This window comes from Vigna angularis, chromosome 4 (genome assembly GCF_016808095.1).
Source record: "Vigna angularis cultivar LongXiaoDou No.4 chromosome 4, ASM1680809v1, whole genome shotgun sequence".
Classification (NCBI taxonomy): Eukaryota; Viridiplantae; Streptophyta; class Magnoliopsida; order Fabales; family Fabaceae; genus Vigna; species Vigna angularis.
Genome location: NC_068973.1, coordinates 33,988,403 through 34,049,350, shown reverse-complemented (window position 1 = coordinate 34,049,350; position 60,948 = coordinate 33,988,403). Strand labels below are relative to the sequence as shown.

Below are 60,948 nucleotides of genomic sequence, written 5' to 3'. Positions count from 1 at the left end.
TAATTTATTGATCAGTTTAAAAAACATAATAACAAATTAAGATAATAAAATATTTAATAAAGTATTCTAAAAACTTAATATAGTGATTTTCTAATAAAAAAAGAATTAAAATATATAAATTTAATATATTCTTAAAATTTAATTAAAAAAATTAAGAAACATTTTTTTTTTCTATAAAGACAAAATAAAAATAAAGTGATGCATAGGTGCGGCTTATTGCGGAAACAAACATTCCTTCAACTAATGCAATTGCAACGTCGGAAACTGAACCACAGTGCGGTAGAGAAGAGAGACGCTTTGTGTATGCTCAAAGTTAAAGATAGCAGAGAAGCCCATAGTACGACGTCGTTTGTTAAATGGTTAAAGGGTGTTCTCAGAGCGCGCTCGCTCGCTATAACTTAAGTGCTTGTCAAAATAAAGCTCTTCACAACTGAAACGTTTTGAAGCCAAAATCCGAATGAGATTGGAACCCTAAATTGCCGAATCTACGGGGTAGCAATACCGTTGTGAGTCCGAATATGGTACGATACTAAATTTTTGTTCTACGAATCTTCGTCTCATGGTCGTTACTCGTTGAATTATTCATTCTGATAAATGGCTTTGGTTTTGCCTTTTCAGTTCTCAATTGCAGCTATCAACGACACTGACTCCAAAAGTAAGTGGGAGCCACTAGCTCCGACGAAAGAAGCCCAGGTACGTTTCTTTTTCTCCGTATTCCTGTTTGAGCATAATTGAAAATGTCAAACGCTTCTGAGAGCTTTGCTTACGCTATAAAGATTAGATTCTTGGAACTCTTAATAGCTTTTTTATTCGTATATGCTGCTAATTTTTTATTTTTTATTACAAATTCAAGTTATGCATTACCGTTATTGATTCCGTTTCTTTTTTCAGGAATTTCATCTTTCTCAAACTTATCATGACGGGCTTCTCAAGTTGCAAGCAAAAGAGTACGAGAAGTCTCGCGAGCTCTTGGAATCTGTTCTTAAAGACCCTCTTATTGCTAATGCTCAGGTTTTGCTTCTTGTGTCATGCATAATTTGTTCAATCATTTTAGATTCGTGGTTTGATGTGTTTCCTCTTATCAGGTGAATAGCACTGCCAGTGATGGCCATCTATTGCAACTCAGGTTTTGATCTGTGCTTTACTACATTTTATCTATCAAGATATCCACTGTTCTGTCATCACTGTTTGCTCATGGTCGTTTCTTTAATTGATCAATTGTTGACTTGCTTAGTACCTAAAGGCATGATCAATTTAAAACCCGGTATTAATTAAAATAACTAGGAAGTCTGTTAAAATTTGCGCTTGTTTGCTCTAGTTATTCACTTATTTTAATATTTTTGCTGAGCCTTTGATTGATACCGTGCTCATGCAAGAATTTCTCCCTTTCAAATTCTAGTTTACTAAGGTAACTTTTCACATGAATATGTTGCAATAAATTCCTTTCTCCTTAAGTTTTAGGCCGCTTGATTCTCATACCAAGGAAATTCTGTCAATATTTTTAATTTTCGTGAAACACATCACTGGTGAAGTTAGTTTTAAAGCTATCCTTCTGGGTGAAAATCTTAGTTAAACAAAATTGATCTTAGTTTATTATTTGGTATCAAGTAAGTAAAACCTATGTACGCTTTTCTCGTACTTGTTGCATTTATGCATTCTTCTATCTGCATAAGATGTCGTCCCTTTGCTTTCAATGCTTCTGATTCTAGACTGGGTCCAGTCAATATTAGCTAGCATTGTTGAGTGCTTTCGGTAGGGGATAAATTAGGTTTTGTAACAAGTTTTTGATCTCTTGACCTGTTGGATATGAAAGTTCCTTGAATGTATTGAGTATTTGGTATTTTGCTTGAATGTTTATATCACTTTATGAGTGTTTCATAGTACTTACAAATGCTTCTACAGATTTTTGGCATTGAAAAACCTTGCTGTTGTATTTCTTAAGCAAGGCTCCACATTTTATGAGAATGCTTTACGCTGTTATCTTCAAGCTGTGGAGATCGATTCTAAAGATTCTGTTGTTTGGAACCAGCTTGGTACATTATCATGCTCAATGGGCTCACTGAGTATTTCACGTTGGGCATTTGAGCAAGGCCTGTTGTGTAGCCCTAATAACTGTAAGCACCTTATATCTTAACAAGTATTTTTTTTTTTTCTAATGGCTCTCTAATGGAGTGCTTCTTAGTTTTTCTTGGATGTGAAATTCATTTTTTCTTTTACCTCTTTTGGTTATCTTTACCCTTCATGTATAAGGGTTGGGTGTCTCTGAACGAACTGTTTATCAATCTCTTCATGTTTGTATGAGCATGGGAATAAAAGTGAGGAATGACTTAAGCGCTGTGCAAATTACTTTGGACTGGAGAATTACTTTTGGAATTTTTCAATTTTAGTTACAAAAGTAAAATTTATATCTTGAGCAGTGTGAACTGCCATTCTGTCAGAAATTATATTTTGTTAATTCTGGCTGAGTGAATGGTCTTTCGGAAAGGATTGATTTTGATGTACTCAGGCTAGTAGTTTTACAAATATGTTGTCATTCATAGCATTTAAATGCTAATTTAAGATTTGAATTTGTTGTCGAGCTCCTTTTTCAAAAGTAATTTTCAAAACTCATCTACCTATTTCCCATATGAGCATTGGGACCTGAATTTGTAATCTACTGTAACAATGCTCATCCTTATCCACACAAGACTAGTTTTGTTTTTCGAAATCACTTTAAACAGTAAAGTTCACCTTTTGAAAGTCTTTTTCAAAATACCTTCATTTCAATATTAATTCTATGCCAGCTATGCAAAATACTCCTATATTACGTATTTATGCTCATGTAATCCCTACTGTGTCTACAGGGAATTGCATGGAGAAGCTTTTGGAAGTTCTTATTGCAATTGGTGATGAGGTTGCTTGCCTTTCTGTTGCTGAATTGATTTTGAGGCACTGGCCATCACATGCTCGTGCTTTGTATGTTAAAAGTACCATTGAAGAATCAGAAATTTTGCCATTTGCTCCAAGGGGCATAGACAAATTGGAACCTAAACATGTGCGACTCAAATTTCCTGACAAGAGAAAAGCTTCTAATGACAATGCAGATGAGGATGTTGCATTCAAAAAGCTGAAACAGAATAAAGAACTTCACCTGACAGATGTTTCCTGGGTGGCTCTTGCTGATGCACTCCTGGAAATCTTATCACCACAAAGTGAGGTAGATCCTGAAAAGGCGTTAACTTCTCCTGATATTAAGCTCAGCATAATCTTACCACATAGCTCAGAAGCTGTTTTGAACACTGTGGAAATGAAAGAGTCCAATGGTGATAATAGTGTTTTTGGTGATGGTAACATAGAACAATCGAGTGCTTTTAAAGAGAAAGAAGCAAACACTCAAGAAGAACAGCCACATGAAAGGAGAAGTTCTCGACTTGAACGGCTTCGAAGTCGTAAACCAGGGAAAGAAGAATCTGATTCTTCTTATGGCAAGGACCCTACTAAGGTTGTCATTCAATATCTAGAGCCATTTATTACAGGTGGATTGGAGGGGCCATATACAATTGATAGAGAGACCACAACTCTACCTTGTTTAGGAAATTCTGAATATTATAATGTTTCTGCATTTGTAAGAGAGACCTCAAACAATTATGGTGCTTATCATATGGGGCACTTGCTTTTAGAAGAGGTTGCAAAACAAGGTCTCACATACCAGGATGCTTTTGTCAAATTTCTGGAGTTGGAAAAGTTGACTAGGCATTGGGGAAAAGAGAGAACTGCTGAATGTAATGTTTTCCTTGCTGAGTTGTATTATGATTTTGCATCGTGCTCTTCCATTGGTTCTAATCAGTCAGAATTTATTTCTGAGACATCTTACCATCTTTGTAAGATCATAGAATCTGTAGCTTTAGATTACCCTTTTCACTTTACTAATGCCTTGAATGAAGGTTCTTTTTTGATTGATAGTATCCAGGAGACCAGTGTAAAAACAATAGATACCTCAATGACAAGCAATTTAAATTTAGACAGCACACTTTTGATGAAAAAGAGTTCCCTTTGGGCTCGATTTTTCTGGCTAAGTGGGAGATTGTCTATTGTTGATGGCAACATGGCGAAAGCTTGTGAAGAGTTCTGTATTGCTTTGTCACTTTTGGCAAAGAGAGAAAATGTGGAAGATTCCCTCTGCTCAGTCTCCCGTCCACATTGCAAGGCTGTAAAAGAACTAAACTTTGATAGAGTTCTTGATGAAATTAATATATTGAAGGTCAATTTCTTGATGGAGAATTCTGTCATTAAGATGATGGAGCATGAAAAGTATATGGAGTGTGTATCCCTGCTTTCTCCACTTCTATTCTGCATGCGGGATGTCTACCCTGATTCATTCCCTTTATCCATGGCAGATAAAAAGGATGAAAAGATAACTTCCACTGAGCTCATGGCTGTAGATGTTCTAATGGAAGCATGCCAAAAGACAAAGCCAATGGATGTGGAGATGTATTTCAATTGTCATTATAGGAAGCTGAAAATACTTATGACAAAGATGGGTTTAAGTACATGTATTAAATCATTCAAATCCTCCGATCAAGCACCACATTTAAATGCATCTCCTAATTTTGATATTGATTCAAGGGAAAGTCCTAGTAAGCACTGCAGTCACTGGGTTGTGGATGAAGTGAAAGCACTCTCTGACTGTATCTCACAAGTGAAGAAAATTATTGATCAACGTGGAGATTCTGTAAGCAAATACCATTTCAGTAGTTTTGGATTCTGTGATGTTATAGCGCATATTAATAAAAAAATACTTTCCTGTTCATCCAAGAAGTTCAGGAACTATATGTCATTCTCCTTCCTGAAACAAAGGAGACAATTAGAACTTACCTAATATTTATCTATTATTAACCTAGTAATGAGCATCTAGGGTAGTATTAATTACTCCTTCTTGAATAAAGGTCATTGTGCCATCAACTTGATAAACTAATTTTCTGTTGTATTATAATTGAAAAAGTCACATCCTCATTACTTGTTTGTTTTGGCTTTTTTTCCTGATTTTACTTTCCTATGTTTTTGAGTGTAGTATTTTAAGAACCCGCTGAAACTCTTCTTTTTCTGCCAGGCAAAAAAAAAAAGAAAGGAACCAAAATAATTGTATTTTAATTGGAACTTCATTCTCGTGTTATCTTGTTTTCTTCCTTACCGTTTCATTGATTGCACTAAAAGATAGTAATATCTTTGATCTGTATACATTTTAATGGAATCCTCTTGAATTGGGAAGGCCTTTTCAAGCATAGCTTAGCCTTCATGATTATCAGTTATACAAATTATGATATTATTTTTCACTGAATGTGTATGGGGCTGATAAGAATTGAATTCTTTATTGTTATTTTCAAACTGACAAATTTTTTATTTTTTACCCGGTTTAGTTGATACAGAAACTAATTTTTTTAACTTTGTTCTACAAAGTGAAACTTGTGAGCTTGTTCTGTACAGAAGTAGTGCGGTACTCTCTATCAGTAATATTAATGCCTTTTTCTTGATTGGTAGGCCTCAATGGACTCTTTTTCGTTGATATTTATGTGATCTGCGACTTAAGTTTGGAGACAAGGGATCAATGATTTATTCATTGTTGTGTGGCACTTTTCCTTAAGAATAAATCGTTTGGCATGCTGGGTCATTCTTAAGAACATTTCACTCTGAAACAATTCTATGATTCGTTTTAAAGCTATTCAAAGACTAAGGCTTGGTGTGCAATTTTTTCTATCCAATTATGTATTGGGTTGAGTGGAAAGCTCAATTTTTAAAGAACCATATTGCCACTTGATATGCTTTGATTTGGGTTGCAATTGTGGATTCTCTCTTGTTCACTCATGGTTGTTTCAAGGGAATTTGCCTTTAGAGGCCTTGTTGCCTCTGCAGCATTCTTTGATATTCTTTCTTGCTATGTCATTATTTTCTATCTCTGTTTTGAAATATAGCTCGTTTTTCTTGTTGGTACTTTCCTCTCAATATTGTTTACAGTTAAAAGTGGATATAATTTGTGGTTGCTTACGCTGGTCTGTGTAACTTGTTTACTTATAACATCTTTAGATTCGTCGATATTTCAATAAAGAATGTTATTGTGGTGAAAACATTTGTTCTTATACTTGCAGGGTGGCCTTTCTGTTCCAAAAAGTAGCATTTCTCAAATGCAATCTCTGCTGTTGTTAATCGTGAGCTATGTTGCCAGCATACTGGTCTTCAATAAAGCCTCAACAGAAGAACTTTCAGATCAAGCTGAAAGTAGATGTTTCGTTGATGCAGTTGTTGTTTTCTGCAAACTCCAGCATCTTAGCCCAACCACACCCATCAAAACTCAAGTTAGCTATCTTATTCTTGGATAGTTGTACTTTTAAGTGATTTGGTTGTTTTAGTGATTGTTTTAATTGAAAACTTCTACTATTCTTTTCTGCATTCTTAACTCAGGTTGATTTAATTGTTGCAACACATGACCTGCTTGCTGAATATGGGCTTTGCTGTTTGGGTGAAGGTGGAAAAGGTGAAGAAGGAACATTTCTTAGATTTGCAATAAAGCATCTTTTGGCCTTGGATATGAAGCTTAAATCTAGCTTTAGCCATAAAGAATCAATGCAATGTGAAGAAGTGTCCAAAAATAGTTTTGTCAATGTGTCTCTTGAAGAATCAAAATCAGACACATTAGGCGTCCAGATGGACTGGACCAAAATTGATGAAATTAATTCAGTTAAAAAGGATGTTTCTGAAGGAGTGATTTCCAAAGATATATTCTCATGCAGAATTCATGATAAAGACAGCAAGGAAGTAGAGTGTGAAAATCATGGAGGTGCTGGCACTGACAGTAAGTTAATTATGGTTGAAAATTCAAGCAATCAATTGATTGAATGTGGAAATGAACTTTCTGAAGATGAACGGGAGGAACTTGAGTCTAAAATTGACTGTGCCTTAGATCAGTGCTTTTTCTGTCTATATGGATTACATCTAAGATCTGATTCATCCTATGAGGATGATTTAGTCATGCACAAAAACACAAGCCGAGGAGATTATCAAACTAAAGAACAATGTGCTGATGTTTTCAAGTATGTTCTTCCATATGCAAAGTCATCCTCTGTGAGTTTTCTCATTCCATAGCTTGTAGTACAACATGTCCATGGAATATTGTACATAAAATTTCATTTGTGATTTTTTTTTTCTAAAAAATTATGTGTTAGAGGACGGGACTGGTCAAACTTCGTAGAGTTTTAAGAGCTATCAGGAAGCACTTTCTGCAGCCACCTGAGGACCTCTTGGAAGGAAACCCTATAGATAAGTTCCTTGATGATCCTAATCTATGTGAGGAAAAGCTCTCAGAGGAGGCTGGATCTGATGGATTTCTTGATTCTATTACTGAGAGAATGTTTCCTGATGTGGGTGGCATTGTTCAGTATAATGGAACATTGTTGAGAAGGTATACATTCTACAGTAGTGTACGTGCTTCTTTATTAATTTATTTAATAATATTCTGATTTAAATTTAATGGCTACAATATATCGTGATATTCATTGTTTTTTAACATCTTAAGGTTATCTCAAAGTGCATTTGACTTTCAGGTCTGAGCCATATTTGGAGGTCTACTGTAACTTGTATTATTTCTTGGCTCTGTCTGAGGAAATGAGTGCAACAGATAAGTGGCCTGGATTTGTTCTGACCAAGGAAGGGGAAGAATTTGTTCAACAAAATGCAAAACTCTTCAAATATGATCTCATTTACAATCCTCTGCGCTTTGAAAGCTGGCAGAGACTTGGAAATATTTATGATGAGGTGAGTTAGAAATGTTATTTGGCTTATTAAAACCCTGATTACTGTGAATTTACTAATAAACATTATTGCCTCAATCTCTAAGTATGCTGCCCCATATAGTTTTATAAATGTTCCTTTGTTGCGCGGAGCCAGGAAGTAGATTTGTTACTAAATGATGGTAGCAAGCATGTTAATGTAGTTGGCTGGAGGAAGAATGCTACTTTGTCCGAGAGAGTGGAAACAAGCAGAAGGAGGAGTAGACGTTGCCTACTAATGAGTTTAGCTTTGGCAAAGACATCTGCTCAACAGGTTTACCTCTATTTATACATTTACTCCTTTTAAAATTTCCCTTTATTTACAATATCTGGTTGTTTAACCTAGTTGAATTCCATCAGAGTGGGAATTTAACTTGAAAGTCTGTGTTTATACCTGCAAATGTTATCTGCATTGACACTGACATTCTTTGTTTAGGCTAGCTACTTGGTTGCGGTGAATGTCTGACAATAATTTTTCAAGACTAATTAAAATGTGCAGTAAAAAGCTATATGATGCTTTGATGTTTAAGTTTAATGTTATGGATTTGTAACTATATATGCTTAAAACATTTACTCGAATGTATACACATTCTTTAAGAATCTTTGTGATATCATTATTGCATTGGTAGTACTATTGTTTTTTTTATATATTTAACTTTTTATTGCTTTTGTTGTATTTCCAGTGTGAGATACATGAGTTATTGGCGTTGGTATACTATGACAGTCTTCAAAACGTAGTCCCATTTTATGATCAGAGATCTGTTTTGCCCTTAAAGGATGCAGCGTGGATGACATTTTGTGAGAATTCAATGAAACATTTTAAGAAAGCCTTCACACTTAAGTATATCCTTTTTCTTTGTATATTGTTATTTTCTGCACTTCTCTAGGTTTAAAGTGATGTTTATAAACTACTTGATTCTTTGCGCAGGCAAGATTGGTTGCATGCCTTTTACTTGGGTAAACTCAGCGAAAAACTTGGATATTCACATGAAATTGCAATATCATATTACAATAAAGCTATTGGTTTGAACACATCAGCGGTTGATCCTGTCTATAGGATGCATGCCTCACGCTTGAAATTATTATTTAAGCATGGAAAGCAGAATTTTGAGATTTTGAAGGTTTTCCCTCCCTTTTCTGTTCACTGAACTCTATTTTGGTTTATTTATTTGTCTTTGACCTTGTTCATTTATTCTGATTGCATTTTTAACTGTCATATCTTCTTTTTCTGTCCTTTATAGTTCTAGTTAATTTAATTCAAATGTTAACCTTCAATTTTTTAATTGACTGGGTAATTTGGGCACTTGATCTATATTTTTTTTTTCTATTGTTTGTTCTTAAGCAGGTTCTATCAGCAAACTCCTTTAATCAATCTGTAAAAGAAGCTGTCACAAGTATTCTTAGTGGTATGGAAACAAACCATGAAGTGTTGCTCAAATTGGATACTGTATGGTCTATGCTTTACAATGATTGCCTTTCTGCTCTTGAAATGTGTGTGGAGGGGGATCTCAAACATTTTCATAAGGCCAGATACATGCTGGCACAAGGGCTATACAAAAGAGGTGAGAGTGGTGATGTAGAGAGGGCAAAGGATCATCTATCTTTCTGCTTCAAATCTTCACGCTCATCATTTACAATAAATATGTGGGAAATTGATAGCATGGTGAAAAAAGGAAGGTATGATTGTTTTTATCCTTTTATTTTTAAGTTTTTGTTAATTTGATAAATGAAATGGCATTTCGTCACTAACAATTGATTTCTCCATTTCGAAGGATACTTGGCTAATACTTTGGTAATGTTAATTAGTGTCCTTATAAATCACTTGGAACCTTTTCTTTCTGTCTTATTGAATAAATTTTGCCCAAACTGCCTTGTGTAACTGGAGGGATTCCTTGTCAAAATATTGTACATTTAATGGATTTGTTATCCATGCTATGTAGGAGAAAGGAAACAGCAATAAGTCCCCAACCTAGGACTAACCTATTTTGCATTTAATATCAGGCGTAAGACACCAGGTTCTGCTGGGAACAAAAAGGCCCTTGAGGTTAACTTACCAGAAAGTTCTCGAAAATTTATTACTTGCATTAGGAAGTATTTGCTGTTTTATCTCAAACTATTGGAGGAAACTGGAGATAGATGTATTCTTGAACGTTCGTATGCTGCTCTTCGGGCAGATAAACGGGTAAATTCTAGAGTCCTGATTTACTGCTTAAGTTACACGTCAGTAAATAATAACTGCTACAGTTTATGCTTTATTTGTTCTCGTCGAAGAACTTTTATTATAGCTTTTTCTTGCACTTGATTAATGCAAATTGTTTGATGATTTGGCCTATTGCCTTTAAGATAGTATTACTAAGATTGGTTTAGTGAAATTAGGTGATAAGAATTTACTGCTAAAGAGATGGATTTACAGTTTATATGAGCACAAGTGAAGGAAACCCCTTCACGACCAGTGCAAAAGCTGGTCCTGAATTTGAAGAATCTAGCATCTGATTTATCAAGGGGGAAAATTTCTAATCCAGGACTTTGACTCGGGTGGATTCCTAGTCCTCCTTTCTCTTTTCAATTTTCATTTCTTTTATATTAACATTTCTAAACCTAGGTATATCAGTTTTACGTCTATAAAAACATGGACGTTCTTGTTGCCAATTATAGCTAGTAGGTATTCGTCAAAAATACTAGAATGAATTTCACAAATTATTCATTTTATTTGCTTCAGACTCTCCTAGACCCTTCAAATGTGTTTCTTAAGCAGCCTTGGAGGCTTAACTATTTGTGTGTTCTGTGCATCACCACTTTCCTTGCCTAGTAAACATTTCTATTTTGTCTAGAATCCTTTAATATTATATGTTATTAGTCACCCGTCGACTATCTGCTTCATTTCTTTTGCCATTTTTGCCTTTCTGGTTCTCTAGTTTGATTGTATTGTAACATTTTTTGTTTGTCTTTCATTTCTACCACAAGTGCAGTTTTCATTATGCATTGAAGATCTTATACCAGTGGCTATCGGTAGATATCTAAAGGCTCTGATTTCAACTAGCTGCCATTCTCAGACTGCTGCCTCTGGTTCAGTGACCAGTTATGACAATGTGCTGGAGAGAATGTTTGCGTTGTTCATGGAACAAGGGAGCTTATGGCCAGAGATATGCAGCTTGACTGAAATTGAAGGCTCGGATATGTCAGAGAGTATCATATATGGGTAATAAGATTTAAAGTAATATATGACTTTTTGAACAAATTATGTTCACTGAGCTTCTTAGATTGAAGTACAATATGGTCGCTATCTGTTTTTCAATTGTATTAACTAATTTAGATTCTCAAATTTTTGCAGATATCTTCATGACTATATTGTATTATTGGAGAAAAACGGAAAACTGGAAACTCTTGAAGCAATAAATGAGAAGATTCGGAAGCGTTCTAAGAATCCAAAGTTCTCTGACAGTAATTCTGCAGAAATTGGCAGGCATGCTTCTGTCGCTTGGTGCCGATCTCTCATATATAATTTGGCACAAATAACTCCATTATTATGTGGATTCTCAAACGGGATTCAGGTCCATAGTTTGACGGAAAGTGGGATGGATAATAGCCAGTTGCTCTGCATTGATTTGAAGCCAAATGAATTATGGAGTACAGCTTTTCAAGATCCAGCTTCTTTGGAAAAGATTGAAACAAGATGGAGTTCCATTTTAGGAAAAATAAAAAATATCATCATTAACAAAGCTTCTGATGAGAATTTGGAAACTGCAAACACTTTGCTCAGAGCATGCTATAATTTTTATCGGGAGAGTTCTTCAGTAGTGCTTACCTCCGGACTCAACTTTTATTTGATTCCATCACAATTAATTACACATATATCATTCAACCCAAGTACAGCTGGGATTGATGCACTTGATCTAAGCATACCAAGGAAGCTTCTCTTGTGGGCCTATGTTTTATCGCATGGACGATGTGCAAGTATCTCAATTGTTGTGAAGCATTGTGAAGAAATTTCGAAGGTATGTATGGTAAACACCCTACTGAATTTCCTTACTTAGCTGCAAATATCTTTTTGCCAAATCAAACCCCCTCATAGCATCGTTGTGAAGGGTGCTTGACATTCAAATCATCACATGACAATTGAATTGCGAACTACAAGTTAAGATTATTTCTCTACATGACAATTGCAACATTTGTACAATTTATTACCTAGTTAAAATTGAGTGAGTGATGTTTCTTCCTTTTATAAGCCGATCGTCAATCCACATTACTTACGGCAAGTTTTGCTTTGCAGTCAAAGATGAAAAGAGGAAGTGGTACATCACCTGCGTTTTCAAACACATCTCCTGCCCCTAATCTTTCAGGTTATATTTCCCTCCGAATAGGTTTTATTTTGAAAGAAAGAGTTATGTCTAACAATGCTTGCTGATTATAGGTAGCGGTAAAAACGGACCAATTTCTGGCGGAGGCATTGACTTTGATTCTCCGCATGTCGCAACAGTGCCTAGCGGCAATACCACTAATGTTGTGAATTCACATTCCTCCGATGACGTTCAAAGGAATCTCTTTGCTTCTCCCCAGTTGCATCAATGCACCACTAACGACACAGAAAGAAGCAATTTGATAGCACATGAAGGAGATGCCGAGGGAGATTGACTTGCTCGTCCCACCAATTTTATTAGTGCACCCGCTTCAACTTGTAAATCCCATTTTAGTGATAAAAAATGTAAATAAGGTTTTATTTGCTGAGACCTTTTAGTGCTCACATTTTTTTCATCACATGATGGCTGTAGATAGTGAGAGATGATGAATTTTAACACAATTTAACATTAATGTATATATTTTCTGTAATTTCTAAAACTATGAGCAATCTAATTTCAGCTACAAACTTCTAATTTTATTTTATTCTCAATTATTAGACAAGTATTGATGTCCAATGGTGTAAATATATTATTTTCAAAGTTTTAAATTTGTGCAGACATTATACCGATCAATCACTAACTAATTAAATTAGGGTTTACGTTAAAATATAAGTATTAAAGTGAACAATGTTCTACATATTTTCTTGTAGTTTCGTTACCCAAAAAGATGCCGAGCCAATTATCTGTAATAAATATTTGAGCAGACTACATAATGTGTTTTACAGAATACAAAACTACAGTAGGGATCCTATAATATTTTTCTTCTTTCTCACTCAATAAGGGTATAAACTAAATAACAATGATGATAATTTTCTAGATTCTAAAATGATAAATTAAAGGGAACAATTAAGATTTTGGAACTATGTATAAGTTAAAAAAAATAAAAACTCATACTACTAATTGTTATTTAATGATGCAATATTAACTATATCTTTTATTAATTTTTATATAATCTTTTTTACTTCTTTATAACAAAGATACTTTTATTTTAAGACTTTTATGTATTTGTTTATTAAATAAAAAAAATGGTACATAATTGTGAAAAAAGTTGGAAACGCTAGGATAGGTGTGGAATCCGCCGGTGAGGACGACCGTAGTTGCTCTGAAGTGTACAGTCAACGGTACAGGTAAGTTCATTCGCTTTCCGTTATGTTTCTTCCGTGTTGTTTGAGGACATTTCGGAATGAGTGTTAACTCAAGTTATATTCTTAAACACCCATTCAACAAATTATCTAGAAGTATTCTGGAACAGCTTCCGTGGAAACAAATTCATTATATGCATATGCATGATACAAAACAGACATTTAACAATTCGACAGAAAGACAATAAATTATGGATTGAATAAATTGTCTAAATACAAGAAAATAAATTATGGATTTAGTCAACAATTGCATTCAAAATTAACTACGCATCACTTTTTTACGACTTTTCTTTTAAATCATAAGAAAAAGCATGTTTTATTTTATTTTATAATTTAATTAGCCGAAATCATATACAAGGATTATGACTATCATTTAAGAAAAATAAAGACTGCATTACTTAATTGACGAACTCAATAAAAAATTCTAATAATATAAGAACTAAATTAAATAAAGCATATAAATATAGAGACGAAATAAATAATAACCATTTAAATATTTAGAAACTTCATTGGAAACTGAGAATCCAAATTGAATAAAATATACAAATTCAGAGAAGTAATTTGTAGCCAAATAACCATCACAAATCTAAAAAGCAGCCAAGTACCTTCTATAATAATTTCAAAGTGATCGAACACATGCTGTTACTGTCAAGAAAATTTTAGAATAGGATTTTAAGAAGTCTGATGGCAACAAGGTAACTATTTCATGAAACATTTACTAACTTGATTCCAAAAAATAAATAAATACAAGCGTTTTAGAGGGTGAGGAAAATATAACGCGCTTCGAGAACAATTCTTATCCCTAGAACCCCAGATTATTTGCCGACTCTAATCAACTTGATGCCGTTGGCCAATTGAACATAATAAAAAAAGTAGTCCACGACTACAACATAAATGTGCTTAGTTACTTGATATTTACACAGTAGGAAAAATGAAGGTGAAAATGATTTAATTTTTTTTTAAAAAGAACTATTGAACATTAGATGTTACAGTAATGAATGCCTCTACAACTTCTACTTTGGATTTCTGTAGTTCTGTTTCTCCCACCTCGAGTTTATCTAAAATACTACCATCTCTATGTCAATCAATCTTTGATCTATCCTATATTACTGAACTGAGAACATGTGATGGATCGATCGAGAGAGGAGGGAAATGGGGGTAAAAAGTTAATGTTGAATTATATGCTGTGAACATACCATCATGACTGCCAGAACAGCTCAAAATCGTTACTATACAAGGACCGGTCTTGAATTTCCAGATTGGCAACATGCCAATTAATGAGTTGAGACTGGAACAATTTACATAAAACCAATCCAGCTGGGAAAATCCACCATTCACTTTCATCCCTGCATGCACGCATCCCCAGACAGAGTAAGATTTTCCCAAATAAGCAGGCTCTTAAACCAAAGTTAAACCAGACACTTACGTGATACTCCATGGCTGAATGCTCGGGTGTTTTTTACTGGAAGACGATTGAGAGTTGTAGTGTATATATCCACAAAGAAATGCAACAACCTAGTTCCAAAAAACACAAGATCCCAATTAAAACCAGTGAAAAAAAAGGAAAGGTTTATTGGCCCTACAAATAAACAATAGATTGAAGGATCAAATATCCCCAACCAGCTGAAATTCGATTTACTCACAACATTTATGAAGGATGTAAGATTCCACAGAGCATAAAGACGTGCAAGGCCTGCAGAACGCCTTGGCCCATGACTAAAGAGAGCATTAATTCCGACAGGAAAAGGGAGAAGAATGCCGAAAGGTAATATAAACAACACAAAGAAGACATCCACCAAAGAAATTGAATACAGCTGAAGCAGAGTAAGTAATACTAAACTAAAATCTCCTAGAAGCAACATTGAGATTACTAAACCAACAAGGTCCTGCAGTCAACAGGAGCAAAAAGAAAGAAATCAGTAATCAGATTAGTCAGCCAAAAATTAGCAATTTTGTCTAGCAAACCAGAAAACAATCAATACTAGAAATACCTGATGTCCAACAGGTTTTGTATTCTTAAGTATGAAAGAGAGAAGATAAAAGATATCTCTCTTCTCGTCAAGCATCTGCAAATTGTTTACATCTAAAGCAGCTCCATGCATTTGTCGCCTTATATAATTGTCCTCAGTTCTTCCACCAGGGCCTAAATGAGCTCTGCTTCTGGCAAACCCAAAAGGATGTTCCTTTTTAACACTCTGGACCCTAGAGACCAAAAATTAATAAACAAACAGAGAGTATCAAGTATAATACCATCAAAATCATACCACATTCCACTAAAATATGTATAAAAGATTACCTTGCTCTTTCCTCAGTTCTTAAAGCTCCATCGGCACTTCCTCCAGTGGCTTGACCATTCTCAAGAGCATATACCATAAGCCCATAGTGGCAATAGCCACTGCTTGTAGCCTGAAACCAGGCAAGGTCAACACGCACACCATGGACACTCAATGCAGGATTGGCATGAGTCTCAAGCCATCTGAGGACAGGTCGAAATGTTACTCTTAGCCGTCCACGGCGAACCAACCGTAGTTGTGCATTCAGCCCAGCAACCAATCTATACCAGGTTGTAGGTTGTACTGACTGCAAACATCATTAAAGGTATGCATATAATTAAATTCGTTAGAATGGAACAAAAAGTAAGGCATGTGTCTTAAGTGCATCTGTGCATAACACAGATCCCAAAATAAATAAACAAACCTGACTCATTAGGCTGGTAAGGATATTATCATTGTGCAGGGAGAATGGAACCATATAACTTCCATCACCTCCAAAAGGCAATGACATTGGGAACCTTTCATGTAATCGAGGAGGAAGGTCTATCCTCTTTTCATCGCCACCAAGAAAGAAGTCCACATATGCCAGCATGAAGTCAGTAGTTGCATTTACCTATAATATTTTATGGGTCAGTTAACACTATGAAACAGCATTAAATACTTGAAACAGCTGTGATTTCAATAAATGAAAAGTTGAAATTCTTAATTGCTTGGTCTAAATAGCCCCAGACAGTAGAACGAAGAAGTATGCCAAAACCTAGAGTGAGGTAAGCTATCTTAAAATAAAAAGAAACAACTCTTACGTTCAAAATTACAACAACATTACCCTGACATCAGGCAGGAAAGAAAAAATATCAAGAACTTTTTATCTCCCACTAGCTAAAAACATGCCAAATAGTTTTGAATTAATGATGTTATGATGTAACCTGTCTATCTATGAAAAATAAGTGATAATACAATAAACTGACATCTGATGACATGTCGCTGCTGATTATTAACAACATAAATACAACTAACCAAGTCTGAAATAAAAACAAAAACAAACTGATCAGTCAGCACGTATCCAGTTATACATATTCAACAAACTCAACAGTTACATTGGATCAAATGAAGATAACTTCGAACAAGATCAAGAGATGCATCAATAGAATATCCACTATTTCACTCTTCACAAGCTCAACAAATATATGAACAAGTCCAAACCTTGATCCCTTCATAGAGGGCTCGTGATCGGCAAGAACGAAGACAAGCATGATCGTACTCTGATCGAACAAACTCACGTAATCGTTGCAACTTCAATCTCCTGCGCCACTGTTGCCAGGACCATGCAAGCGGATAAGCAAGAACAGAAAGAACACTATATATTGCTCCCTCCCACCATTGATAAGCAGCTATAGCATTAATCGCATCCACAAATGTATTGAATTCACTCTCATAACTGCCATGTCAAGTGTTGAAAGATCTCAATATCATAATCAAAAAACAGTTTACAAATAAAGAAGCTGAAATCCTCAAATTTAACCATGGGATCTATAGTGATCAAACAGAAAATGTTTGCTTACACAACATCCATTATTTGCTCTGACGCCGTATGTGGCAAATGCCAGGGTTCACTGAAAGTATTAGGCCCCATAAAGTACATTCTGTGAACATGACTCTGGGACTCCTCAACTCTATTTGTCTCCAACACCTATGCAGCACATTGTTGTCATCATGCCAATAATAAAAAATCTTGAAAATAAAATCAAAATAGATACTGTTAAGGGGCACGTAATCTTAAATTCACAAATTTCAGAATATGGAAACTAAAAAGGAACCACATGGTTTGAGAAAAACCTCATTTAGTGACTCAAGGAAAGGAAAGGAGTGATCTATTTGAGAACCATGTTGGGTGGGTGCTGGGCCAGGTAATTCATCAACACCAACAAATTTCATTCTTGCAACACTGAGCACCAGTGCCAACAAGATCAAGAGACCCGTAAGAAATAGACCAAATAACCAAGGCCCACCAAATGTGTAAATTAACTCTTCAAGAGCAGTATAGCAGTCAGGCATATGATATCTGTCCGAAACACATTGGTATGGGCAAGGGGTTTTAGTAATACCACCTGGACAAAAGGACAAAATGGCAAATTACGCATTGATGATGCACCAGAGATTAAAATGAAATGGGTATGCTTTAGAGATATACTATGAAGAAAGGAGCTCACATTATATCATTTACCACCAAGAATAAAGAGACAAAAAAATGAAAGACAGTACACAAATCATTCAACTTGGACAACAAATACTTCAAACTAAATAAGAATAAAATCCCTTGAATGTCTGCTGTGTAATCATCCATTAAATAATAACCTCTACCTCGGACTGGAATATAAACAGCGCGATGAGGAAGGTCATTAACAGGACAATGGAGACAAAGTGATTCATCAGATCCAGTAGTGTTTTTGTAAGTCCCAGCAGGACATTCCTGGAGGGAAGCAAGAAATATAAAAGCCTATGAGTAGAAACTTTAGAAGTACAAGCATCAGTTAAGTCATCAAAAACGGAAAGCAAGAAAGTAGAAATATAACATGAGACAAAAAAGGGTAAAGAAAGCTTCTATTATGTTGAGTAACCCTGCTCTAGAGCAGTAATTCCAAAGCAGTGGCCAGTCTAGGTTCATAAGAAGCTGGAACCAGCACCCATGTAGCCTCATCAATTTTGATGAGGACAACTCAGAATAAGCTCAGCCAAAACATGATGAACCAAAAGCTTGCAACTATGACATTGCAACAAAAACTGTTTTCATCATTCAAACACTAGTAGTCACATTTTGAATGTAACTAAAATGGACACTGGATTCTACTAACGTGAATAGAAGCTAAAACTAAGGTTGACATCTTTATATGAAAATCTGCTGTCAAATCCAGCACTTTCAACTACTAATATGTTATTAGAGTTTATTATTAGAACATTTCAAGTGTCTAGGCTTTGTATATTACACAGAATCCTTTCAACACCAACACTAATTTATGTAAAGCTTCAAAGCAGCACTCAGCTAGAAATAGTAAAAAATATACAATATTTTTTGCCACAGTAGAAAGATTGAGAAAAGAAAAGACAATATGCCAGCGCACAAAGCCTTACAAAACTGCAAATGAAAAAATTGCACGAAGTAACAAATTGTAAAAGTCTTATGCAATGCTAAAGCTTTGTAAATGAAAAAACTTCAAGGAATTTTTTTTCAACAAAATAAAAAGGCCATGCAATAACATGACAGTATAGAATAAAATTACCATACCATTGTTGTAAGAACTAAGTTATACAACTAAGAATCAATAAAGTATAGGTCCTTAAGTCAAACTAAGAACAAAAATATCAAAAACATCAGCATATTTTTGGGGTTGACATGAATATATAATCAGAAACTTGACATATTTTCATTAATAATCATAATTGGCCTAACTAATAAAGGTGAGCTTCCCTTTAGATTTATCAGTATATCATTGCCAGAAATATACTCAAAACACCAGACTCCTGTCAACCCAGGCACCGTCATATTGAGGCTACAGTATAACTATCATAGAACACAGCAGGAACAAGTGTCACCCACTGATCCTTCATACACGTTTATCCATTAGATATTTGCTTTTATGTCTACTATAACGTGGCACATTAACAATATCCTTTCGAGTATAATTCCCACAAAGGTTTGAAGTAAAATTATCCTCAGATAATACGGTACATCACTATCAGAAATTTAATCAACATGCCAGGCTAATTAGCCAACCACCATATTGAGGCTGGAAAAAAAACAATGCATAACCTAAATGGTGATGATGTCGACAACCATTATGATAAAACTCTTGGCCCTCCACATACATTTAACATTAAAAGTAACAAATTTACTCAAACTACCAGCATACAGAAATGTAGAATAAGGTCACATCCAATATATATGGAAAATCCCATGATGAAAAGGCCAGCTAGAGCACACAAATATGGGAAATGTAAGAATTGAGGGCAGGTGGAAAGAAATTATACCTCACAAAAGGTACCGTACAACCCTTTAGGGCAATCCTTCCCAGTTATTGTCCCATTAGCTCCACTTCCACCCTGACCCTCACCCTTTCCTCCCCTATCATAATCAAGATAAAATTATAAAGTTTTTAAATTTCCATTATAACACAAACCAAAGGCAAAGGCAGAAACTGAAATGAAGTAGAGACAAAATATAGAAACTTCAATGGAACAAAAGTTGATAAATTAAAACAAAAAAGAGAATAATTTGAAGTTTTCTTAGGTTAGGGACTCCAATCACCCCCTGGAGCTGAACATAGTTCCCCTCCAATCCCAAGAGAAGCATGTCACGTGTCCTAATGAGATGAATCATTACCACTAGCACATACAACCTAATATTATTTGGGGATCAAAATGGTTTTATTTTAAAGATTTTTAGAAAGCCATTTTAAAAGAAATTACACTAGATATGACTTTCAAATCAATTATCACAAAAGTAAACAATGTAATCAAACATCACAATTCGCGGTTGAATGATTGTAAGAAATCTTCACATTATCAGTCTATTCCAATTAAATTCTTGAAATTGAAATGTACAAGCTAAAAGTTAAAAAACTCTAAAACACCAAAGCAAACAGTAAAATTAAAAAAATAAAATAAAATATCTTCTAATTATAACCCTCATACCAAAAAAAAAAAAAGAAATACATGGGCCAAAACGGATTAACAGAAAAAGTGTGCTACAGATCCGACAGACAAACATTTCAGGATCTGAAATAAGTAATGATCACTGGAAGTGTCCTATGCTAGAGAAGTCTTTTACAGTCCAATTTAAAGGGTTCGGCTGAAAAGAGTAGAATGCCAAAAGTGATAATTGGCTATTATCACGTGCAGCAGGGTGCACAAATCTTTAACCGTGTTTTACAGTTGTTAGAAGTTCTACATCGATTAGAGATAAGACCAATTCATAGTTTATAGGTGGGTGCAAACCTCATCCTACAAACCGGTTTTGTGGGTTGAGTTAGGCTTAAAGTCCCCTTCTAACATGGTATCAGAACCATGGTTAGAGCCTATCTTAGCGATATTTGTTGTTTGCTGGGCATATTGCTCCACCCGCTATCGGGCCGCTAGCAGACCACCTATTAAAAATGTCTAATCCCACGCTCGAGATGTATATACCTCGGCGTGAGGGGTGTGTGACTAGAGATAAGGCCAATTCATAGTTTATAAGTGGATGCAAACCTCACCCTACAAGCCGGTTTTGTGGGGTTGAGTTAGGCTTAAAGTCCCCTTCTAATAACATCCCTTAAATAACTGGGAAAGGGTTATGTTCTTATGCTCTCTCATGAGTTCTTCCCAAGGCTGTTTCAAGTAACATCCATCTCTTATATGCAAAAGTATTAGCTTCCCACGTTTCCTTTACAGATTTTTGCTTTTTATTTTAAAAATTTTCTTTCCGGATCTTGAAGATGCCTTATCTTGTTCCAAAGGGACTTTATATCATTAATCGTACTTCATTTTCAAACAGAGAAACAAAAGAAATGGTTAACTGGCTCCTCACTATATTATCTTCTGCGTTAGTGCCTATCTAAGAAGCCCGTACCAAGATGATAGGGAAAAAGAACTATTAAAATATACTCCAGAGAAACAATAGATATAAATAAAAAAAATGGAACAAAACAAGCATCCATTCAACAACTAGCAAAGATAACATCAGAAACTGGTGACAACTTATTCTTGGTTAAAATTCAGTTATGCAAACTGGGAAAAAAAAGACAAGCTAAAAATGTTACGCAAATCAGAATAAAAATAATATTGAAGAGTTGCAGCAAAAACTTGAAATAGAAATACCTGGTCTGAATGCCACCTTTCACAATAGCAATTGGCTGATAAACATCACCAGTGGGAATGTCAGACCAATGAAAATGAATTCTTCCACCACCCCCACCACCACTTCCATTAGAACTGCTATATCCCCCCATACTAGAAAGTTCAGCTGATTGCCCAATGGCAAGTGTATGAAGAAACAATAGTATAGTGCCACCAGATCCACCCCCAGGACCTCCAGTAAAATTGTCAAATCCTGCAAAACCTTCATTTCTGACTACCGAATCAAAATTCTCTCCATCAGCTTTTACAGAACCTTGAATGGACAAACTTGACAGAGGATGTTCTAATGATCCAACAACTGCTTAACAGATAATACAACAGAAGAATACGAATTAAAGAAGAAACTTAGCGGCAATCAACATCTTCCATTATTCATAAAGAAACATTAATTAGCCCAAACATAAACTTTGGCTTACTTATGATACCACCTCCAGCTGTGATATATGTAGAGTTGCCATTTCCACTTCCACTACCAAGTTCACAGGGCAGGTTTGCATCCCCATATGAACTGCCACCTTCAACGTGATTATCATTATACCATGCATCCCCACCATTACCGCCATGCCCACCGCCACTGCCAATACCATTATTTAGAATATTTCCATGACCCAAACCACCAGTACAGCCTGCAATTTTTTTGACACAATCACTCTAGGAAATCCAACTACTTGAATCCAAAAGTGACAACCACCACACACAACAAAGAAGCATACCCATTCCAGAGGCAGATATTCTTCCAGAAGATTCAACACTTATGGTCCGGGCCCTGTGGAAATGAACAACAGAACCTTCTATAAGGCCTTCGACAAGGATATCCTCGACTCTGCAGATCTAGAAAGGCAACATACAGAATTTTCAAGTTTCAACTGTAGATATATATTAGCACAACCAAATCTATTACACAATCAATACTTCATAAAGTACCTGAAGTGTGAAAGACAGGGAAGAGTTCACATTGCAATCTTCAGGGGGGTGAAGTAATTCGTAGGGGCAATCTTTATTGTCACAGTAAAGCTTTGGAGTACTGTAAACCATAAAGGTATGGAAATTTAGCAGAACTACAATCAAAATGTGTTGAATGAGAAATCACCTAACAATATTTTGACAACTTCCAAACGTACACATCATCAGTCGTTGCATTCTCCAATGGACCACGCAAGACAGATCCAGGCCCAACCTACAAAAGATGTAAAAAATAAAGTCAAGTTGTAGAGCTAAGACCAAATAATGCTGAAATAAAACATAAGCACAAAGAGTATTATCATCATTTATTAATGTCCAACCAAGTTACCACAATGGTTTCATTTAAAGAGATGGAATTAACAAGAATCAGACCCGAAGTGGTGGGAGAACCAAAGCATCAGAAGAGTGCAACTGAGCCACCGAAAGAATGACACAAGGAACAAAAAACAGTCCATTGCACCACAAATAAAGCCCAAGATCTTGACATGGTGTAAAAAGAGATTTTATCAATGCTCAGTTGTCATTATGATATTTTCCTCAGACAGTTTCTTTATTCACCTTATTTTAGTAACAAGTTATATATGCATTGCTTTGGGATATTTGGTAGGCGAAGGTAAAAATTTGGGGATTCTAATCGACTTTAGATGCACATAATACGATTGTCTCTATACCATCTCTTTGATTTTCACCTCATTGTAAGGTTTGTCTGATAAATGTTAACTGAAGGTATATATCATCATTTTTCTGTTCAAGCGAATTATGTTTTAGACCCAAAGGAAAACTTCTTCGTGTCATTTTATTCTACTACTAATAATCAAAAAATATTTAATAATTGGAAATGGTTAGGATATGCTTACAATGTTTTCTAAATAAAGAAATAAAAATAGAAAAAGCCCTACAATTTCAGCCAGTAAAATTAAAAAAGAATAAGAAACGTGTAACAAAATAATTTGAAAAGATTAGTTAAAAAAAACTAGTCTAATGAAAAAGAAATGAGACCTCCTAATTCATAAATAAAGATAAATCAAATGGGGGAAATAAGTGTTTAAAATTTAAAAGGCTATAAAATTACATAGATTGGTGGTGAAAATAAACAATGCCTTACATGAATACTATAAAATAGGGATAAAACCAAACGCTGTGCTTCAATCCAATCTCCTGGTCCTGACAAATTAAGCAGACCCTGTCCATGAACTCCAAGGTTTGCATTAGAATGTATCACAGAAGCCCCCTGTTAATGAAACCCAATGAGTCAAATTGTGAAGATCATACATGCACTAATATTATTCATTCGAGGAGTGGTTAAATACCCTGAGAACAATCAAATTACTGGCCTCAAGTAAAGAAGTTTCCACAGTCACATCTTCCCCACCATCTATGAGCATTTTTGAGTTCCACATCAAGAACATTTTTACAGACATGCGAAGAGCTCCATAAACCTTTTTCATAAAATTTTACGTGTAAAAACATCAACAAATGACATTGTAACATTGACTACTGGAAAAATAAAAAATCAGTGCAGCCTATATATATGATATGCTCATTTTGTTTACTAGTTCTACAGCACAGGTAAAAGATGCAACATATACAGGAACTAGATGTCAACATGTCCCAATAAACAATATCGCTGTAAAATTAAAACTCATTCCAACTACCTTCATTACAGAATCACTCATCAACAGTTCTTCAGCTAATAACTCAAACTCTGATGTAGCATAGTGGCGTAGACCAAAGCTCAACACCCCACCCTGCAAGATACTTATTTGCCCTTGCACCTATATAATGGATAAAAAGAAAAAGACAGTTGCACAGATGTCCTTCACATGCCAAACATTTTGTTTTCAAAACAGATTGAAATTAAAAGGGCACAAGGATCACAATATGAAGGGATGATCAGGAGGAAACTTAGCATTTTATAAAAGAATTCATTAGAAACAAAAGCAAATATAAATAGAAAACCTTTAATAAAAAGTAATAAAGGCATCGCCCCAACCCCTAAATACATTAGAATTAGAAGATTCTATATATATAATTCATATTAACATCAAGAAAACTCCTGAGCTATAGAAAAAATACAAGTCAAGATCAAGGGGAACAACCAATATGGATTCAAACGACCAACAATTAACTGAACATGCCAATATAAGCAAAATATATATCAAGCAAATGGATTAAAGGCATATGAAAGCCAAACCGAGAAGTTAATGTCTTTGGTTCTTCAATGCTTTAATCTTCAACAATATCCTCAGTGGGAGTTACTCGTATTGCTTAAGTTGTTAACTAAAAATATCCATATCTACTACTGGAGATATTTTTCAGCACTTGGGTTCTTTGAGGGAGTCAACTTTAGCAAGAATAATCAGGATAATATAAAAGTCTAAGACATATGCATCATTCAGCACATAGGATGAAAGAGGGGATGTCAGAATTTTTCAGGTGTATGACTGGTCAAACGGTCAGAAGTAGAACAACGGTAAATTACCTTTTCAGAAAAGTTCCTGGCTTAATCAGATATTAAGTTTTATTAGAGGTACTCAAAAGTGACTGCATATGCTCATCTTGAGTTTACTAATGAACGTTTTGATAGATGTAAAAAATTGAGGATACAAGCAAAACAAGAGGGAGGAGAGAATGTCTGGTGTCAGTAAACAAGAGAAGAAAGAGTTTATTAACAGAATATTGACATCGGGATTATCCAATTAATGTATGGATCTTCATTTGACAAACCTGTACGCGACTCCAAAGCAATGGAACTGTTGCCCTGGCCTTATTTCGAACATAAACATTAGTCCAAAGGGGTTGATTTGGAAACTCCAAGAGAAGAGTCTCTGTATCGGTTGTCATGTTATAGTTATCAACTATAAGACTTCGAGGGACTGCATCATAAAGAGTCCCAGCAGCACCTGCGTTTTCGGGACAGCCAAGGCTCCTACCACCTGAAATAAGAAATCAATCGTGCAGTGCAGTCAGTGTAACTGATGATAAGTTTGGAGTTCCAACAAGTTTAACACAACAAAAAAGTCATAATAGAATTTCAAGCAACTGACTATAGGCCAAGGGTATTTAATTAATTAACGATCACTTACCCCACCTACATGAGTTGGCAAAAAAGTAGGTTCCAGGTTGATAAACAGTATATCATCAAATCATATTTTCCAACTCCAGTGATACTTAATTCTAGAGAGCAACCTAATTTTTATTTCAAAATGCTGAAAAATGTTAGCATTGATTTCTAAAACATTTTCCTCATGCCCATTAACAAATCAATGACAGAGAGTGGCATGCAACAAAGTGATCCCTATATTAATGTTACCATATATATTTATTTATTTATTAATTTATTTATTATAAGAGATTAAGCATTTATGAGCACTCAATTTGCAGGGAAGGATTTCTGCAGAGTATATTTGGAAACAGTTACCCGATGCACAAACTAAAAATCCTCACCATGCACATATATTTTGGGCTCATCATGCCTGCTGAACACATCAACTGAAACCCTGCCACCTCCACCACCAGCAAAACCATTACCTCCACAAGCACTTATAATCCCATTGCCAGTCCTGCTCATTTCCAGAAAGAAAAAAAGCATATCAATGGAACAGCATAAAAACTAGATTCACAACATTACATTTCAATTACAATCAATCACGAAACCAATTATTAACATTCCATTGTTGGCATGTGGCTGTACACGTCAAGGAATATAAGGGATTATGGAGAAAATATCCTTCTACTGTAAATTTCATATTTTAGAAATATACATTCAACAGCTGACTTTGGGTATTAAGCTTCTGTATTAGCCTTACAAAGTTGGTAATTTGAACTCATACCATCAAAATAATTGTGATGGTGATATTAGACTTAGACAACCACATCTCAAATGCAGCAACGCAGAAACATATAAACAGTTGTTTACAAAGAACCTCAGATAGAAGATTCCAGAGAAACAAATATAGTAACTTGTCATATCACTCATGTCCCAAGTATAACCAGAGAACATAAATATATCCTTATGTTAACCAAACGAGGGGGGGAAAAAGACAAAAAAAATATTACATTCTGTAAGCCTTGATGTAAATGCTGCCTCCAGAGCCACCTCCGCCCTTTGTCCCTCCATCACCCCCATCAGCCAAAACACTTGCATTCATCTCAACAATTTGATGAAGAGTCAACCTTACAAGCCCCCCTCCCAACCCACCATAGTCCCTCTCATTGGTCGTCGACCCCCCACGGCTCCCAAAACTGTAAGGGTTCTGCAGCGAGGCCCACGAATACGCGTCCCCTCCCCAGACGTCCTCCGGAAGCTTCGTCATGTCGACAAGACAGCTAGCACCCCTCCCGCCGTGACCCCCACCACCGCCCTCAACCCCCTGCGGAGTGCCGCTCGTCTGCGGCGGAGGCTGTCCCGCCATACCCGTCGTGTTCACAACCGACATATTCCCAAAACCACCATTTTCAGCCTCCAACTCAAAAGCCCCGGTCACAATCGACGAGTTGCTACCTAAACTAAAATTACCAGTGACGTTAACGGTTACCATGCACCCGGGAATCTCGCAGTGGAACCTCACCCCAGGGAGGATGTTAAAATTGCCCTTCCCTGCTATGTACACGTCGCGGGTGAGGTTCACGTCATTCACGATCTTGCACGTCGTGTCCAGAGTCCCGACTCCGCCGAGATCGTCGACGCATGACACAGACGGTGGATGCGGCGGCGGAGGCGGCGGAGCGGGCGGCGAGTAGTCCTGATGGAAGAGGTTCCAATCGAAATCAGTCACCGAAAGTTCACGCTCTGACTCCGATTCGTCACTCGCGAAGACGGCGACGACGACGACGAAGATGGCGAGGAATCGGAGGCGCCGGAAACGAAATCGAGCCATTCACCGGCGGCGTCAGGAGTCATCACATTGAAGGAACTGAGATTCGGATTTGCAAAGTGAAATTTGATTCAGAAACCAATGCAATGACCCATCCCGGTCACCACCAATAGAAAAATATCAATATTAAAAAACCCTAGGTCTCTCTCTCTCTGCGTGCGGAAATTCAATTCAATCTCACTGACAAAAAAACCCTAGAAATCTCTCGGAGACGCGCGGGGAGAAGAAAGATCGAATGCGAATTGGAGAGAAGAAGCACGATGGGGAAGAGGCAGCTTTATTTAATTCTGGTGGTAAAGGAGAAGGGGGTATCACGATGCGGTGAGGTTCATGTGAACCCCGCTGGTTTTCACTCTCGATCTTTACTTTGTCGCACGTGGGTGAATCTTATTGGACAAGTCTTTGTGATTAGTTTGGAGGCTAGCATTGGGAATGTTATCTCAGTTTCACCGAACCTCACGCCGATTTAAAGGAGCGTCAGAGACACACCCCTAATTAATGAAAATAATTAACGGACGAAACCCATGTGGAATGTGCAAGTGAAAAGCGACAAGAAGGGTAGGTTGCTGCTTGCGTGGTGAGTACGCGCGCGTGGTAAAACGCCGGGACGACAGAGAGGAAGCGACGGCGCCACCGTGGAGTGAAGGTGGAGGCGGTGTCAGTGTGGGATCGTTGCGGGGGTTTTGGCTTTTGCTTAAAAATTATTATTACTATTCGTCCCTGAAAAATAAAACAATACACCCGTGTATCTATCTGCATGTACTAAGACACTGTGTAAGAAGCTTGGGCAGCCAGCTACTCCATTATTTCTCTTACAATGATGTTTCCTGTGCGATTACTATGCAAAAAATACGTATTTGTGTTAAAACACTTTAAAATTAAATTTATTTATTTAAATTTGTTTGGATCAGTTTTTTTTTATAGTAGAAATAATTTTATGTTAATATTAATTTGTGTGTAAGCTTATATATCTTATACAACAAAGTCACTTTCGAAAATTTTAAAATAAGGGTTTACTGGAATTGTTAAATAATTTATACTCAATTATTTCAACTTACTCAAATTAGTAGTATGTCATTTGATATAAAAAAGTGTTATGTGATGTTTTTCTTTATATACATGTTTAGCACTCTTAATAACTTATTTTAAGTACAATGTTCCTATTTCCATGATTCATCTTTTAATAAGTTATTCATGTTGTATTTACCATTACACTTTCATGTTTGTGATTTTTTTTTGTTAAAATATCACTCAATCCTCATATTTATTTAAAAAAATTAAATAAGTCTTTATATGTTGATTAATATTAATTAGGTTCTTATTTTTTAAAATATTTATCAATTAAGTGTATTCTACTAATAACCTTAAATATGTATAAATTTATAATTTTCTTTTAATTTTTTCTAACTTTTATTTTTAAACTTTCTTTATAAATTTTTTTTTGTCTTTTTTTTTCATATATTAAGTCAGGTTGTATCATGTGTAAGTCATTATTTAAAATCTCAATGCAAATTCTGTATTTCTTAGTTTAATTCAATTTAATTCTAATTTTTTAAAATTTAAATAATGTTATTGTTTTCAAATTAGACCATATTTAATTTTTATATAAATATTATATAAATATTTTATTAAAATTGATATTTTTATTAAATATTTTAATTATATTAAATTTAATTTAATTTATATTTTATATTAAACTTTATTTAAAAAAATTTAAATGTATTTGTGTTGATATTTTAACACATCAAATTTTAATATTGTTTTTTATTTGAATTTATATTTCAAATAATTATATATAGATTTATAAATTCAAATACTGATATAATATTATATATCAATCATTTCTATTCAAATATTAAATTTTAAAATAATTTAAAATACATATATATTTAAAATTTTAAAACAAAACTTGAATGTTAATGTAGAATATAAATTAAAAAAACTTAATATTTTTAAAAATATTTAATAAAAATATCGTTATAAAAATTATATAAAAAATTAAACTTTATCTCAACTTATATAAAAAACAAAATTACTGAATTTTTAAAAAATATTAAAACTAAAAGGAAATCACAATAATAAATATAAAAACTAAATTAAAATTTAAAAAGTAACTTAACATATAACAAAAATAAATTAAAAGAAAATAAAAAACACAAACTTACCTTTAACACATTTAACATAGGTACTATAATACTGTACTAAGAGAAATAACCTAATTATTAGGTATCTTAAAAATAGAAACTCAGTTGAAATGAATCAAATGAAAACTTGATATTTTCGAACAAATATCAAAAGCAACAATATTTTAACTTCAAATTTGTTTTCTTCTTCTATGTGTTTTTGTTTTGCTTCTTCAAGTATTATGATTCAAGATAACACAAATAAAATAATAGTTTGATTTTTAAATTATAATTGCTAATAGAAGAAACAAAACTAAATTTTAAACAACTCACATAATCATAATAACATTCACTGAGTTGTTTCAAGAACTTTAGAAATTGTAAAGAGTTTTTTTTTTTAAGTATGTCTAGTTGTGAAAAAAAGTAAGAAAAAAAGAGTGATTTACCTAAAGTTTGGATAAAAAATCTCTTTGAATTATACAAAATTGGAAACCTGAGATATAGAAATTGTTTTATCTTCAAAAACATTGTGAACAAAATGGCAATCATTTTTAACATATTTCTTTTTTTCTAAAAATATCCGAAAAATTGTTATATAGAGAACAAATGAACTATCACCAAACAGTTGCATGAGATATACATGTTTTATTCCAAAGTAAGTTAAAAGGAATTTTAATAATTTTAACTACTATATAACAGTGACCATAAAATAAAGTATTGGTAAAAAGTTTCCATTTAAAAAATATTTTTAAAAAATTGATCTAATGAGTTAGTTATTTATTTAAATTAAAATCATGTCAGTAAATCAACTTCTTTTATTAATTGTAAGTGGTGTTTCTTTTTGTAAAAATGAAATTGAGAGAAAGAAAGAGTCATTCACCCTTGAGATGCTCAATATGAGGCCATCTGTCTATGTACTCGTCTTCAAATCGCATTATAGGAGTACGAATGATACTCTGTAAATTCATCCTCCTCTCAAAGGAACATACCATACAAGTGAAAAACATGCATGTTTTGTGTGAACTTTTTTTTTACGATAATTATTATTTTTATAATTACAAAAAAAATACAAATAAATGTTATATTTTTATTGTTGTGGATTTTATTTATTTTAAAAATATTGTTATAGATAGTTGTTTCAGTTTTAAAAAATGGATAAATTTAAAAAAATATCAAATTTAGAAAAAAGAAATAAAAAAAATGTTAGTTGAAAGGTAAAATAGTAAAAAGAATAATTTAATTTTAAAAAGAATTATATAAAAGGTAAAATAAGAAACAAAATATAGACACTAAAAGAAAAAACCCATTTATATTTATATAATAGTATAGATAATTAATCCAAAGATATAAAATATTGTGGATCTTTCAATCATTTATTTGAGTTATTTTTAATGTGATTGCTTAAAGTTGAGCAGACTCTTTTTAACAAAATTTACTGTTACAAGCACTATTGTTCAGTTATAACTATAGAAAATGATATTTAAGTATACATATTTTGTATATCTAAAATCCTATTTTAGTTTTATAATTAGTATGACGATCATTAGCTCTTGCAATTTATTTTCCTTTCTTGCTTTTACTTATTTTATAATTGTATTTTTAAAACGTAATCATGTTTTTCTATAAATTATTTGTTATTTATCTTTTATTACTTTTGTTATTTATTTTTAAAATATAAAGAGTCATATTTTTTTCTGTTACAAATATAAATAAGTAGAAAATAACTAAGAGTAGTCTAAATAAAACTTGATTTTTTATTATTAAAATATCAAGTTTATAAATAGAAAATTTATTTAGTTGAGTTTTGTTTTATAAAGATCATATATTTCTTTAACCTTGTATTCTTACTTTCTTTTACATTTTATATGTATTTATTATCTTTCTACTCATTTTTTAAGATCTTAGTTCATCATAAGATTGCCCCTGTAGAACACAACCATTTTGTCCTATAAGATCTTCATTAAAGTAAGTTTATCCTTTACTCTTGATTTTAATTATTTTAAAAATCTTGCATACATGTGATATTACGTGGTGTGGTTAAAAATGGTTTAGGATCTATCTATCTATCTATCTATCTATCTATCTATCTATCTATCTATCTATCTATCTATATATATATATATATATATATATATATATATATATATATGATCATTAAAATATGTCAAATAATTTATATAAATTTTGTGTGTACAAATCTTACATTGTGTGTGACGAAAGGTGTTTAGAGTTATAATGAGATTTTAAAACTTAATCTAGTTAATGAAAAATACTTTTTTGTTGTTGTTAGTGCACTAGGTTCGATGATATAATGTAAAAATGATGTTGTATTTTTATTTATATCGGTGTAAAGAATTATGGTGATGTTGATTTTTTAAATGTAAGAGTGAATTGATAAGTAAATGTTTTTGTTTGTGTGAGTAGTAAACTAAATTGATACAACAATTAAGTCAAACTTTTATTATGAGATTATTTACAATAATATATCATTTTGACACTAGAAAGCACTTAAAAATCTCATTTGGGTGTATTTGTCAATAATTAAGCAAGTCATTTTTTGTTAAGTGAAATTTAATTTTTTAAAATGCAGAGAACTCTGATTTCATTGCGCGTAGGGCAAGCCAAAATTTTTGCTATGTAAGTCTGTAAACAAGACTTTGTTGAAAGGAGGAGCATACATACTCTTTTTTTATGATGTATGAGCTTTTATGAGCTCAGTTAATGATGTATGGGCTCTGAAAATAAGCGAATAATGTTCGAACTCTTTCGAGAATAAACGAGTAATGATGACCGAGCTCTTTTGAGCTAAGCAAGTAGTGACTGAGTTTTTCCTACTTGAACTGATGACGACTGAGCTATGCAAACTACACCAACAATGTTTGAGCTTAATCTAATAACTCTATAACTCGGTAAGATCACAGCTCGACAAGGATGATATCCTAGAAGTTGGCAAGGGGAGCTCAAGTCGGCATCTTGGTAACAATCATCGGCAAGCATACCAAATCGCTAAAGTAATATAAAATGATAAGACCAAGTATCGTTTTCCAAGAGACTTGTACAATACTAAATGATTGTACAATTAATAACTCATAAACTAAATAATATAAGATTATGTGCAAGAAGAGAAATTGGAAAAGAAATAAAAGATGGACTTTGATAGTTGGAACCACGTATAAGAGGGGAAATGTCAGAAGTGGTATGGAATGACATTGCTAAGTGTAGAATTCATCGACTTCACTTTCATGTACTCATAAAATCATCTTTTATCCGTCAAACACTAATGTTAACTCACTAAAACACTCAAGCCCTAATCCCTTAAGTAAAAGAGCCTATGTTTTCTCACTAAGAACTAATCCCTTTGACACTTAAAAAGTTAACCTGCATTAAGATTTAGGGTTTAAGGCAATTAATGGTTCAGGTTCCATTCCTAGATACAAACTCTACTAGATCTCATGTTTCAAGTCTAAGTCTCACTAAATTTTTCCCAAAACCTAACAACCACGAATCAAGCTATCTACACCCTCATTTCAAGCAAGCATTAAACAAAGAAACAAGAAATTAACATTTAATGAAAGAGTCGTATATATAATTAAAACACTTACAAGGTACACGAAAGTTCAATGGCTACAAAAACCCTTGAGAAGATGGGTTTGACTTTCTATTTCCATGGAAAACCTCAAGCTTACAAATAGAAGATGGAAGAAGAAAGAAACACAAAGAGGAAGAATAAGATGTTCCCACAAGCCCCAAGCAACCTTCATGAGCTCTTAGAGTGAAGCTGTGTCCCCAAACCACCAAAGACTCAATTTCCTTCGAGAAATCTTGAATAAATAAACTTAACTTGACACATCAGCACAAGCACTATAAAACACCAGGGCTTTTCTGCTTAGCAATGGCCTTCAGGATTGCCCAAATTGCTTTCTGTAATTGTGGCTCTCAACGGTGGTAGGGGGTGCTCAACGGTGGTTGCTTTGATTACTCTTTATAATAACACTGCTCAACGTAATGAGGTGACACTCAATGCCACTTGGGCTTAGACTTCCCCCTTTTTTCTATTCTGCATGCTTCTTTGGGTGGCCAAGCTCTTTGAAATGGTGGAGTGTCTTCCTAACACAAAAATATAATAAAAAAGAGGGGATTAGAGAGATAATTACATAAGTGTAACCCAAAATAAAAGTATTTATAAAAGAAAGATAAAGGTGAGGATTTAAGCAAATAATAAACTATAAAGGAATCGATTTTGTCAATAAAACAAGGCTTAAATAATGATAAAAATTAACATTATCACATCGGCATGAACTATAATAGCATATTAGACTACAAGTCAGGCCAAAATATTAGAATAAAGTTATACCATTTAAAAGACATTTTTGGCATAAAAAATTTATGTTGTGAAACACACGAGGGTCATATAAATTATTTTAATCGATTACCTTACTTACATAATCGATTAAAACAAAGTCAAAATTTTCACAATCTACATTTGCATGTTAGCCATTAATTATAACAGATTTATAATGTTTTGATTTGTTGGATGAAATTTTCACTTACAAAAATTTACATATTGCTGACAAACACAATTCGTTAATAACAGCAAAAATTTGTTGTTAACTTGAGTAACCGACACTAAAAAATCCATTGATAAATTGATCGTCAATAAATTTTACTGACAAATCTTGAAATCCATTTATAATTACTAGGATCGTAAATTTGTCGTAAATATATGTTAGAAATTACCAACAAATTTTGGTCGTATGTAAAATTCCTCAATAAATGTCATGATTTAGTTTTCTTCCTCCTCATCTCCTTCCTATTCTTTTTTGTTTTTTTCTTAACTTCTTAAGAAGAAGCTGCCACTAAACCTAGAACCGAATACATTATTTCTAAGAGTGAATTCAATGGTCTACATTGATAGATGAAACGCAGCCAAGAAGTAGAGGAGGTGGCTGAGGAGCAAAACATACAGTTTTCTCAAGAAAACATGTGACAGAGAAAATGCAAGAAAACATGTGACAGAGAAAATGCAAGAGAAAAAGAAAAATCTTGTTGAGGAAGTAACTGAGTGTGAGAATATGCTATAATTTTTTTTATAATGGTAAAAAAAAATTTAATCTTAACATACTCTTAAAATTAGGACTTTTATATTATTAATCAATCAAACATTATTTATTTTTAAATTTTGTATTGCACAGGAATAACTATATTTGTATTTTTTTTCCTTTATTGAAAATTAATATATTGTTATTGATAAAGAAGAAGGACAATTATATAAAATGACAAATAAGTCAAAAAGGAAAATTTGAAAATACAATTCAAATACGAGGTTAAAGTTAGATATATAATTAATAGAAATTATTATGATTATTTGTTATTTTTGTTATCCTTATTTTTGTTAATTTTTTGTGATTATTTTTTTTTGTAACACAAACTAGGGTGTTGCTCCCTCTACCACCCTAAGTGCTCCTGCACCTCTCCACTATTTTTTTTTTTCCAAAAATACTCTACACCTCCTCACTATTTTTTTTATTCCAAAAATACCCTAAACCTCCCCACTACCCTAAACTTGTGATATATTGCAAAATATAAAATTAAGATGAAACTTCAATATTAGTGCTTCTACCACTTCCATTTTATAAACTTAAAAGTTAGATGCAAATACAAAACAATAAACATAATAATATTAATAGTAAATAATATATTATTATTATTATTATATACTAACTTTATAATGACGAAAGAACTAAATAAATTTCAAATCTTTAACAAATAACTTTTCTTTTATATTTTAAGTATTTAATAATATTTTTATATTATTTATCTAATAAATTAAATATTTTATTCAAGTTATTTGAGTCAAACATGTCGGTAAGTTAAAACATAATATAATGTTAAAAATTATAGATATTAAATGTAAAAGAAAAACACATATATATAAACATTTTTCTAGAAATTTAGAACAAAATTTATCATTTATTAAGTAATTTGAAGAAAAAAAATATATTGAACAGTGAAAATAAGATTGAATCAAACTTATTTAAGAAAAAATGTAAATAAAATTTTACAATATATTACAAGTAAGTATTTTTATAATAAATGAATATAGTGGAGAAATGCAGGAGCACTTGGGGTGGTGGAGGAAGTAACACCCCACAGACTAATACGTAACATCCATTTAACATTTGTTAACCCATTTAACATTGTTAGTACAAATTACATAAAAATTTTCAAAACAGAAACCAAATTAAAAATAATAATAGTTTAAAATTTTCTTAAAAATTGAGGACAAATAACATGATTGTTTCTAAAGTAAAGCTTGAATAACTAATTATTATATTTATAAGCTCGATATTTTAATAATAAAATATTTAACCTTCACTTAAGATATCACTTTTCTCTTAGCTATTTTTATAGCCTAACACTATGTTTTTCTCTTTTAATTTTGTAAAAGTAATTCTTAATTTTATAGTTTATTCGAAATTAAAAAATTAATGTTTTTAAGTGATTTTAAATGTTAAAAAAAATCAACGAAAAATGTTTTATAGGACTGAAACAAACCTCATATATTTTATAATAGTTTAAAATAATTATTTCAAATGTTACAAAGATAAAACCTTTTTTTAAGAAAAGTCAAAATAAAAACCTCAGTAATTTAAATAGAATTAAAAGTATACCTAAATAAGAAACTTATAGAAACAAAATAAGATCCTCGTATAGTTTATAACTAAATTTTTATGTCATCTGTACCATTTATGCACTGTATTAGTCCTTGCACTCAGCATCAACTTTATCAAGTCTCTTCAACTTTTTGTACTCAAGTTGCTCTACTTTCTCTCATACATTTGTTTTCTCTTTAATTACATTCATTAATTCCTAATTATCAACCTAGCCAATAATCCTTAAATTAGTTTGACCGAATCTCAAACATAATAAGACATTAAATACATAACCATAATAATATACAATCATCTTTAAGTTATTAAATGAATGGAGTCGATTTGACATAACGGTTATTTACAAGTTTTATATTATACTCATATAACCCATTTTTAAAAAAAACTGTAATTTTATTTTATCCGATCCCGTTTTATGGTAAGTCTATTTTAAATTAAATAATCTTTAAAATATAAAAATAAAATGATTTCCCCCTAATTTACCATTGTAGACTCTGCAGAAAATAATTTTGCTGGTAAAATGTTTTATGAAATTTTATCTTCAATTTTTCTTCTTATTATTTGAATAAGAAAAATAATTATTTCACACAAAAAATTTTACATTCATTTTGTAACATCCCAATATCTCACGCCAGATAATTCATAATTTATATATGTCTACACATGTTTTAAACTCAGATTTCAACTATAATCTCATAAATATAATTCAAATTCTTCTAACTTATTCTTCTGTCTCTCCCTTCATTGGCATTGGATCAGACGACATTCCTTCATCTGCTCCCGTATAACGAATTATACGATCATCGCACATACCCAAACACAAAACAAACACAAACAAGTAGGGTGAGCTAACATGCAACAAATCATTTAAAACATGTATAATTACCTTGATATAAACATCATATAATAATTATGTTCGACACCCTCATACCACAATCCCTATTAGACACTCGTCTCACAATACCCAATAGACACCACAATACCCAATAGACACTCATCCGGATGATACGTTGATGAGCGGTCACGGGAGGTTATGCACTTGGAATGACTTCTACTTCTTCTTACAAATACACTTCCAAAATACTTCATACCATTCACAAGGTTAGTCCCCTCACTATGTCCAAAACCGGCACATAGACCAGGACCTCCTGCTCCTCTCACCACATAATTCATCCCTCTCTACTTGAGACTAGATGATTATTAGAGTATCAGGATAACCTCCAACTACGGGACCCTCAACATCAACATATACACAAATACTATAATATTACTGAATCTCTCCACGAGACTCATGCCATACTCATATTCCTCAACTCATATTATACCATTACGAAATCTACCCCTAATCCTCATACACATACCCTGACATTACAGAATCTCTCCGCGAGACTCATACCATACTCACATTCCTCGACTCATATTATACCCTTACGACATTTCCCCGTAATACTCATACATGTGTAGATGCATAAATTCAAATCAAATAAACTTCAATCATTTCAGGAATCATACAAACTGAATATATTCCAACAAGATATATTACATGATAATTTAACAGTACATAATCTGTACACAAGATTTAAGTTAAAAACCTATCGAGTAGACTTCCAGGAAAGAGAGGTGCGTCACAATGGACAACTTAAGTACCAAGTCTTTCCTTAGCCAAAGTGTTCATCAACTAGTTTTTAACAAATTTCTTATTAACAGATTCAAAACAACAGCATATAATATTTATACCGAATATCAATATAGATAAACATACAGTAAGCATTAACAATATTCATACATAATTTCAAGACATGAATAGTAATAAAACAGTACTAAATCATAATATAAAAGCTTAGAAAAGTTAGCTCCCCTACCTCTATTCCAGACTTAATCTCCTGCTCCGAATTTGTTTTCCCCGAAACCCTTCAGAACCTCTACTCTTCTTGCAACTAAAAATTTCTCCCTAACTCTTTCTTCTCTATTTCTCAAGCTCTCACTTGATTCCTCTTTTCTTGGTGCAAAATACCCTTCCCTCCTACGGCTATTTATTGTAAAAAAAAATTTACTATTCATTAATATTTTAATATTATTTATTATTTTAATATTATTTAAAAATAATATTTCAATCATTTTCTCACCAAATCTGATCCTAATTTCTACCTACTACTTACTTCCATGCTAAGGAATCCAAATGCTGAAAATTTATTTTTACTATTTACTATTCACTTTTACTATTCACTTTTTACTATTCACTATTCAATTTTTACTATTCGATTTTTTTAAAAATTTACTAAATAAGTTATCAAAAATTTTAACTTCTCCTTATAAAATTACTATAATTTTATATCCAAAATTTATATTTTTCTATCCATTAAAATTATTATTACTAATAAAATGCTAAAATTTACTATTATAAATTTTTTCATGGGTTTTACATTCTCCCCAACAACAAAAATTTTCGTCCTCGAAAATTCGATATAAAAAAATAAAGTTATGATTATTTCACCTTATCTTCTAGTTTCCTTGTAAACTCATTTACTCTACTCATTTTGTGCATAAAATTTCTAGCATCTCAAATTGAAATGTACTCACGAAAAATTAAAATCATAAACCTTCAGAACACTCTTACTTGTCACTTCTAGCCTCGTCAAAACCACCATTACACATACCCCACTAGTCTCAAAATAATCCATTAATGTTTTAAAAGAACTCATTACTCATAAACTATTAATCACAAAATTCCAGAAAACTTTTCATTCCTACTATAACCAGAAAGTGATTCTCCTTATAGATCCCTATTTAAGACTTTCATGACCCTGTAAAACTCTAAGAATCATTCTTTTTCCGTAACAACCTTCCATTATATTTTCTCAACACAATTTCTACTCCTAGAAATCGTACACCTCTAAAAGCCACTTATGTTTACCAAAATTATACTAGATTGTTCCACCTTACCCTCTACTTCTATTCTCCGTAAAATTTATAATTACTCTGATGATTACACGGAGTCCAAAACACTATTACTAAACAATTCATCTTTTATGTTTTTCTTTTCTATACCCATTTAACAAGAACTTGTCCAAAATTATACCTATATTGAGTATGCTTTATAACATCCATAGAAACCCTTCCACACTTAAGATCATGCATCATTTCCTTCACTCGTCCTTGATGAACTTATCTGACTCTCGGTAATACTGCCTTCACCCTTAACCACACTTAATGTTCAACAATCAACTCACAATTCTTGAAGACCATATACTTCTAAAAACATATTGGAACATGACCAAACCATCCTTTCGATCATACCCTAAACTACAATATCTATCCTTCACTTGCATTGATCAGATATCCCTAAAATACTGATCCTCATCCTTTATTTAACCCACACTAAATGTTGAACCACTATATATATATATATATATATATATATATATATATATATATATATATATATATATATATATATATATATATATATATATATATATATATATATATATATATATTTTTACCTGATAAACACTTCTGAAATACTTGACAAAACTAGAATAATCAAACTTCTTTCAAGATTATACTCCAAATTACCTCAACCTTCATCTAATTGTTTTCCTAGCAAACATTACTAGCCTAAGTTAAAACATTCTCCAAGAATTAACTTATAAACTCTAAATCTTAGGAATATAAACCTTGTCCTCAAAATACCTTCCCACATCCTAACCTAACATGAATCTACAAACTTAACGTTGCCTCTAACCCAGTACCTAACAACTGCGTATCTTTGATAAGACTCAGCAGATCACTCAATCAACAATGTTATAAATTCTGAAACCACTTATTTTAATCTTAATAAGGCCGAATTTAAAACTAACTAGCTTCCATATCAGCACTGCACCTACTCATTTAAATAAACCACTTATGCCACATAAGTTAAATCCATCCTATGACATTAAAATATAGTTTAATGGTTAAACTAATTAATCCTCTAATACTTGAAATAACTCCTACAGATATAAAGAATTTATGGGTAATCAAAACATGTCATAGCACAAAACCATTGTGCCAAGTATCCCTTCCCACCACTCTATTCAAGAGCTTTTTCAGGCAAGTATACTCTCCAAACCATTTAACCACCATGTTACTTCCTACCACTCTTCTAGAGATTATCAGGGCAATTGCCACCACTTAAAGAGCTTATTAATGCAATCAACCACAACACAACCTTAATTATAACATGCTTCCCGATATCAAAACCATATCCCCAGGATATTTAGTGTTAACCAAATCTTAAATTTTTATCTTATGCGAACTAAAAGTAAATATAAATAAGTTCACTCACACACATCATTGGTCAGAGATCAAGGTGCGACATATAAATCTTTACCCATCCTTTACATCACCATTGAGGTTTGAATACTACCATATAACTATACCTGATGAAAATTGCTCCAATCACAACCTACAACTTCTTAATTATTCCAAATTCCCTAATCACATTAGTATTGCAACTCTCCTTTTTATCTATTTCCAAACTCTTCTTCTTCCTTATCTTGCCATGTTCATAATATTAATTCAACTTACACTACCTCTACTAACTTTAATATTCCAAAATTAATAAGATTTTCAACCATAAGTCATGACTCTTTAATCCTCTCATAAAAATACCAAAACATTGCATAAGCTGAAAGCCAAAATTTTCGTACCTGGATTTTCTCTACCACTCATCATACCAAAATCACATACTCTCAAATTTTATCTCTAATACATTTACTGGAAAAATCTAACCATCTCTTTTTGATCATCCATTTAGCTTAGAATTCATTCAATACTTCATTCTTCTCTAAAGACCTCGTGTTCTCTTAACTTACAAATTTCTCCTCCTACTAAACTTTCTCTCAATCCTCTTTATGCCTTATACCACTTCTCTTCTACTCTTCTTCGTCTAATATTTGATTTATCCTTAATCTACTTTAGTATTCCTATCCTTTTTTATTTTAAACTTTATCTTCAAATCTTCCACCATTTTCTTTCTTCAGATTCCAACCATTACTGATACATCGATCCATGTTACCAATCTCACACAATGCCACTCCGTTTCTCACCAACACTTCCCTCTCTTCTGACTTCTAACATTACTGATATACTAAACCAAACTGATTTCTCAAACCTTGCTACATTCATGCTTATCCAAAGCTTCTCTTAATCTAGCCTTTGAACTTAACTTCTTTTTGTGAAACGTAAGATATCTAATCTCCTGATTTTGTCCTGCAAACATCTTAAAACATAACTTCTAAACACCAACATCTTCACTTATCCTTTGAAACTCAAATTCTAGTATTATATCTCCCTATGAAGGCTTTAACTAATTCTAATATCTTTCATAAACCTTGAGAATTAAGAAAGGAAAATCATCTCTCGTAAAAGTCATGAGTAGTTAGACACAATACTCTACTATCTAGACTTAGAGAAAATGGTAAGTATACCATTTAGACTCAATTCTTCATAGAGAAGACACGACAGACCCATGACACAAAGGTCATCCTAAGGACGAACTGCTCTGATACCATTAATGTAACATCCCAATATCTCACGCCAGATAATTCATAATTTATATATGTCTACACATGTTTTAAACTCAGATTTCAACTATAATCTCATAAATATAATTCGAATTCTTCTAACTTATTCTTCTGTCTCTCCCTTCATTGGCATTGGATCAGACGACATTCCTTCATCTGCTCCCGTATAACGAATTATACGATCATCGCACATACCCAAACACAAAACAAACACAAACAAGTAGGGTGAGCTAACATGCAACAAATCATTTAAAACATGTATAATTACCTTGATATAAACATCATATAATAATTATGTTCGACACCCTCATACCACAATCCCTATTAGACACTCGTCTCACAATACCCAATAGACACCACAATACCCAATAGACACTCATCCGGATGATACGTTGATGAGCGGTCACGGGAGGTTATGCACTTGGAATGACTTCTACTTCTTCTTACAAATACACTTCCAAAATACTTCATACCATTCACAAGGTTAGTCCCCTCACTATGTCCAAAACCGGCACATAGACCAGGACCTCCTGCTCCTCTCACCACATAATTCATCCCTCTCTACTTGAGACTAGATGATTATTAGAGTATCAGGATAACCTCCAACTACGGGACCCTCAACATCAACATATACACAAATACTATAATATTACTGAATCTCTCCACGAGACTCATGTCATACTCATATTCCTCAACTCATATTATACCATTACGAAATCTACCCCTAATCCTCATACACATACCCTGACATTACAGAATCTCTCCGCGAGACTCATACCATACTCACATTCCTCGACTCATATTATACCCTTACGACATTTCCCCGTAATACTCATACATGTGTAGATGCATAAATTCAAATCAAATAAACTTCAATCATTTCAGGAATCATACAAACTGAATATATTCCAACAAGATATATTACATGATAATTTAACAGTACATAATCTGTACACAAGATTTAAGTTAAAAACCTGTCGAGTAGACTTCCAGGAAAGAGAGGTGCGTCACAATGGACAACTTAAGTACCAAGTCTTTCCTTAGCCAAAGTGTTCCTCAACTAGTTTTTAACAAATTTCTTATTAACAGATTCAAAACAACAACATATAATATTTATACCGAATATCAATATAGATAAACATACAGTAAGCATTAACAATATTCATACATAATTTCAAGACATGAATAGTAATAAAACAGTACTAAATCATAATATAAAAGCTTAGAAAAGTTAGCTCCCCTACCTCTATTCCAGACTTAATCTCCTGCTCCGAATTTGTTTCCCCCGAAACCCTTCAGAACCTCTACTCTTCTTGCAACTAAAAATTTCTCCCTAACTCTTTCTTCTCTATTTCTCAAGCTCTCACTTGATTCCTCTTTTCTTGGTGCAAAATACCCTTCCCTCCTACGGCTATTTATAGTAAAAAAAAATTTACTATTCATTAATATTTTAATATTATTTATTATTTTAATATTATTTAAAAATAATATTTCAATCATTTTCTGACCAAATCTGATCCTAATTTCTACCTACTACTTACTTCCATGCTAAGGAATCCAAATGCTGAAAATTTATTTTTACTATTTACTATTCACTTTTACTATTCACTTTTTACTATTTACTATTCAATTTTTACTATTCGATTTTTTTAAAAATTTACTAAATAAGTTATCAAAAATTTTAACTTCTCCTTATAAAATTACTATAATTTTATATCCAAAATTTATATTTTTCTATCCATTAAAATTATTATTACTAATAAAATGCTAAAATTTACTATTATAAATTTTTTCATGGGTTTTACACATTTAATATTATTTTCTTTTACTTTTTTCTTTAAAAAATACAAAAATTTATACATTTATAATTATTTTACTTTTATAATATATATCAAATGAACATAAATGCTTGTCTTGCTACCATTTTCTAGATGGAGTACGCTAATCATAGCTTTCTAGAAAAAAGATGGAAAAAGGGAAGAAATTTCTAACTGCTTAGACTTTTTAGGGATAATAACTACTAATCAACAAAACCTTAAACGACCCATGTCTGAAGTTTATATGATCTCGATTAGTGCATAACTGTTGGATGATTGACCAAATCTTAGTTAGCCTTTAAGAATAAGGTGGACAAGTTTCAGATGAATCAAAGGAAATAATTGAAAGAAAAATGTGAAATGTGGTTGGTTGAAGACGCATAGTAGTACATAGAAAATTAAATAGTGAAAGCATGGTATAAGAATGAGAGGGTCAGAGTCAAGAAGCTGAAGCTGAAAGTCGTTGAAGCAGCTTCGCGTTGGAGTTCCCTTTCCCATTCAAGTACTGTATTCCTTTCGAGTACATAGGAAGGGACTCTACTACCTCCCCTTTCCACGCTTACAAATCAACCCAATATACTCACCTTTTCAAAGTTTTTGTCTTTTGGCCTTTTCATTCCGATCACCGTGATTTCCATGGATTTAGAAGCAGCACCCCAGCTTGAAGAAATAAAGCAAGAGGGTGTCGGTGGAGGGATCAAGAAGAAGAAGAAGAGCAAAAAGAGTTCTTTTTTTCCCAGCTTTGGCTGTTTCAGAATAGAACATGATGTTTCAGGAGGAGGTTTTGATATTGAGGTTGTTGATGAGTCTGGTCAGCGTCCCATCCCAACCCACTTGATCATAATGGTTAATGGTCTCGTTGGCAGGTTTGCCTAATTACTGTTACTTTTAAGTTTGAACCTTGTCTACACTATTTATGATTTGCCTCATGAATGTACCAGAGCATTTATCTGTCTAGGTTGTGTGTGTGATCTATTTGATGCAGCGCTCAGAATTGGAAATTTGCCGCAAAACAGCTTCTTAAAAGGTTTCCAGAAGATGCTGTTGTACATTGTAAGTTCGCAGAAACACAATTCTGTTTGTTTCCTTTGTCTGTTTAAGCAAAATCATCTTTCTGATGTGTGGTAGCATTGAGTCTGTGCAAATCTGATAAAAAAAAATCTCTTTTTATCAGGATTTTGATAAAAAAGAACCATGTTGTAAAAGTTACAATTTTAACTAATCAGAGAAAGTGTTGTGCGGTTGATTTTATTTAAATCTTACTATATTGTGAAGTAAACACATAGGAGAAGTTTATCATGGGTTACTGATGTTATTGCCTGCAAACTAGAAGCAACCTTCATCCCCTGTTTTTTTTAAAAGGCTAAAAAAAGTGAAGCAGTGTGAGTTATCTTCATTCTAAATTTCTATACTCTATTGCACTCTTTCAGAGCAAAATTGGTTTTCACCATTTAATGGAAATGTATAATCATTGTGCAATGCAGGCAGTGAACGCAATTCTTCGATGTTGACCTTTGATGGGATTGATGTAATGGGAGATAGACTAGCCGAGGAGGTGTGTTATGGCTTTGACATTCAGTTGTTTGATCTTTGTAATCGTTTATTCCACACGCAGTTAATTAGTTTAGCCCTTAAGGCGTTCAATTGACTTCAACTCTCTGGCAACAAACCCAGAAAGATAAAAGATATTTGTTTTCTTCTGTTTTCTCAGGTTATATCAGTTATAAAACGTCACCCAAGTGTTCAGAAAATTTCATTTGTAGGTCACTCTTTAGGAGGCTTGGTGGCAAGATATGCAATAGCCCGGCTTTATGGGAGAGACATATCTGTTGAACTTTCTGTGGGGAATGGACATTGTGAAAGCCATGTTTCAGATCAAGAATGTCATGATAGAAAATATGAAGGAAAAATTGCAGGACTCGAGCCCATTAATTTCATTACATCTGCAACGCCACACTTTGGTTCTAGAGGTCATAAACAGGTCATTCTTTGGTAGCTTTAGCCTATGACTTTATGGAGCAAAATTTGCAATTTGAATGCTTTATTGCCTGTGATGAGAAATGTTTTTCTGTAAAGTAAATTCTATAACTATTTATAAAACTAAGGGAGTAAAAACAATAAATAGAAGACTGTGTTATACACAGAAGTGGCTTAGTATGAGTTGATAATGACTTTATGTGAAGACAATGACATAGTTTTTGGAATTATGTATGCTTCAGGTTCCTATGTTCTGTGGATTTTACTCTCTGGAGAAAGCAGTGTCTCGTGTTGCTGGGGTTTTTGGTAAAACGGGAAAACATCTATTTTTAACAGATAGTGGCAATGGGAAACCCCCTCTTCTTCTCCAGATGGTTCGTGACTCCGAAGACATTAAATTCTTGTAAGAATTTATGGTTCTGTTTGTTTGATTTTTTTTCTCTGAGCCAATAACAAATAACATTCAACACCTCTTTCTCTATAGGTCTGCTTTACGCTCCTTCAAACGCCGCGTTGCCTATGCAAATGTTCGTTATGACCGTATCCTTGCCTTTTAGTCATAAGCCCAGATGAATTTGAAGTCTTAATCTGTCAATTTAGTTCTTGATTTTGATGCCAATCACTCAATATAATTTTGTCTGATTCAGAAATCAAAATAACCACAAGTACTATTAAATTGACGTGAATTAATGTTTAACTCCACAAATTATTTACACGAACAACTTGACTCTTTAAATAGAGCTAGTTGGATGGAGTACATCATCTATCAGACGTAGAAAGGAACTCCCTAAGGTAATCATCAAGATTCTGCAATATAATATATTGGTTTAATATAATTTATCTAAATTGCGTCTTTGTCTGACGTGTTGTTTTGTTCAGCGCCGGCATCTTTCAAGACATGAAAAGTACCCTCATATTGTAAATGTAGAGACAGCAAAATCTAGTTGTGTCGCTGAGGAAGTTCCTGCTGAATCCAAACTGAGTAGTGAATCCTGTAAACTTGATTCAGAAGGTATTTCGCTTTCAAGTTTTTCAACTGATGAGGTTTATTCTGTATTTGTAAAATTTGCTGATGTCTAAATATTTTTGGCATGTATAACTACTATGATAAACATGGCAATTTCTTATCTGTTGTGGTCGGAGTTGGCTGGTGCTTGGAGTTTTGTCATGACCCATGAAAGCGAAAATGAAAAAATAAAATCAAAGTTGCTGTCATTTGAAGATTAGTTTAAGAAGACATATTGACTTTGTTTAAAGCTAATAATTCGTCTTATAGTATGGTATTTGGTGGAGTCACTAATTGTCTTCCCTTCTGAAGGGGCAGTTAGATGTGAGAAACATTTTTAACAAGCGAATCAAATCTTCATATGATATACACCACGATGAGGTTAGTATAAAGTAGGTAATTTCAAAGAAAAAAAGTGTGTTTGCATGAGCTAAAAAAGCACTACTTATTATAACTGTGGCACTCTGAGATGTAATTTTTATTAAATTTGTGAGTAGTTCAAGATCATGGCTGTCATCACTAATCTAAATATGACAATCTAAAACTTGAATATGAATTTCGTAGAGACCATAGACACGTGAATGCATAATTATTTGCCATTACATAATAGTTTTTGTACAAGTACTTGTATCCTCTTGTTGGTGTTTATAAGAAAGCAAAGTTTCTTTAACAGAGAACAAAAATGAACAAAAAGTAACGATAAAATATATTAAAGGAGAATATATGGAAGGAGAACAATAAAAACTTATTTTATTGAATCAGGAAACATTACAATTTATAAAATTTAAAAATAACTATCCACTAACAATGTGTTCTTAGAATTAAGCCATTAAATAAAATGCATGAATCAAAATAACAAACCTAAACTGATTCCTTAAAACTAGGAAAATAATAAAAAATAAAACAGAATTAAAAGGTGCAGTCCTGAAGCAATTTTCTAACTTTCTAACACTCCTCGTAGAATTTCCTGGTATGGTTAAGAACCTTGAGAACAAATCCTGAATGTTGCTTCTGAAATTTAGTTACATGCTTCTGCCAAATCGGATTGAACATAAAGATATGATGCTTTATATTGTGTACAAATTAACAACCCTTGCAGAGGAAATGATCAGAATCTTGACAGCAATGAGCTGGGACAGAATTGATGTCAGCTTCAGTGGCAGTAGGCAGAAATATCTGGCACATAGCACCATTCAGGCAAGTTTCTGCTTCTTGAAACAGATAATGATAATGTAGGAACTATAATCCTTTTCTAATCTTAACACCAGGCAAGACCATTATGGGGTCTTCAATGTTTCACATTTTATGTTCTGAAAATCATAGTGATAATGATATTCTGCTATATTACACCTTGTTTTAAGTATTGACAATGCACTCTGTATGGTTGAAATCTGTTCTATATCAGGTGAATACTTACTGCATCAATTCCGATGGAGCAGACGTGATTCAACATATGGTTGACAGTTTTCAGATATAGTTTCCCATATTTCCAGATTCTAACAGCCAAGGGAATGCCATTTTTTGTAAGATGGAGAGGGCTTCATCACTTTTTTGCCATTGAAGTTGAAAAGAATACAGACCAAGAAGGTTTAGAGAACACAAGAATGTGAAAAATACATTGATAAAGAACAGAACGGGGCTTATAATTGCATCCTACATTGTTCTTGTGCCCATTCATTCTACTTTGACTGCAATGTATATGGAGTCATTTGGAATAAGAACACCCAAAATAAAGTTAAAAAGTTATACTCTTTCAAATACAGTACTCTCAAAATATTGCTTGCTGTAGTGTAATTACAGTTTCTGCGAAAATTATTTCAAAATCAATTTTCTTAAATTGTATTTGAATGAAGTTATTATCTTTATTAGAAAAGTACGCAACTGATGAATTCAGCAGTCATGAATAAGCCCAACTGGCCCACCACTCCATCAGCTTTGCGTAACAGTAATTTATAATGATGAGAGGAATAATGGAAGGAGATGCATTAATGTTTCGCGTACTCTTTCAAGGAACAAACGTAGTAAATCCTGTATATGTATAAACACGCAAGATCAATGCTATTTTTGCAATATACCTTAGAACAAGTATTAAAAATGAATAGAGAATAACACAAAATGAGAAGAAGAGATAAGCTAAAGTAATGTAAAGGTGAGTGTTTATAGACTTTGGTGGTTAAGTTAAAATGAATCATCTGGCAAATAGAATGGCCACAAGTTGGCCTCACAGCAGAAGAAAATAAATGTTCAAGGACAAAACAAGGCTGAACATGTTTCATTTTTTTCCAACTTCAGAAGTAAAGAAAGACCAAAGCATGAACTGTTGACACACCTATTCCGAGGTTGTGAATGAAGTTGGTTGTGTGTTTTTTTGTTTATGTTTGTGTCTTTGTATTTTGGTATTGAAAGTTTGTTGTGTGAGAATGGCATGGCCATTAATCGAAGTGTGAATGGTGCCCTCAGTTCGAGAATTTGTCACCATATGACAGAGGTTGGATTTTTGAGGCTCAGTTAACGAGGCACCGTGTGTGTTGGAGTGGTGAGGTCCTTCCTTTGCTTACACCCTTTCCTTCTCACAGAGTCCAAGATCTATAATACACCTTTTGCAGTGAGTGTTTATGAATTGATGGGGAAATAATAAGGGTAATAAAAGAGGTGAGAGTGAGTGATCGGTTTTGTATAATAGGGGTGACATTCAATTTCTGACCCACGTTTGGGACACCTTTTTCAGAATTTCAGCTGCACTGCCTTCTCTTCTGCCACATATCCCTCCTTTCTCTCACACTCTCTCTCTATGTCACACTGTTCTTTTCCACCATCATTTTTCCTCTATCAAGCTGTTAGTAGTATTTAGTTACACTCAAAACAATTTACTGAATCCTTTCTTCTGCAGTCTCTTTCCCCTGATGAGAAGATGGGGTTAACTCAAGTCTGTGTCTCCTGCCACAACTATAGACAAACCCTCCTATGCCTCATTCTCTTTGCTATTCTATTCACGGCCAAAGGTTGTCCCGCTTCTATATTCTTTCTTCTTCTTTCTCTTTTTATCCGATTAACTTTGCTTACTGTATATATATGCATGCAGCAAGACCAGTTTCTTCCAGTCTTATAGAGCCTGCTCAGGTACAAAATCATCATTGAATTCTTCTACTTTATATGTTCCAATCTGTTGGTATTTATTAACTTGAGGCACTGGTATTGAGTACTTCAATATTTGCAGAAGGACATGAAAAAGCCGGAACCGATGATGGTGGAAAAATCTCAGATAGGTTCTAGGCCTCCCAAGTGTGAAAGAAGATGCAGTACTTGTGAGCACTGTGAAGCAGTTCAAGTCCCTGTTGCACCTCAAATTCAACCTCATAGAAGTCATTTTTCACCAGCAAAAGCAACCACGGTTGTTTCTTACTCATCAAGAGGTGATGACCTTTCAAATTACAAACCAATGAGTTGGAAATGCAAGTGTGGGGATTACCTTTTCAATCCATGATCTAAAGGGGGAACTTACATACATATTTGCTTGGGAATCAACAATTCAAAATGTGTATGATTTCAATTATTTACATACCAATTCCTCTTCATGTTTCCGCACCTTGTAGATATTTGGCAATTATAGTCAATATTTGTGACTTCCTTTTGCTTAAACCACTCTTTTTTTCTGTTTTTTTTATCACATCTACTTGTTTTTATTTCTGCTTACAATGAAAAGCTTTTGTAAGTAAGGGTTTACTTTTTCTACTCAGACATTACCAGCATTTGGTATAAACCTCTAGGTATATCTTCTCCCTGCAAGTATATACTTTCCTTTTATGCTGCTATGGAATATAAAAATGAGATAATAAGAAAAAATGCATGGTGGGTTGGTAGATCCATTGCAATAACTAGATAAGAAGATGAAAGGGGAAGAGAAGCAGTGTGTCAGAGGGTCTTGTTTTCGTATGCTACAAGATTAAGATATTTTCAGCATCAGAATTCAGAGAGGGTGAGCTAATACCACCCACCTCGAACTGATAAAAGCATTAATCAATACATAACACACATCCATAAATCTGTCAACCTAGGGATCTCACTTATTAGCATAGTAGTAGTAGTATTTTTTTTCCCTTTCAGTTTTAGTTTAGCTGACACAAATATTTCAGTGATGAAATGAAATTGTGACACCTTGTGCAGTGCAGGGTTGTGTGTGTATGGTGCATTAATTGAGTGTTGAATGGGGAGAAAAGTTAGTAATGAAAGTGGCAATTTTGGTCCATTGAATTGAAGAAGTTGCTGTGATGTTGTTTATGGGAACACAACATTGATGTATGATAAACAGTGGGTGAATTTTTGTGAGTGAGTTGCATTGATTCATGAGTTTGGTTATCTCTTTTGTTGCAGACACTGAAGCGTGGTATTTAATGAGAGTATTATTCGCTGCTTGCACTGTACCTTCTATGACCATTCACCGTCTTTTATTCATCTCTCATCACTAGCTCCTCAATTCAAACTTCATACAAAAAAATCTCATTGTATCATAATTTCTAATACATTATCTTGAGTGGACATTACTGTCACTACTTAGGAGTATGCTAAAACCATGGGTTAAACAAACGAATACATGACATAACTCTGTTAAATCCTAACACAAATTATGTGGAAGTGTGTCCGTTACTTTTTCTTTAACTTTTCAACTTTCTAAACAACACAAACTTTCTTTATTTTTAAGTTTAGTTGAACCTTAAGCCTAACATATATTTGTTTTGCAGTTTCATTAATAAATAATTTTATTAATTGAAACATAAAGATAAAAAAATTACAGGTTTTCAAAATCTAAAGCTAAAATCACAACAAAAATAAAAATGTTAAATAAAAATTAAAAAAAAAGTGTAATTTGTCCACTCATGTTGTTTGTTAGGTAACTGGCATAGCAGAAGTGTATGTATAAGGAATTATTATTTTGATTTGCTTGGGAAGAAATAAAAATATAAGATTTAAAGAAAAGAGATAAATGAACCCAATTAGTTGTTGTACTGGTGTACTCACATGCCCTCATGAAGAGTAGTGTCAGAAAAAAAATGACTTTTATAAATAAATTTCTTAACTCATTTACTCTTTTTAAGATATCTCCGTGTCAATTCAATGTTTTGTTTTTTCCTCTTTCTTTTTATTTTCTTTTATTTGTGAGAATTAAGAAATAAAAAGTACATATAAAAAACTAAGGATTTGAATATGTTTATATGGATAATAATGTTTTGTTAAAATAAAAAGGAAAACATTATATATAGTTATGTTCTAAAAATGTGATAATGTAAATGTTAAATTAAAATTTTAACCCTCTGTTTTTTTAATTCAGAATTACGTCGTTTATTTTTTCAGTCCTAGTATTTGATAAATTTAATTTTTTGTTTAATCTATAATTATACATACATTTTTATTTTATTTTAATATAATTTGATCTTAAATCTAATATATTATTAATAGATAATTTAATTAACATGTGACAAAGTAAGTATTAGATTATTAAAAAGTTTAAAATTAAAATTGAGAAAAACCTATCACAGATCAAAATTTGAAAGAAAAAAAAATTGTAACCCAGTACTTATTTATGTAATTTGGATTTAACACGGAAAAATTTTCCTTTTAATTTTTTTAAACCTCGGACTCAGTTTTCTGAAATAGATTATACATATATTAGTAATTGTTTTAAATAATTCACTTATGTTTTTACAAATAACTTTATTGCGGAATATGTAAATCTGGTTGATTGTTTTAAACTTTTATTATTGAAAACTTTGATTTAGGTTCTACATTTGTATATATACAAGACACTTTACATGTAACTATACTCTTAATGATATCCATATATGTCCAATAGATGTCGCCCAACATGATGCAACATGGTAGGTTGAAAACTTAATGCACGCAATAAATGTTTTAAGAGATACTCTTTTTTTATTTCTTAATTATTTTAGAGAATTTTTGTTTTTGTTTTTTTTATGAAGATGTATGTTTGTATTTGATTGTTTGTTTTGTTTAATATGAAAAAAAGTTGAAACGAGAAATAAAGAAAAAGAAAAACTGATAAATATGTAAAAAAAAAATCCGTATAAAAAATTGTACAAAATATTATAAATGATTGTACATAGAAATATTAATAAATAGAAATCCCAATTTTATCATTGATGTTTTTTTAAGCATAGAAATAATTATTATAAACTATATTTTTTAGAAACAAAATATATCCTTTGGTCATGAATTATTATAACTAAATTGAACTAAAAAATTTATTTTTTTTTAAAGAAAAGCAAGTAATAGTATTCTTAACATTATTAGGTAGTGTTTTGATTAAAAAGTATATTTGAGCAACAGTGAGTGAATGAATTTAATGAAAAGGAAATTGTGGTGTTGTTTGTATTAAAGAATTTGAAAGGATGAATGAAGAAATTTGAAGATGAAGAAATTTGAAGATAAGGTTATGAGAATTTGTAAATGATGTAATAGGTGTGACAAATTAAAAAATATTTTAATTAATAAAAATAGATGGTTATTAATTTTTCTTTGTACAAAAATTTTATATAAATTTAAATTTAAGTAATTAAAATTACATATAAATGAAATTAAAATTGTTATTGATAAAAAAAATAAAATTGCAAAAATAAAATTAAAATATATAAAAAGTTTTTGTAAAAATAAATTTCAAATACATATTCTTAAATAATAATTTATATATTATTATTTAAGTTATTGTTAACAAAAAATATATATTAAATTTCACATAATAAATAAAAATTGTCTTTATTTATAATAAATTGAAATAAGATTTGAATATAAAGTACATTTTATTAATACAAATCTAATAAATTAAACTTAATAATTTTATAAAGTTATTTAATCTTATGTAAATGTTGTTACAAAAGTTATCAAATCCATAGTTTATTATAACTTGTCATCTTCAATATAAAAGTAAGGAAGTATAATTTTATTAATTAATTTGTGTTACCATTATACTATTTTATCATTTAATAATTACTAAAAAAATATTACTTAGTAAAGACTTATATAAAAAAATTTATAGATAATTATTGACTATCACAATTATTATAGATATATGACTAAAAAATAAATGAGTAAAATAAAAAAACTGACGATAGAAAAATTATTTATAGCTAATTAACTATGTTTAACTTTTAAATATTTATTGTAATTGCTATTTATTTCAGACATAAAAAAGAGATCATTGCTGTTATGTGCATTTAGGCAATATAGACATTTATCATATTAAAAACGAATCCCACATGTCTTTTTTAAAAATAGACATTTATGTTTATTATGCTTTTAGTGAATAAAACTACAGTTATATCTCCTGGAAATTAAAAAACAAAAAAACTCACTGCTTTTTAATAAAATGACATTATTTTTAATAAAATGACAGTAATAACATAATTTAAATATAATAATAAGTTAAGAAAGTAATATTACATTTCATGATTAAAATAATATTTTCTGAAAAATATAGTTTTCAATATTTTATAAGACCATCTATAATCGAACCCACAACACTACAATACTAACACTGGCTTTACTATAAAAAAAAGAGTCAAATGGAGAAACTAAGTTCAATTAAAATGCAAGAAAAAGACTAATAATAGAGTATACCCTGACATTAAAAATGAAAAATCATTTTACCAACCTCCAATTCCTATAATAAATACTCTTCTTCTTACCTTCGACAAAGGATGTCACTGTGCATGCCCTTTTCCGCCACACAGGAAAACATGCACGTGCGTCACGCATGGCTAGTCTAGCCCGTGACCACCATATGTTATTCACGAGGGTTCGTCGTCTTCTTTTTCTCTCTCATTGTGAACTTTCATCAAACACAGTCAGAGAGATTGCAGAGATATGGATATGCTTCATTTTTCGCACTGTCTTGCTCTCTCACACTGGTATAACATACCCTTCATCCTCTTTCCTCTATTTACTTGTTACTAATCCTAGTTTCTACCAGCTTTAATTACTTCCAAGTTGCACTCAACTTCAAAATCATCTCTTGTGGCATTCACTTTTCCTTTAGGCATGTGTATTAACTCTCTCTTGCCTCATTCTGTCTCTTTTTTTTAATGAATATTATACATTACTACTTGACCATAAAGTTTGGACTTGAACTGTGTATACTGACCTATCTCACTTTTTTAATACGGGTTTATCAGCTTAAATGTTGGTTGAATTGAAAAACTTTCGTATGTAGTGAATTTGTTCATTATTTGTATATATCAGAGTCCACTACTTGGAGTGAGGATAAAGAATGGAAGTATGAACTTTTGGATGTGATTTCTATTTTCAAAACTCTGCAAGTAAACAAAGCTATTCAGACTGACAACTACTAGAGTGCAAGGAACAAAATAGATAGAGGAATTGAAAGAGAGATTCAACATTATAAAAAAGATATGATGGGAGAACATCTCCAGATTATATAGTTTGGATTTTAGAATACTTGTTTTGGAATTTCAAAATTTAGTAGATTTTGATTGTTGGTGAGTAGTGGAGTACTGATTTGACTTAACAAAGTTAATTATGCAGAAAAAAAAAATGGTGAAAGAAGACTGTCACTGATTCACTGTCATGTTGAGATAGAAACTTACTAATCAATTTGCCTTCAGTTGCTTTACAAGGCATCAATATAACAATATTATTTCTTTATGCTGAAACGTTTTTCTACAGTTAGGACTTCTCTGTTTACTCTGTTGAAGACTTTGGTTTATGCTTGCTTGACTTTTTTATTTTTTACTTTTTTCTGATATGCTATTTTGGTCACACTAATGCTGCCTTGTACAGATTCTGCAAACACCTGATGTTTCATAAGTAAATCATGTTGAAGCAAGTATCCAATAGAAACCAGAGGACAAAAGGCTTCAAGGTAAAACAAGGTTTTAAAATATTTACTTTGATTGTTGCTGGCATATGGTTGCTTCACCAACTCAAACAGCACTCACATGAAAAGATGCCGTACGAGGAAACCTCTGCAAAAACATTTGAGACTCTGAAGGTTGGTTCTGAAACTAAAAGGCTTGGAAGAAAAGGGTTGCAACCACGGTCAAATGATAAACTGTTCGAATTGGAGGATACTGAAGAAAACGAACTTGAAAGGGATGATAGCATTGTTGGACATGATGGAGAAAGAACTGAAGAGGAAGAATCTGAGGAAGTAGAAGACCTTATTGATGAACAAGATAAAGAGAAGGAGGAGCAAAATGAAGACGAAGATAGTGAAGAGATGGGAAAACAGATGGAAGATATGAGCTTATTAGAGGATGAAGGTCATGACGAAGGTGAAAATGATACACAATCAAAAAGTGAGAAATATAACAAAGAGACTGGAGCATCTAGGGTTTTCATGAGGATGACAAAAAGTTTAGGTTCTGAATTTGAATTTGGAGAATTGAGAAAAGTAAAAGAGGAACAGGTGGGGAGTTCAAAAGGGCTTGACACAGAAAAGCAGAAGAAGAAAATCATGGACTCAAGCAAAGTCATTGGCCACAGCACTGATTCATTTCCAAATGTCTTAGCAACAAAAGGAATAAATGATGTGCTTGATTTTGGTGCTGGATCAAAGATTCGTTACTTAAGGAATGATTTTGATAGTGCAACCTATAGTATGCCACGATTTAACATGGGTGCTCTTAGAAACTTTTTTTCCTTTGAAATGGGACAGCTTCATGAGAGGAAAAATAAAAGTCACTTAGAATTTGAATGAGGAGAAATTGGAGAAAAGCATTGTATCAAGTTATCAATAACAACTGTAGAAATGAACTCAATAACGAGCTGAATAAGCAGACCCTTTCTGAGACACAACAAACCAAACTAAGTATCTGCTTTAAAATAATGTCTTGTACGCCGTTTTCCTTTTTCAGACTGTAAACAATTTATTCATACTTTCTGCTATTGTGAGTCTCTGAGTCATATTATGCCTTGTGCCCAGACAGTATTATAGTTCAAATATTCCACATAAAGTCAAAGTTTAAATGTTCCACACACACAGAAAAAACTAGTTGTAGTAACGAATTGCTTCGTATGGATTTGATCTCATCTTATTTTTGGTCCTCTATTTTTGATCTAGTTTGGTTCGTTTGCAAAAGGAGTTGCCGACATTTTTGTAAGTCAGGCTGGACCCAATGTTTTTATCTGTAGTATCAGATGGTCCATTTCCTTCAAGATTGAATGCCCTCGTGATGCATAACAACAAAAATGGCTAAGGGTACAAAAGCTGTGGGCTCACAATCCCTTCCTCTCGGTATTGGATTTATATATGGATATGGCAGAGCTTGTTAGTTTTGTCCTAGACAAATTCAGATATAATGAGTGAAAGTTCCTTTTCGAAAACAACACTGTACATAGCTGTGGCATTACTTCATCACAAGAGAGGAAATGATAGTAGTACATGCTGATACTTCAGTTTTAACACCATTCTTAAGTGATATTCAATATTAATAGAACTGGGATTATTGAAGTATTAAAGCAACAAATTTCAAAATAATACATTGTTAATATTTATTTTACAGTTATTGAAGAGACATGTGATTAATCAACCTACTAACTAGAATTTGTATTTCTTGTCAGTATTTATGTGAATAATAATAAGAAGAAACCGAGATCAGGTAAGTGTGAATTACCTACGTATAACAGTAGGAAATTTTTTATATTATCGTCTAATTATTATATATAGTAAAAATATCCATAGTGTAAAAATTATAAATCTAATAAAATAAATATATTCTAATAATTAAAAAGTATTTTTATTTTTGCATCTTCCATCTTTTTCCTTCTTTGAACCATGTCTATTCATAGCATCTTGTGACATTGTTTTAAAGAATTTGGCACAATTTGGCACAGTTTAGCCCAATAATTCTGATACTAACTTGCTACTTACGGTAATTCCTAAAAACAATTCTACCCAACTTTATTTCATGTGATATACACGTTGTAGGGCTTGAGACAACCTAGACAGAATGATATAAATCTCTGCAATTTGGTAAAATCATTTCAGATACAACAATTGATAATTATTCTTTTTAAAATATATATAATGGTCTCAGATTCTTTGCGTATGAGCTTTGAACAACGAGTCAAGGCAAATTACCTTGTACTAACTTGTATCTAGATATGATGTTTCAAAGTTATGTTCGCAAATTTGTCATGCTTCTAGTTACAGACGCAATCCCTTCTGCAATATAAGGTCATTATACGGATTACATGGAAAAATAGAATTCATCTTCAAAATTCTAAAACATCAGGGTTCTCATTTCTTAATATCAACTAGTGCAAAACGGACCAAAGTCAATAATGATTTGCATTTTAAGGATAGGTTAACAAGGTAAGCGCCGCATTCATGACTTCTTAAACTGCAATGGGTGGCAAAATCAACTTGAAATGTGGATAAATAAAATCTAAAACACGGAAAACATATCTAAAGCTGCGTGTCTCCTGTATTTTACACCGTCGAATACCACCAATTGTACTATTGTATATTTGCCCCAACACTTTTTGCTTACTAAAAGTGTTTCAAGTGGATTTTCGAGTGAGAATTCCATTGCAACAGCATCCATACTATCGATGTTCCTGTTAATAAACTAAGATGTTATAATGTATTTCACCCGTAAATAATGCCAACATAGGAGGAATAATAAGTCAAACCAAGGTCGTTTCAGAATAATAATGAACCGAAAGGTTAGAGGAATATAATGGGGTACAAGATTCTTTTCCTTACTTTTAAATATTTTGACTAGGGGAGAGCAGAAAGAGAGTAGCAAATAATGCACACAACGAAAAGACAACTGAGATAGTCAAGCATATTAAGTATAAAGATGTAAAAAGAAAGCTTAAAAATTCTCGACACCGATAATTAAACCCGGGAAGGGTGATTATAGAAAAATAATTGGCAGATAGATAAAAAACAATAAATAAATACAATTTTGATTAATATTCAAGACAAATAATGTAGCCCGTGTCAATTTGATAGGGCTGGAGAAAAAAAGTTCCATACCTGCAAATATGCCAACAGTAGTTAGATTCTTAATCTCCATTGTGCGATAAATTAGGTATTCTGTCAAGAAATGTCCCAATGCATAGATGAATGACAAGAAAGTAGCCAGGTAGAGAGGCTTATTTTCAAGGTTGAATGCGCAAATATAGCAAAGGGTGCAGGTCAACAATGTCCAAGTTCCAAATGTGCGCCCATGAACTTCAGTCACTACAATAATGAATAAACTAGTCTATAAGTTTGAAATTCACATTATGATTATGTTTAAAATTATAATATATATATAAAGCTATAATGAATGTTGTCGAATTAATAAGTGGCAAAATCTATTTTCTTCACATGTGCAACAAAGCTTTATCATATCATTTTAAAAAGGTGAAAACAAAGCCTGTTCATACAGTTGAGAGCATTACTTACAGTAAAGACTCAACCAAACTTAAAAGTTTGGGCCTAGTTTATTTTGATTAATTGAGTAATCATGTCATAAACATGCTGCATAAACGTAGATAAAAGGATTCACAGCATTTTTTATGAGCTTTTTTGTGCTAGGTATGTATCAACTTGAAGCAATGTATACTTAGTAGATGTTTGGTTTAATGTGGGATCAAGTCGAATGTGGATCCATAAACAAATACTACTTTGAGTAGTTTACATTTTTTACATTTATAATGTGAACTTAAGATCCAAACGCCGTACCAAACACACTTACTTCTACATCACGAGTATCCTAAATGTGTTTAAAAAACGTGAATCCTAAATGGTCATCCAAACACATTCTTTAAATTCGAAAGATTCAATTACTTTGTTTGAGCAAATTGGGAACAACTTATTATTCAGGAAAGGATATGTATAGCCTTGGGAATATCATGTGAACAAATTTCAAAACCACATTGTCAAGATTCGTGGATCAAAGACGATAATAGCATTTCATGGATCAAAGAATTTTAAACCTCTAGACTACCTCAGAATTTTAAAACCATCCTTTACATTGATAAACAAGGGCCAATTTTTAATAATACATCATACTTTTGTAATATAAGACATTTTTAATGATATATCATACTTTTGGAACAACCCAGTTAATTATTAGATGAAAATATATTGTCACAAAATTGTAAGAACTAAACATGAACAGCTAAAGCTAAACATCAAAATTATAATTCAGAACAGAATGTTTCATCTTCCTCTCTTTTCATAACCTCTCGCTTAATTTACACACGTATGTGTGCGTTGCACAGCCCCCAACTAGTTGTCAGCTACCTTCTTGGAAAACTAAACCAATTTTTAAAAAGTAGAAATCAAATGCATAATGCGCAGTAAACCAACAGTTAAACCAGGCAATTTCTTCAAGGAAACTAGTAATATAAAAACCAATACCGTCTCCTGCATTGCCAAAAAGTAGTTCATATTTTTCAAAAAGGGAAAAATTGAAGAGGTTGCGTGAGGCATACACATAGTTACCATGGAAAAAAGGAATTCCTCAAAAGGAAAATGCAACCGATGTAGAGCCTATCCTCCTGGAAACATTCTGATAGCTTGTGAAACGCAAAAGGGAGAACAACGACATTTCCTTATGTAACCGAGAAAAGATGATTAACAATATCCGAAGCATTGGGATCTAGAAGATCTCATTGCCATACATTGGATCTAACGCTTCTATTGCCTCCCTCAGAAAACTCATTAAATGTAATGACACAAGCACCGTTGCAGACGCTGAAACGGCGAGTACGCAAATGAAGTAACAGAACACACTACATACTCAACCGACAGTATCTACCATTGAAACAAGTGAAGATCTACTTATTACTACAACTGATTGATGCGAGTGAATGAATCAATGACCTAAATCTGTGTAACGAAATGCGAAAGCAACTTTGTGTGTTGGAGCAAGATGAGGAAAGAGAAGAGAGTTAGTTACTTGTGGTGTTGGAGAAGACGGCGAGTCGAAGAGCCCAAATGTCGAAGAAACCGAACCACACCGAAGCCAATCGAAGCGTGCCCACCGCTATCAGCCACCATCCCAACGCCTTCATTCTCGTCACTGAACTCTCACTGCGCCTCTACAGTCTCCTCTGTCACTTCCCTAAAACGATGCCGTCTCAAACACCCAAAAACTTACAAGCTAAAAGTGGTTGTGAATACGCAAACCACTGTTCTGTTTTAATTACTGTTCAATTCTGTCCTTGAGAAAATTAAGATTTTAAATTTTTATAGAAAAAATAAATAGCATTAAAACTTGCACATAGTTCTATGCAATTTATTCCCTAGTAAGACCTGATTATTAAATTTTGACTTTTAATTTATTCATTAACCATTATAATTATATTAGGAAAATAAATCATGTAATTTTTTAAAGCAATTTTTTTGTCATGCATGATTTAAATTTATGGAATACTACTTTACCTTTTAAAAACATGTCAAATTAGTTTTCATT

General features: G+C 32.7%; 6 protein-coding genes across 13 annotated transcripts; 4 read left to right on the top strand and 2 right to left on the bottom strand.

Annotated features, from left to right (window-relative positions):
* The first annotated feature begins 214 nt into the window (after nucleotides 1-214).
* Nucleotides 215-12,658, top strand: LOC108331516 (calcineurin-binding protein 1). 3 transcript variants are annotated; one of them, XM_017566237.2, is made up of 19 exons: nucleotides 215-521; nucleotides 619-693; nucleotides 892-1,011; nucleotides 1,086-1,126; nucleotides 1,903-2,114; nucleotides 2,844-4,711; nucleotides 6,123-6,329; nucleotides 6,436-7,095; nucleotides 7,197-7,432; nucleotides 7,575-7,785; nucleotides 7,918-8,073; nucleotides 8,483-8,640; nucleotides 8,728-8,920; nucleotides 9,145-9,476; nucleotides 9,801-9,981; nucleotides 10,769-10,998; nucleotides 11,131-11,794; nucleotides 12,070-12,139; nucleotides 12,211-12,658. In XM_017566237.2, the coding sequence occupies exons 1-19, from the start codon at nucleotides 519-521 to the stop codon at nucleotides 12,429-12,431; spliced, it is 5,838 nt and encodes a 1,945-aa protein (XP_017421726.1). In that variant the 5' UTR covers nucleotides 215-518; the 3' UTR covers nucleotides 12,432-12,658. The 3 variants fall into 3 exon arrangements, with proteins under 3 accessions (XP_017421726.1, XP_017421724.1, XP_052731748.1); XM_017566235.2 differs by having other exon boundaries at nucleotides 11,131-11,803; XM_052875788.1 differs by lacking the exons at nucleotides 11,131-11,794; nucleotides 12,070-12,139; nucleotides 12,211-12,658 and having other exon boundaries at nucleotides 10,764-10,960.
* A 1,612-nt stretch (nucleotides 12,659-14,270) lies between these two features.
* Nucleotides 14,271-27,773, bottom strand: LOC108331499 (uncharacterized). 3 transcript variants are annotated; one of them, XM_052875786.1, is made up of 22 exons: nucleotides 26,526-27,773; nucleotides 25,914-26,029; nucleotides 25,194-25,402; nucleotides 24,122-24,241; nucleotides 23,801-23,905; nucleotides 23,572-23,697; nucleotides 22,625-22,680; nucleotides 22,428-22,527; nucleotides 22,217-22,334; nucleotides 21,920-22,129; nucleotides 21,465-21,801; nucleotides 19,638-19,731; nucleotides 17,973-18,081; nucleotides 17,448-17,719; nucleotides 17,174-17,301; nucleotides 16,815-17,049; nucleotides 16,036-16,224; nucleotides 15,635-15,918; nucleotides 15,330-15,540; nucleotides 14,982-15,224; nucleotides 14,765-14,853; nucleotides 14,271-14,684 (listed from the first exon to the last, which is right to left on the bottom strand). In XM_052875786.1, the coding sequence occupies exons 1-22, from the start codon at nucleotides 27,344-27,346 to the stop codon at nucleotides 14,537-14,539; spliced, it is 4,320 nt and encodes a 1,439-aa protein (XP_052731746.1). In that variant the 5' UTR covers nucleotides 27,347-27,773; the 3' UTR covers nucleotides 14,271-14,536. The 3 variants fall into 3 exon arrangements, with proteins under 3 accessions (XP_052731746.1, XP_017421697.1, XP_052731747.1); XM_017566208.2 differs by having other exon boundaries at nucleotides 23,777-23,905; nucleotides 26,526-27,771; XM_052875787.1 differs by lacking the exon at nucleotides 23,801-23,905.
* A 16,011-nt stretch (nucleotides 27,774-43,784) lies between these two features.
* Nucleotides 43,785-48,278, top strand: LOC108329913 (putative lipase ROG1). Of its 3 annotated transcripts, XM_017564294.2 has the most exons (10): nucleotides 43,790-44,387; nucleotides 44,507-44,574; nucleotides 45,006-45,076; nucleotides 45,233-45,502; nucleotides 45,741-45,901; nucleotides 45,983-46,038; nucleotides 46,238-46,290; nucleotides 46,378-46,510; nucleotides 47,604-47,701; nucleotides 47,910-48,278. In XM_017564294.2, exons 1-10 carry the CDS (start codon nucleotides 44,158-44,160, stop codon nucleotides 47,979-47,981), a joined length of 1,212 nt encoding a protein of 403 aa, XP_017419783.1. In that variant the 5' UTR covers nucleotides 43,790-44,157; the 3' UTR covers nucleotides 47,982-48,278. The 3 variants fall into 3 exon arrangements, with proteins under 3 accessions (XP_052731744.1, XP_017419784.1, XP_017419783.1); XM_052875784.1 differs by lacking the exons at nucleotides 47,604-47,701; nucleotides 47,910-48,278 and adding an exon at nucleotides 46,823-47,596 and having other exon boundaries at nucleotides 43,785-44,387; XM_017564295.2 differs by lacking the exons at nucleotides 47,604-47,701; nucleotides 47,910-48,278 and adding an exon at nucleotides 46,817-47,596 and having other exon boundaries at nucleotides 43,785-44,387.
* Nucleotides 48,279-48,350: 72 nt separating this feature from the next.
* LOC128196096 (EPIDERMAL PATTERNING FACTOR-like protein 2) lies at nucleotides 48,351-50,224 on the top strand. The gene is made up of 3 exons (XM_052875785.1): nucleotides 48,351-49,506; nucleotides 49,587-49,624; nucleotides 49,722-50,224. Exons 1-3 carry the CDS (start codon nucleotides 49,416-49,418, stop codon nucleotides 49,986-49,988), a joined length of 396 nt encoding a protein of 131 aa, XP_052731745.1. The 5' UTR covers nucleotides 48,351-49,415; the 3' UTR covers nucleotides 49,989-50,224.
* A 4,004-nt stretch (nucleotides 50,225-54,228) lies between these two features.
* LOC108330979 (uncharacterized) lies at nucleotides 54,229-56,419 on the top strand. Of its 2 annotated transcripts, none has more exons than XM_017565582.2 (2): nucleotides 54,229-54,423; nucleotides 55,313-56,419. In XM_017565582.2, exon 2 carries the CDS (start codon nucleotides 55,347-55,349, stop codon nucleotides 56,229-56,231), a length of 885 nt encoding a protein of 294 aa, XP_017421071.1. In that variant the 5' UTR covers nucleotides 54,229-54,423; nucleotides 55,313-55,346; the 3' UTR covers nucleotides 56,232-56,419. The 2 variants fall into 2 exon arrangements, with proteins under 2 accessions (XP_017421071.1, XP_017421072.1); XM_017565583.2 differs by having other exon boundaries at nucleotides 54,417-54,551.
* A 1,338-nt stretch (nucleotides 56,420-57,757) lies between these two features.
* LOC108330856 (ergosterol biosynthetic protein 28) lies at nucleotides 57,758-60,663 on the bottom strand. Its single transcript, XM_017565436.2, has 3 exons — nucleotides 60,433-60,663; nucleotides 58,518-58,724; nucleotides 57,758-58,093 (listed from the first exon to the last, which is right to left on the bottom strand). The coding sequence occupies exons 1-3, from the start codon at nucleotides 60,545-60,547 to the stop codon at nucleotides 58,026-58,028; spliced, it is 390 nt and encodes a 129-aa protein (XP_017420925.1). The 5' UTR covers nucleotides 60,548-60,663; the 3' UTR covers nucleotides 57,758-58,025.
* Between the last annotated feature and the right edge of the window lie 285 nt (nucleotides 60,664-60,948).

Coding starts and splice junctions, on each gene's coding strand:
- LOC108329913 (XM_017564294.2), top strand. CDS start 44,158: ATGGATTTAGAAGCAGCACCCCAGCTTGAAGAAATAAAGCAAGAGGGT. Junction 45,077..45,232: donor GAGATAGACTAGCCGAGGAG/GTGTGTTATGGC, acceptor CTGTTTTCTCAG/GTTATATCAGTTATAAAACG. Junction 45,902..45,982: donor TCCGAAGACATTAAATTCTT/GTAAGAATTTAT, acceptor CTTTCTCTATAG/GTCTGCTTTACGCTCCTTCA.
- LOC108330856 (XM_017565436.2), bottom strand. CDS start 60,547: ATGAAGGCGTTGGGATGGTGGCTGATAGCGGTGGGCACGCTTCGATTG. Junction 58,725..60,432: donor CGTCTTCTCCAACACCACAA/GTAACTAACTCT, acceptor TCATTATTGTAG/TGACTGAAGTTCATGGGCGC. Junction 58,094..58,517: donor TACTGTTGGCATATTTGCAG/GTATGGAACTTT, acceptor GTTTATTAACAG/GAACATCGATAGTATGGATG.
- LOC108330979 (XM_017565582.2), top strand. CDS start 55,347: ATGTTGAAGCAAGTATCCAATAGAAACCAGAGGACAAAAGGCTTCAAG.
- LOC108331499 (XM_017566208.2), bottom strand. CDS start 27,346: ATGGCTCGATTTCGTTTCCGGCGCCTCCGATTCCTCGCCATCTTCGTC. Junction 22,335..22,427: donor CCCTGTCTTTCACACTTCAG/GTACTTTATGAA, acceptor TTGCCTTTCTAG/ATCTGCAGAGTCGAGGATAT. Junction 18,082..19,637: donor TGTACGGTACCTTTTGTGAG/GTATAATTTCTT, acceptor GCTTCCCTCCAG/GAATGTCCTGCTGGGACTTA.
- LOC128196096 (XM_052875785.1), top strand. CDS start 49,416: ATGGGGTTAACTCAAGTCTGTGTCTCCTGCCACAACTATAGACAAACC. Junction 49,507..49,586: donor TATTCTATTCACGGCCAAAG/GTTGTCCCGCTT, acceptor ATATGCATGCAG/CAAGACCAGTTTCTTCCAGT. Junction 49,625..49,721: donor GTCTTATAGAGCCTGCTCAG/GTACAAAATCAT, acceptor CAATATTTGCAG/AAGGACATGAAAAAGCCGGA.
- LOC108331516 (XM_017566235.2), top strand. Junction 1,012..1,085: donor CTCTTATTGCTAATGCTCAG/GTTTTGCTTCTT, acceptor TCCTCTTATCAG/GTGAATAGCACTGCCAGTGA. Junction 8,641..8,727: donor AAGAAAGCCTTCACACTTAA/GTATATCCTTTT, acceptor TTCTTTGCGCAG/GCAAGATTGGTTGCATGCCT.